The sequence below is a fragment of the Salmo salar genome, chromosome ssa21, assembly GCF_905237065.1.
Source record: "Salmo salar chromosome ssa21, Ssal_v3.1, whole genome shotgun sequence".
NCBI lineage: Eukaryota > Metazoa > Chordata > Actinopteri > Salmoniformes > Salmonidae > Salmo > Salmo salar.
In genome coordinates this window covers 9,774,455-9,846,543 of record NC_059462.1, presented here as the reverse complement: position 1 = coordinate 9,846,543, position 72,089 = coordinate 9,774,455, and the positions used below count along the sequence as shown (strand labels likewise).

The window sequence follows — 72,089 nt, the reverse complement described above, 5'->3', positions numbered from 1 at the left end:
TTTTAAGGTTTTGAAAATCGCGCCACAGGCTGCAAGTGGCTGTTACGTAGGTGGGACGAATTCGTCCCGCCTAGCCCAGAGAGGTTATACAGTAACTGTCAATTTCTTTCACGTTTAGAATTGTATGTATCATGAACTCCAATTGTGTCACAAATAACTGTGAGGTAATTATCCCCATGTCACTCGCAGGTTCTGGCCTCAGTAGATTGGTCTTCAAAGGACCAAGCGACTAAAAAGCTCATCTGGCGCCCATTGTGTTGATGTTGTTTACGGATATTTTCACACATTTTGCCAATGTCTGATGTGTTGGCTAACCATGGCTTATTTGTATGACAATATTTCACCTTCTTAGTAAAGTTCAGCTACTTACTCATTTGATAACTGTCTATTTGGCCCAGCTGAAACAGGATTGCGTCTCAAATGTATTTTTGCGATCCAAATGTTGTTTTTCAGGACACCAGAGTTGATGTGGGCAGCAAAATCACTGTGGTTGCGAAAGCAAACTAGCTGCTACTCATCATCAATAAATTCCTCTACTTTTGTTAGAAATGGGGTCATGTAATCAAATTCTCTGCAATGTAAGCATTCTTCATGAGTCTGACTGACAACGGAGCAGAGCTAGCAGTGCACAAAGACACGTCACTAGTCACGTGACCTGTTTTTGCTGCTTTCCAGTTTTAGACTGCGAAGGGAGAAGACAAACTCCACCTAACTAGTTTCAATGTTTGGAATCACTTGGAATATTTGGGATTTTAGGTCAACTTCCTCTTTAAGAGACTCCCCTGTGGTCTTTGGTGAGCCCAGAGCTCACACATAATTACCACAGTGACTGGGATCGTTTAATGGGTGTAAGGCCTATGAAGCTAGTGTGATGGAAAGGGTGCATGGGGAGGAACTTGGGTAATTTTAGTTTACACGTCCAATGACAGAGCACATTAGTCAATATTATTACCATGGTTGGGGTGAAATGTCCTCTTTTCTCACTGCGTGACCCGATCACTTAAATACTCATCTCTGAGCCATGTCATCTGCTCCTCTTACCTTCACATCAGTGTTAAACCATGGATGTCCTCTGTTCGTGGTGTTGTTGTGTCCTTTTTATATACCGAGTGGCTATAGCCCAGTGTTAAACAATGAGGAAAAAACACTGACATTTAACACTAACAGCATTTATCTCCTTGAGTTTTGTTAGCATCCGATGCCTGCCATACAGGAAATCTTCATGTGCATTGACTTTTCCCTCGGTACAGATTATCTTTACCTAAGGTACCCAGTAATCAGTATGCAATTTTACCTTTTACATCTTTCCATCATCACCTTATCCTCCACAGCCACCAGCATGGATACTGAATACTGATATTCATACACTTAAAGATGAGAGACAATCTAATGTTAAAAACTGTTGAAGAAATATGGCTACAGGTTCATCTGTCTCACCTAAAGCCCATTCTTGTGGGAAGCAGCTATAGACCACCAAGTGCTAACAGTCAGTATCTGGAAAATATGTGTGAAATGCTTGATAATGTATGTGATATCAACAGAGAAGTATATTTTCTGGGTGATTTAAATATTGACTGGCTATCATCAAGGTGCCCACCCAATAAAAAAATTCAAACTGTAACCAGTGCCTGCAACCTGGATCAGGTTGTCAGTCAACCTACCAGGGTAGTTACAAACAGCACAGGAATTAAATCATCCACATGTATTGATCACATCTTTACTAACGCTGCAAAAATTTGCTTTAAAGCAGTATACAAATCCATAGGATGTAATGATCATAATATAATAGCCATATCTAGGAAAAACAAAGTTCCAAAGGCTGGGCCTAACTGATAAGAGGTCATACAATAAGTTTTGTAGTGATTCATATGTTGATGATGTAAAGAATATTTGCTGGTCTGTGGTGTGTAATGAGGAGCAACCAGACGCTGCACTTGACAGATTTATGAAATTGCTTATTCCGGTTACTAATAAGTACGCACCCATGACTGTAATGACTGTAAAAACTGTTAAATCCCATTGGATTGATGAGGAATTTAAAAATTGTATGGTTGAGAGGGATGAGGCAAAAGGTATGACAAATAAGTCTGGCAGCCTAACTGATTGGCAAAAGTACTGCAAATTAAGAAATCATGTGACTAAACTAAAGAAAAATAAACTATACTTTGAAACTAAGATAAATGATCTAAAGAATGATAGTAAAAAGCTTTGTGGTACCTTAAATGACATTTTGGGGAAACACTTAACAAAGAGTTGCAGTTAGTTTCAGAGTGAGTGGCAAGGAATAAGTTAGCCCTAAATATTTCTAAAACTAAAAGCATTGTATTGTGACAAATCATTCACTAAACCCTAAACCTCAACTAAATCTTGTAATAAATAATGTGGAAATTGAGCAAGTTGAGATTAATAAACTGCTTGGAGTAACCCTGGATTGTAAACTGTCATGGTCAAAACATATTGATACAACAGTAGATAAGATGGGGAGAAGTCTGTCCATAATAAGCACTGCTCTGCCTTCTTAACAACACTATCATCAAGGCAGGTCCTACAGGCCCTAGTTTTGTCGCTCCTTGACTACTGTTCAGTCACGTGGTCAGTTACCACAAAAAATTACTTAGGAAAATTGCAATTGCCTCCGAACAGGGCAGCACGGCTGGCCCTTGGATGTACACAGAGAGCTAGTATTAATAATATGCATGTCAATCTTTCCTGGCTCAAAGTGGAAGAGAGATTGACTTCATCACTACTTGTATTTATGAGAGGTAATGACATGTTGAATGCACCAAGCTGTCTGTCTGAACGACTGGCACACAGCTCGGACACTCATGCATACCCCACAAGACATGCCACAAGAGGCCTCTTCACAGTCCTCAAGTCCAGAACAGACTATGGGAGGCACACAGTACTACGTAGAACCATGACCACATGGAACTCTATTCCATATCAATTAACTGATGCAAGCAGTAAAGTTTTATTGAATAAACAGATTAAAAAAAACACCTTATGGAGCGGGGACTGTGAAGCAACACTTACACAGGCACAGACATATGCATACAAACACACACACGAAAACATACGCACTATACACACACATACACATGGATTTAGTACTGTAGATATGTGGTAATGATGGAGTATCAGCCTGAGGGCACACAGTGTGTTGTGAAATCAGTGAATGTATTGTAATATTTTTTAAATTGTATAAACTGCCTTCATTTTGCTGGAGCCCAGGAAGAGTAGCTGCTGCCTGCCTCCATAATAAATACAAATACACCGTGACCCAGTGCCAGTTCCAGGCATAAGTGACGTAAGCAGTCACTTAGGGCCCCCGGGCCACTAGGGTCCCCCCCTCAATTTACTACTGAGAGTGAGAATACTAGAAAACACCAGGAGCAATTTCGAAATTTGGTTACGCATCAGCAGTTTTTCTCTTGTTATGTCAGTCACTCAATTAGCTATGTCAGCTAACAATTTTTAGATTGGTAGTTAGTCTAGCCAGCTATCTAAACTTGCAGGAGTCATGTCCGAATACTGACCGGAAACACAGGGCAAGTGTCTAGGAGCCCTGACTTCCAGGGGCCCCCTTTGATATTGTTAGTCATTCTCACTCAGATATCATATTAACTATGGCATAAGTCATTGCAAAATGTGTAGAATTGCAGGAAATGATCTTTAAAACTGGAAACATTTTTCTCCAACCTATGGCAAATGCGTAGAATTGCATGACATTTTTTATAAAACTGAAAAATGTTCTTTACGCCCCATGACAAAATGTGTAGAATTGCAGGAAATTAACTTTAACATTGCATTTTTTCTCTCCAATGTCAAGGGCGTCACCTAACCAGGCAGCGCTCTCTGTCTTTCCGTTTTACCACAGAGATGGGTGGACACATGGCCCTGGGGAGGGACAGTGAGGGAGCACATTGAGGGCAACCAGGTGAGATATGAACATTACGTGTCATGCCTTTGAGGCTGTGTCTGATTGAGGTTGATCTGTTGTGCTAGGCCGTGACGGGGGTAGATATACAGACACCTCGGAGGCTGAGAAATTAGTACCATCAGCGTCTCCACATCTAGATTAATGAGGGCCTGTAGTGCTGAGCCAGGCAAAGGCTGCTCATTTGTTTGGGTTCCCATCTCCATTAAATAACAAAAAAGGGGAATTCAACAGCTCCAGCAGTTTGTTACCCCAGCAACAGCGCCACGATGCCCGCCACGGCATCGAGGCTTTGTATTACGACCAAGAAGCTCTTCACACTTTGTAATCTCTGATGAAATTAAAATGGCCCAGATAGCAGCTGCAAGCAATAACATTTTCTTCCCATCACTACCCCCTCTCACCCCACTCACCACCACTACTACCACCATATCTCCTTATTCCTCTTTCAGATGTTGCGTAGTTTGAGGCACAGTTCCGTGAGCCAAAGACAATATTTAAGATATGAAGTCTGTTTTTTTTCACCCGGTTTCACCTATTTGGAAGAACGGTTTACAGGTTTACTGTACCTCTTACAGGTGTTGCACGTACATTTTTCCCCCTATAGCAGCCAGGTGACTCAGGTCAGGTGACCCGGTGATTGTGTTTGGGTGTATTAATTTATACCTCTGACCTATCGCTGTGAATTCTCCCTTTGCCTCGCTCCACTGAACATAATAGAATTGAACAGTGGAGAACGCACAGAAAAGCCCTTATGGTAAATTGTAGATTTACACCTAAATATACATACCCAAAAGTAATAATCTTTCATGAGATGGCCATAAACAATAACTAGTTATAGAAAGGTCTAGAACTCACCTTTCTGGTAAATTTTTTTGTATAAATTGCTGAATTGTATTCACTTTTGAGGACACAAGCTCAAGTACATAGTACAAATATTATGAAAATATGAAAATATTAAAATTCATATATATATTTTTTCCTATTCAACAAAAGTGGGGCAACAGGGCTGGAAATTACTGAAATGCTTTCTAAATGTAGTAACAATCCAAATGTAAACGACTTACTATAAGATTTCACCTTTCTTATAACTATAAAATAAATCCGATCATACTTAGTAACAAATTTGTCCCCCTTTCATATAACTGACGACAGAGCATTTTCTGCCATGCGTCCTCTGAGTGACACAGAGACAACATTGGAATGTCTGCAGACTTGATACAATTTCAACTTTACGCACAAAGTGATTTTGTCCTTCTGCGACCAAAAGAAAGTGGTCATGTTTCAATTCTACTAAATGATTTAGTATTTTTTCATGTTGAGAGCTTTAAATCCGCCGGAGAATATCACAGCGAGATGAAACAATGTTTGCTGGATTTGCTAGACTGTCTCTATGAACATGCCGTCTCCTTGGTTCCATCGCTCAGAGGCAGAGGAAATCTATTATTTGTCTAGATAAGCCACAAAATGTGACACGTCACTCCCGATGCAAATGTTGGGTGTGAAACCTGACACTTCAAGTCAGCTCCGCTGAGAGAGTGGTAGTGGAGAGCAGACAGATGGGGCTTTCTGGCACTATAAGGCACAGGACCCTATAGTATTCACAGAGCGCTTGGTACACCAAAATGTCAGTCGGTCCAGAACCGCTAAACAGGGAACATAGCAGCTAAGATATTAAAAGCATTTAGCATGTCTCATTAGGCATTAGGCAGAGGGAAAGGACAATAGCGTCACTTAGAGAGGGGAAGAGGTACAGTGTAGTTGCCCTGAGAGGAGTCCATTGCTGATGATCTCTGCAGTATGATAATGAGCATCATACTGACTGCAGTCAACACATCATAATGAACCCATCATAATGACTCCGGTAGATTTAGTAAAATGTGAGAACAGGTAAATCTCTCAAAAGCACATTTCCATAATTACAATTCAACAACATCATGGTGCATCTGTGTATGTGGATAGCGATGGAAGCATGAGGGAAACATGCAGTGAACTACCAAATATATTAAGCTGATTATCATTTTAGTGGTTCTCACCAGAATACATTCAAATGAGTTTGGATGCTTTCTTCCACTTTGGTGCATCTACAATAATGTTCACCTTCTTCGTCACAGTTACGTGACAGGCAAGAATATTGTTGTCACATAAAGTACATCAAAATTGTATGTGACATTTTGTGGGATTTATGTTTGTTTACGAGTCTAATCAAACAATAAGGAAAAAACTGTGATTCCTCTCAAATCCATTCAGACACAAATGCTTCATTGTTGAAAATGTGTGGGTGTACCCAGATGCTGTTTACTGTTAAGCTGTTACATCTCTATCTGCCACGCTCAAGTACAGATTAAAGGCACACGCGGCACATCCTCACACACGCACACGCACACACACACGCACACACATACGCGCCCACGCACACACATACACACACACACGCACACACGTACACACCCCTACCTGTAGACAAGCATTCAGCTCCTCTGACCTGAAATCGATCTTTGAAAGCTGTGGTCAAAGGGTATTAAGTTCAAGCGTTCTATTTTTGGAAGTGCTTCTATGCTTTCTTTCCTTTTGATGGAGAGCAAAGTATAAGTCAGACGGAAACAGGATAAGCCTGTTGTATGGGTCAAAAGTGATCTGCAGGTTTGTCCCGTATCTTGAATGGTGTATACAAAATAATTGTTATGTTGAAATGGAATTTCAAAATGTTAGTAACTTTCCCAATGCCCCAGGTTTTCGAAAAATCCTGGTTGAATTCAGGATTTCCTGCTAATTCCCTCCTTATTTCCATTATGCTAATCTTCCAACTGGGATATCTGGAAAACCAGAGAATTCTGGAAAAGTTACAGGAAATGTACTACCCTATGCTGTTAGAATGTCCATTAGATATTAATTGAAATACATATTTGACCCCTGTGTGTCACCAGCTTACTCATTACTCTTCTGGCACACTGCGTATTAATCATTAGAAACCCTTGCAAACACAAACTGTATTTAATATGATCGTATAATAAGAAGTTCACTGTGACACACACCACTGGAGTATCAAATTAATACTATAATAAACAGTAACTTCTTGTTAAATTACAAAATTCGAAATCTCGGAAAGGTCAATTCTTGTAAGACACAGCAATTGGCAGGACCACCATTATCTCGTTACCTTTGCTCTGCCATGGAAAGCTTTTGTGGATATGCTCAGACTGTACATGCTAATAGAAGTCAGGTAATAGGCCTAAAACAAAGGAACATGAATATTTATGACTATGAACAAATATCTTGAATAAGATGTGTGCTTACATTTCCTCTGTGTCCTATTAAGCCCAATAAAAAAGTGCACACACACACACACACACACACACACACACACACACACACACACACACACACACACACACACGCACACACACTTTCTCTCTCTCTCTGTAAAACACCAGGCAATCACCATGGGAATGTAATAGTATTACAGCAATAACATTTTTAGTGAAGGTAATCATCATTTTGTGCACATGTTTGTTGCTGGAAACGAAAAAGTAATTTTCTCCCAGTAGTCCTTGGATGCTCATGGAAGTTAAATTGAATTCTGTTAAATGTCCTTTCTTTTTCTCTAACCACTATCTTCAGTGTAGTGCAAACTACCCTAACAACAACAACAAAAAAATCTAATTTGCAGTACGTGAAATAGCTGCTTTCACAAGGTGAGCTTAAATTTCACATGTGAAACCGTAGTTTCACATGTACAACATTTTAAGTTCACAGGTTAACACCACCTTTTCACATCTGAGAATAATATGTTTTCATTGAAATTTGCTGTTTCACATATTAAACATTCACGTGAAAATGTCACTTTTATATGTGAAATAGCATTTTCACGTGCAAAACAATTACATGTGAAAATCACATTTAATGTTTTATATGTGAAAATAAGATGTGCACATTTTGGGAAAGAGCAAGAAAGAAAGGAATTTCACTGTACTTGTGCATGTGCCAATTAAACTTGAAACGTAATACTTCCACGTGATTGTTTTTCACACATGTGAACTTGCAATTCCACATGTGAAAGTAAAATCAACTTCGCAGTTTCACATGTAAGAAAACTCCAACTGTAAAAATCTCACTTTAACATGTGGAACTGCAGATTCACATGTTGGGTTAAAATAATATTATTCTCCTTACACGGTGTTAGCATGTTGCAGTAGCAATGCTTCCACCGGTGGAATTAGGGTGAACAAATCTGAAAAGCCCAAATGCGGGATAAGGGAACGATTTTGCAGGACATTCAAGGAAGAGTGGCTAGAATACATTTTTGGGAGGCAGGTAAATGGATCATGTTCAAATGGCGACATAATTATGTTGTATGAAGGTGACTGACTGATAAAGGGCAATCCTTAGATGATACATCCATTTCTGGACGTATAAATGAATGATATGTACCCATGGATTCTTAATAAAGAATATACTGTAATGTAAACTCAGCAAAACAGAAATGTCCCTTTTTCAGAACCCTGTCTTTCAAAGATAATTCGATAAAACAATTAATGAACATGCACCTGTGGAACGGCCATTAAGACACTACCAGCTTACGGACGGTAGGCAATTAAGGTCACAGTTATGAAAACTTAGGACACTAAAGAGGCCTTTCTACTGACTCTGAAAAACACCAAAAGAAAGATGCCCAGGGTCCCTGCTCATATGCGTGAACATGCCTTAGGCATGCTGCAAGGAGGCATGAGGACTGCAGATGTGGCCAGGCAATAAATTGCAATGTCCGTACTGTGAGACGCCTAAGACAGTGCTACAGGGAGACGGGATGGACAGCTGATCGCAGCAGACCGCGTGTAACAACACCTGCACAGGATCGGTACATCCGAACATCACACCTGCGTGACAGGTACAGGATGGCAACAACAACTGCCCCAGTTACACCAGGAATGCACAATCCCTCCATCAGTGCTCAGACTGTCCGCAATAGGCTGAGAGAGGCTGGACTGAGAGCTTGTAGGCCTGTTGTAAGGCAGGTCCTCACCAGACATCACCAGCAACAACATCGCCTATGGGCACAAACCCACCGTCGCTGGACCAGGCAGGACTGGCAAAAAGTGCTCTTCACTGACGAGTCGCAGTTTTGTCTCACCAGGGGTGATGGTCGGATTTGCGTTTATCGTCAAAGGAATGAGCGTTACACCGAGGCCTGTAACTCTGGAGCGGGATTGATTTGGAGATGAAGGGTCCATCATGGTCTGGGGCGGTTTGTCACAGCATCATCGGACTGAGCTTTTTGTCATTGCAGGCTATCTCAATGCTGTGCGTTACAGGGAAGACATCCTCCTCCCCATGTGGTACCCTTCCTGCAGGCTCATTCCTGGCATGACCCTCCAGCATAACAATGCCACCAGCCATACTGTGCGTTTTGTGCGTGATTTCCTGCAAGATCTCAATCCCATTGAGCACATCTGGGACCTGTTGGATCGGAGGGTGAGTGCTAGGGCCATTCCCCCCAGAAATGTCTGGGAACTTGCAGATGCCTTGGTGGAAGAGTGCGGTAACATCTCACAGCAAGAACTGGCAAATCTGGTGCAGTCCATGAGGAGGAGATGCACTGCAGTACTTAATGCAGCTGGTGGCCACACCAGATACTGACTGTTACTTTTGATTTTGACCCCCCTTTTGTTCAGGTACACATTATTCCATTTCTGTTAGTCACATGTCTGTGGAACTTGTTCAGTTTATGTCTCAGTTGTTGAATCTTGTTATGTTCATACAAATATTTACACATGTTAAGTTTGCTGAAAATATACGCAGTTGACAGTGAGAGGACGTTTCTTTTTTTGCTTAGTTTCTAAATTCCTCATGAGCTTAGTTTAACTATCCTACCCCGTCAGAAACCAAAATATTTGTAAACCTAATGTTTGTAAACAAAGTAAATGTAAACAACAATTGTACTGCCTGAAAACATGGTTAAAACTGTCATTTTTATATCATGGATGGTCAATCCTTGCATTCGTAGCATATTCTTTGAGAGTGGTTGCATTTCTCCAGCCCTATTCCTCTGCTTTTTACTGAAACTGTGGCGGTGAGTAGACTTTGTTAATGTTTCGATTAAGAATTGCCACTTTAATGGAGTAATATTGTTTTATTAAAAACTGTAACATCTTATGCTTCACAGAGGCGTGGCTGAACGACAACAACATCAACATACAGCTGGCTGGTTATACGATGTACCGACAGGATAGAACAGTGGCGTCTGGTAAGACAAGGGGCGGCAGACTATGTATTTTTGTAAATAACAGCTGGTGCACGATATCTAAGGAAGTCTCGAGCTATTGCTCGCCTGAGGTAGAGTATCTCATGATAAGCTGTAGACCACACTACCTACCGAGAGAGTTTGCATCTGTATTTTTTGAAGCTGTTTACATACCACCACAATCAGAGGCTGGCACTAAGACAGCATTGAATGAGCTGTATTCCGCCATAAGCAAACAAGAAAAAGCTCACCCAGAGGCGGCGCTCCTAGTAGCCAAGGACTTCAATGCAGGACTGTTTTGCTAACACAGACTGGAATATGTTCCAGGATTCCTCCGATGGCAATGAGGAGTACACCACATCAGTCATTGACTTCATCAATAAGTGCATCGATGATATCATCCCCTCAGTGACTGTACGTACATACCCCAACCAGAAGCCATGGATGACAGACAACATCTGCAATGAGCTAAAGGCTAGAGCTGCCGCTTTCAAGGAGCGGGACACGAGCCTACCAGACGAGCTAAATTACTTCTATGCTCTCTTCGAGGCAAATAACACTGAAACATGCATGAGATCACCAGCTGTTCCAGAAGACTGTGTGATCACGCTCTCCGCAGCCGATGTGAGTAAGACCTTTAACCAGGTCAACATTCACAAGGCTGCAGGGCCAGGTGGATTACAAGAATGTGTACTGCGAGCATGCGCTGACCAAATGCCAAGTGTCTTCACAGACATTTTCAACCTCTCCCTGTCCGAGTCTGTAATACCAACATGTTTTAAGCAGACCCCCATAGTGCCTGTGCCCAAGTACACTAAGGTAACCTGCTTAAATGTCTATCGACCCATAGCACTCACGTCTGTAGCCATGAAGTGCTTTGAAAGGCTTGTCCTGGCTCACATTACACCATCATCCCAGAAACCCTAGACCCACTCCAATGTGCATACCACCCCGAAAGATCCACAGACGATGCAATCTCTATTGCACTCCACACATGCCCTTTCCCACCTGGAAAAAAGGAACACCTATGTGAGAATGCTACTCACTGACTACAGCTCAGCATTCCATGCCATAGTACCCTCAAATCTCATCAATAAGCTAAGGACCCTGGGACTAAACACCTCCCTCTGCAACTGGATCCTGGACATCCTGACGGCCCGCCCCCAAGTGGTAAGGGTAGGTAACAACACATCCGCCACGCTGATCCTCAACCTAGGGGCCCCTCTGGGCTGCGTGTTCAGTCCCCTCCTGTACTCCCTGTGACTTATGACTGCACGGCCATGCACGACTCCAACACCATCATTACATTTGCAGATGACACAACAGTGGTAGGCCTGATCACTGACAATGACGAGACAGCCTATAGGGAGGAGGTCAGAGACCTCGCCGTGTGGTCCCAGGACAACAACCTCTCCGTCAACGTGATCAAGACAAAGGAGATGATTGTGGACTACCGGAAAAAGAGGACAGAGCACACCCCCATTCTCATCGACGGGGTTGCAGTGGAGCAGGTTGAGAGCTTCAAGTTCCTTGAGGTCCACATCACCAACAAACTAACATGGTCCAAGCACATCAAGACAGTTGGGAAGAGGGCACGACAAAACCTATTCCCCCTCAGGAGACTGAAAATATTTGGCATGGGTCCTCAGATCCTCAAAAGGTTCTACAGCTGCACTATCGAGAGCATTCTGACTGGTTGCATCGCTGCCTGGTATGGCAACTGCTCGGTCTCCGAGGGGCCAAGCTTCCTGCCATCCAGGACCTCTATACCAGGCGGTGTCAGAGGAAGGCCCTAAAAATTGTCAAAGACTCTAGCCACCCTAGTCATAGACAGTTCAATTTGCCACCGCAAGACAAGCGGTACCGGAGTGCCAAGTCTAGGACCAAAAGGCTCCTTAACAGCTTCTACCCCCAAGCCATAAAACTGCTGAACAATTAATGAAATGGTCACCGGACTATTTACATTGACCCCCCCCATTTGTTTGTACACTGCTGCTACTGGCTGTTTATTATCTATGCACTTCACCCTACCTACATGTACAAATTACCTCACCTAACCTGTACCCCCGCACACTGACTTGTGCGGGGGTATCCCCTGTATATAGCCTCGTTATTGTTATTTTATTGTGCAACTTTTTTTTTTTACTTTAGTTTATTTGGCAAATATCTTCTTGGACTGCACTGTTGGATAAGGGCTTGTAACTAAGCATTTCAAGGTAAGGTCTACACTTGTTGTATTCAGCGCATGTGACAAATAATGTTTGATGTGATTTGATTATATGGTGCAATCCTTTAATGAGTGAGTTACTTTTGTGCCATTAATATCAAGCAAACTTCTGAGGTCAAGAACCACATTTTTAGTATTGCAAACAAAAATAATGATACTTAAAGCAAAACATAAACCCCAAAGTACTAATAGCAAAACAAAATATTGCATGGAAATCATTTCAAAATGTGAGAACAAATTAATTGTATATGGATGTAAAAAATATCCTACCCTGGCCTTTGATTTCACTGCCTTTTTCCCAGTTTCAAATTTTGGCACATTCATTTTAGAAACATAGCACCATGCATCCCACTGCTGTTTTGCCTTTGAAGCTAAGTAGGGTTGATCCTAGTCAGTCCCTGGATGGGAGACTTGAAGTAGTGAAAAATAGATGTTTGAAACATTGTGTCTGACTTGTGAACATTTTTTTAAGGGTAAGGAGACCATATGAGATCAGAGCAAAAAACAGCATGCATTGCTACATATCTACCTCTAACATTTTGCACAGATAGAACACTTTACTTGTTTTTACACAATCACATTTCTACCCTAGATTTATTTATGCACTTAAAATGCTGGCTGAAACCTTGCATCAGGCCTAAATGCTTGCCTGCTTCTAGCATCACAATTTAAGGCAGTATCAATTGTTTCGCACGTAAGCAATAAATCATATTCCCATCAATTCTGTAATCTAAAGATCAACATGATTGACCGATTGCTTGATACTTAATTTTTTTGTATCAGACATGATACATCTAATGTTCAGGGAATGTGTCAAACGATTATTCAAATAGGTTAATGAACAGTTTAGTGAATGTTGCAGCAATTTGGTTACTCTACACAATACAGTGCAATGTTTGAATACAACAAGTCTTTGTGGTATCATTGACTTGCATTTCAGTTTGTTGAGGTTGAACATTCAATGCTTCCATGCTACAATCCAACTTATAAGTAGGGAGACCAGTATGTCAGCTGAATATCTTTTGCCTATTGGAAACCACAACCACGAGAAAACCATTTTTGTTTCATGATTTCAATTTGCATTTCACCTATTCATCCCCTTACTTTCGAACAGAAGGTAAACAGGTTTGAATGTAAATCAAGCGCATATAGGATGACAGGGAAAATTAAGTGAATACTTTAAGTCGAGTGCATTAACAGTCCACCAGGTTTCATTGCTCGTCCAACCCCTGATTGAAGTGAGGGTGTTTTGACACAAAACTGATTTATATTTTTCTGGCACTAACTGCATTTTCCCAGATGATTGTTGGGAGATGGATGTGAGTCAGTCCAGCCTACAGTCCTGAGGAGCGTCTGCTCAGGGAGATAGACTTGTTCCTAATGAACATTTAGTTCCGGGTAGGAGAGGCAGAATTCGCTGCCGCGATTACAGAGATCATGTGCTCGCTCTAAAATGATTATGGGAGAGGGAATTCTAAGCAGATGCCTCATAGCTATGCTAATGAACCCACATTTACCTGAGGCTGGAAGAAACTATGCATGCTAATGTCTGTGGCCTTTACAAAAAAAACATTCACATGTGAAAAACACATTTGCTGTTTCACATGTAAAGAAAACTCCAACTGTGAAAATCTCCCTTTCACATGTGGAATTGCAGACTCACATGTGGAGTTGAAATAATGTTATTTTCCTCACATGTGAAAAGATGGCTGTAGCAATGTTTCCCCCAGTGGAATTAGGGTGATCACATTTAAAAAGCCTGAGAGCGGGACAAGGCAACAATTTTTCGGGACATTCGCAGAACAATGGACAGAATAATTGAATGGATCACATTCAAATGTTGACATAGTTATGCTATACGAAGGCCACTGCCTGTTAAAGAGCAATCCTTACTTGCTACATCAATTTTAGACTTATAAATTAATGATATTTACCCATTGATTCTTGAAGAATATAACAAAGTATAAATTCCTCTTGAGCTTATTTCAACTTCCATACCCTATCAGAGCCCAAAATATAAACTTGTTTTACTCCAATGTTTGTAAACACAGTAAATGTAAACAACAACTCTATAGCCTAAAAACATGGTAAAACTATAATTTGATATCATGGATGGTCAGTCCTCGTATCCATGGCGTAGTCTATGGATTTGAGAGTGGTTGCATATCTACAGCCCCATCCCTTAGCTTTTTACTGAAACTGGGGCAGAGAGTACAATGTGTTAATGTTTCTATTAAGGTTTAACACTTTAAACACCTTTAATAGAGTAATAGTTTTATTACATGGTGCAACCTTCTAGTGAGTGAGTTACTTTTGTGTCATTAATATCAAGCAAAACCTTAATGTATTTATAGCAAAACAAAATTGTGCAGCCATCCTGTTAGAAGCTAACAGATCATTTTATTACAATGGTTAAGATGGATTTTCATTGTGTTCCATGGTGTTATTTGCCCCCTAGTGGAGCTTTCTGGTACTTAGAAAGACTGTACGCAAACAGGAAGTAGAGAATTCGTTCTGCACGCATAGAAGCAGCTAAAAAAACAACGCTACGTGCAGGTCTTTCAGTGTAGTTATTTCTTGTCACGCTTCAGCCTCGGAAAATATTTGTTTGTAAGTTCGATTCAAGCATTTAGCTAGTGATGATAATCTTGTTATTGATAGAGTTGCTTACATATCAATGTTGGTTGGTTGTATTTACTCACACAAATTGCCTTGCCTGTCATGTATGCCGTCAGCTGTATTACTTTGCTCCTGCGTCATGCAAACTAATTGTAAAATATACAATATTGTAGTTTTGTTACTCTTTCTAGTGTAATATGCTTTGTTATTCTACAGAGATGGTTGTACATTGTTAGGGTAATGAAAGGAGTTAGCCAATTACCATATGAGTAACAATTAGCTATGTGGTTTGGCGTCATGTCAGATGCATGGTACCTTGGCACGTGCTTTGTATTTTCATGCAACTTCAACTTGAAAGGTATAATGTACAGCTACAATATGTCGATTTGAATTGAATACTAAAGTATATTATTTTCTGTATTTTGCAGTTTCACAACATAAACGTTTTCAATATATTCATTAAAGAAAAGTCACGCCTTGGGAGTTTTATTGAAGACTTAGTTGTTAGCTATCTGTCTAGTTTTGCATGGGAACGCAATTCAAGGGCAGAATAAAAATATAGCAAGGAAATAATTTTTAAACTGTAGAACAAATTAACCTCTTGAGGATACCCTAGGATAGGGGGCGCCACAGCGCATTTTGAAAAAAATTCGTTCCCATTTTCAACGGCCTACTAATCAAACTCAGAAGCTAGGACATGCATATACTTATTATATATGGATAGAAAACACCCTAAAGTTTCTAAAACTGTTTGAATAGTGTCTGTGAGTATAACAGAACTCATATGGCAGGCAAAAACCTGAGAGGATTCTATATGGGAAGTGGCCTGTCTGACAAGTTGTTGTTCATCTTGGCTCTTTTTATTGAAGACTGAGGATCTTTGCTCTAACGTGACACTTCCTACGGCTCCCATAGGCTCTCAGAGCCCGGGAAAAAGCTGAACGATATCGAGGCAGCCTCTGGCTGAAACACATTATCGCTTTTGGCAAGTGGCCGTTCAGAGTACTATGGGCTTAGGCGCGTGCCCGAGTCGACCCCATGCTTTATTTTCTTTCGTCTGTTTACCTAAATGCAGATTCCCGGTCGGAATATTATCGCTTTTTTACGAGAAAAATTGCATAAAAATGGATTTTAAACAGCGGTTGACATGCTTCGAAGTACGGTAATGGAATATTTAGAAATTTTTTGTCACGAAATGCGCCAGGCTCGTAACCCTTATTTACCCTTTCGGATAGTGTCTTGAACGCACGAACAAAACGCCGCTATTTGGATATAACTATGGATTATTTGGGACCAAACCAACATTTGTTATTGAAGTAGAAGTCCTGGGAGTGCATTCTGACGAAGAACACCAAAGGTAATAACATTTTTCTTATAGTAAATCTGACTTTGGTGAGTGCTAAACTTGCTGGGTGTCTAAATAGCTAGCCCTGTGATGCCGGGCTATCTACTGAGAATATTGCAAAATGTGCTTTCACCGAAAAGCTATTTTAAAATCGGACATATCGAGTGCATAGAGGAGTTCTGTATCTATAATTCTTAAAATAATTGTTATGCTTTTTGTGAACGTTTATCGTGAGTAATTTAGTAAATTCACCGGAAGTTTGCTAGTTCTGAACGTCACATGCTAATGTAAAAAGCTGGTTTTTGATATAAATATGAACTTGATTGAACAAAACATGCATGTATTGTATAACATAATGTCCTAGGTGTGTCATCTGATGAAGATCATCAAAGGTTAGTGCTGCATTTAGCTGTCTTCTGGGTTTTTGTGACATTATATGCTAGCTTGAAAAATGGGTGTCTGATTATTTCTGGCTGGGTACTCTGCTGACATAATCTAATGTTTTGCTTTCGTTGTAAAGCCTTTTTGAAATCGGACAGTGTGGTTAGATTAACGAGAGTCTTGTCTTTAAAATGGTGTAAAATAGTCATATGTTTGAGAAATTGAAGTAATAGCATTTCTAAGGTATTTGAATAACGCGCCACAGGATTCCACTGGCTGTTACGTAGGTGGGACGATTTCGTCCCGCCAGCCCTAGAGAAGTTAAATTACACGGTTTAAAAAATTCTTCACTCTTTCCTGCAATTTTCAATGTCCTTGGTTATGTTAACCTGTCCTTTGCTTTTTCACTGCCTTTTTTCCAGTTGCAAGTTTTGGTACATTTATTCCAGCAACATAGCATCCTGCATCCCACTGTTGGATTTCCTCTGAAGCTATAGCAGGAGCTATATAGCAGGGTTGGTCCTGGTCGGTCCTTGGATGAGAGACCAGATGGAGCTGGAAGTTGTGAAAAATAAACATGTAAAAAATGAATATCATGAGGGGATTTTATTTCTACATGAGTGAAAAACACATGAAATAGGAACATGTTAAACTTCACACCTGTCCGATTTTTATTAAAAATATATATATATTGAGTAGATCGATGCAAAAAAATTACAATGAAATCCATTTTAATCCCACTTTGTAAGAATAACATTTGAAGAAATACTTTTGTAAGGCACTGTATTTGTTTGAAACCTATTAATAGATCATTTTATTTCAGAGAGACAAACAATCCAATTTTGTTGCTAAACGAGATATATCCACCTCACTCTCAGGAAAAAGGTAGCAACACAGTCAAATGTTAATGAACTGCAAGCAGAAGCACACTGAGCATGCTAGCTCTGAAACAAAGAGCCTTGTCAATATCAAATACACCACCATTCCTGAGTTGAGTTTGGTCCTTCAAAAGGAAGATATCTTTGTTCATTTAATCAGTAAACCATGAGAGAGGGAAGGACTCAGATGACAAGCTGATCTGAGAGGCTCCCCTCTCAGCAACAGTATGGACAGTGAATGCTTTATTACTTCAGAGACCTGGGGAGGTAGGCCTTGATGAAATAGATACCACTACCTTCTGGGTTATTAAAAATACAGTTTTGGGCCTCCTGAGTGGTGCAGCTGTCTCAGGCACTGCATCACAGGCGGTCCTAGAGCCCTGGGTTCGATCCCAGGCTATATCACAGCCGGTCGTGAGTGGGAAACCCATGAGACGGTGCACAATTGGCCCAGCGTTGTCCGGGTTAGGGGAGGGTTTGGCCGACCGGGATGTCCTTGTCCCATTGCACTCTAGCGACTCCTTGTGGCGGACCGGGCGCCTGCAAGCAGACTTCGGTCCCCAGTCGTATGGTGTTTCCTCCGACACATTGGTGTGGCTGGCTTCCAGGTTAAGCGAGCAGTGTGTCAAGAAGTAGTGCGGCTTGGCAGGGTCGTGTTTTGGAGGACAAATGGCTCTCGACCTTCGCCTCTCACGAGTCTGTGCAGGAGTTGCAGCGATGGGACAACACTGTAGCTACCAATTGGATATCACGAAATTGGGGAGAAAAAGGGGTAAAAGTACAAATAAATAAAAAAGATAAAATGTTATTCTAACATTGCATAGTTATCACTGGTAATATGGCCTAACTAATGTTTTATAAACAATTATGAGGTTGTTTGTTGTTACCGATATTTACACTGTTTATTAATACTATGGTTAATAATGGGCATTCAGAATGATTTATTTATCAACAAGATTATAATTTATTTATACCACCAATATATTAGATCTGGATTAATAAACTTTAAATGATTATACTGCATTAGAGAGATCAAAATGAAAAATAGGACAATGAACCTAACCAAAAATGTTAACCCTTCTTGCATACAATGTTTGAGAAAGTGTAAAATCCAGAAAAAAAGTCTGGTTCAGGACCTTGCAATTGTGTAATTTCAAGGGGCCCTAAGACTGTTTTGTATCTCCTAAGACTTATTTTATTTCTCTTTATCCAAGAATAAACAGCTTATATCTCTGGCAACTCGCAGCAATTGATTTTCCTTTCTTTCTCAAATCAATCCACCTTAAGGCTCTGCCTCGAGTCTCAAGATGAGATTCAAACCATCCCTATGGCCCAAAACTGATAATTCAGTTGGAGCTGATAGGAATCTGGCTGGGAAAAAGGGGAGTGAGGAGGAGATTCTATTAAATGAGTCCCGCTTGGACATATGAATGTGACCCGTGACCTATATAATCGTGGCACCCATTGTGGTTTAAGACTTGCTCAGAAATTGTAAAAATATATGTTCAACTCACAGTAGGCCTATTGTTCAGGGTGATCTATGTTGTTAATATATTTTATATTACAATGTCTATGAAAGCAAATTGAAAATGTATTTGAAACTTGCCTTGGATGAAGTACTGTCGTGTTCACAACACTCAGGAGAAAGATATTCTAGTTACAGATAGCTAGCTGTTGTTCAGTGCACACATTCCATCTAACAAAGCTGGACTTTTACGCCAATATAGCTTAACATTATAGGATTTCTAAGATATAGATAGCTTGATATTGAGACGCATGTTGGTTGAGGCATGCCACAGTCAGGACATCATCTTGACGACTACTAGTGCCTATTCCTCAGAGTCAGACCCCATCTCAAACATGTATGGCTGAATAGGTGTCAGTCTTCAGCAAATTATTAAATATATCTACACTGTAAAGGAAGAAGGGTGGTTCCAGCTTTCAAATCCTGACAATTTAGGGAGCAAGGTAAGTTTCTTAGTTTAGATCATTTTTTTGATAACTTCCCGAAGACCAAAAATGTCAAAACAAGCCTCAATCATGTTTTTGTAACAATAATAACATTCTTATAATAATTCTGGAATGGGTGGAGTGATCATTTAAAATGAAGAAGTACAGTATTAGTCATTCGATACAAAGCATTTCCCTTGACAGTCATATCCAATTATTATATGCAGGCAATAAATGTATAGAATGTTTTATGGTTCAGGGGTGAAACTGTATAACAGAAGTGTTTATGAGTTTACACAGCACTATGTAGAACCAAAACAGGAAGACATCTGACAAAGAAATGCTTATAGATGCTTTGGAAATGATCACATCACCCTGAAAGTATCAAAGGTGAGAGAGACACTGCAAGGACACCTTTCTTTAACAACCTTTTCAACAGAAAACAGGAGTATATGTCAACATGAAAAAGTCATCCAGAATATGCAGTATAGAAAACCCAAAAGAACTTCAGTTTTCTCACAAAAATGCCTGATGTAAGGCTATTGTGTGCACATCTCTGGACCATGATAGTGACAGAAAAGTTAACTGAACTTTTAATCTAAATACATATTCACTTCTTCCCTTACAATTAAGAGTTACAAATAATATATTTCTCTAATCTCAGTTTGGCATGTCATATACCTGGCCTAGCAATCCCGTATCCACTGAAGATTTGTCACTTGAAGATGGCGCCGGCAGACATGGCAGCTCTGCTCCTAGCTCTTAAGCAACTTTGCAGTATTTTTTTTGTGTGTGTTATTTCTTACATTATTAACCCAGAACGTTTTTTTGGTGTTATTACATACAGCCGGAAATAACTTTTGGATATCAGAGCGCCTGTAACTCACCAGCATTACGACCAGAAATGCGACTTTCCCAAATTGGATCCTTTGTTTCTACCCCCGAGGGCAATTGAACTTATCCAAGAGGCTGCTCCAAGATGCCGCCGGCGGAGAAGAGGTATTCAGAGTGGACTTCTACTCCGACTCAGGAGGCGTGCACACCATCCACCTCTTCTGAGTATTTTACTCGCTACTGTTCAGTCCTAGGACAATAAAATAGACGAGCTCAAAGCGAGGTTCTCCTTCCAGAGAGACATCAGGACTTGGAGGGAATTTGTGGTTTAGTATGGTACCCTGCGTCACTACTTCATTGCTCCAGACCAGCGCAAGGGGGAGATAGAGCACTGATTATGCTTTTGGGTCTCAAGGCGCTACTGTGTCTCTATAGTACTGTAGCCTACTCCCGACCGGTTACGTTGTACAGTGCCTTAGTGGCGCAGTGGTCTAAGACACTGCATTGAAGTGTTGAAGTGCAAGCTATGTTGCTATAGATGCTGGTTCAATACCTGTACTGGGAGATGACTGAAGGTTTTGGTTTCTCTCCCTCTAAATTAAAAAAAATATATATCCAAATAACAAACTGGCTTTATTTACAAATTAGTAACAATGTCTCACCCCATGTTCACCCCATGTAAACTAAATCATCTCCAAAATATTGTTATTTTTTAAACAAAGCGATTATTATTATTAATTTTGAATTATATAAAAGCCCCTTAGATATTCTCACAAATATATTATTAACCCTGTTATTAGCAGGACAATATATATTGGTCATATTGGTCATGACTCCCGAGTGGCGCACAATTGATTACCTTGCAATTCTCCAGCTGTATCGATTGAAATAGTGGTGGGCGCGCAAGGTTCAAGGCACAAGGGCAGGGAGCACGGGATGGGCCGCAGAGCCCGTTAAGTTATACTTAAATCCGAACTGAATTTAATGAAAAATGACATGAAAAGCACACACTTGTAAATCCCAAACTATAGAAGTAATTGGAAAGGTAGATACAAATGATTTGTGACATTGTGGTTACAATAAAGAATGTAAACAAGATGCTGTGTTTTTATTTTCAGTACTGATGGACAGCTGGTGGCATTTTGAAAACAAGTTTTCAAACACTTGTAGCCCGATTAGCAGGACAATAGACTCTTTATAGCCCGGCTACTGTAGGTAACATTCAAAAACGAGCTGTTTATCTAAAAAAAAATGACATTGCGACCAAAGAGAACAGATGAAATGGACATTGTTTTCATCAAGCCAGCTTCTTTCTATGGTGCTACCTATTCCAGGTTTAGGACCATAACCACGAGAGGACTTGAAAATGAGCCGGAGCTGAAAGGATCACCAAAACTAAAGGTATTTTGGTTTCAGTACGTTTTCTTAAAAAAAGAAAATGATATAGCCTATCAATGTGTAGGAATACTGTGTAATTGCTTGCTGTTTGGGGTTTTAGGCTGGGTTTCTGTACAGCACTTTGAGATATCAGCTGATGTACGAAGGGCTATATAAATAAATTTGATTTGATTTGATTTGTAATAAAATTTATAATTAAATAAAGTTGAAATAAAAATAATAAAAATAAAATGATTGTGTACTAAAAAGGTGAATGTGTTTTTGCAGAGCATACAACCATGCCGACAACCATCCGTGGAGATCAGTGGACAAAGGACTGGACAACGAGCCACACTGAAAAAGCGCATGGTTGCCAAGAAAGCGATTAGTTTTGCTAGATTCTTAATATGTGTTTGCAGCATTTGTGTGTTGGAGTCACTTTTAATTCTTAATTCTACCGTTTCTATCATAGGCCACTGTAATCAATGGGGGCTCAGGGCGGTACCATTCTGCTCATCTGATGAAGGTGCACATGGATCAGATCCAAACTTTGAAGACCGGGATTCATTGAAGGCAGACCAGCAGAAAGAGAAACATTATCTGAGGGCAGAGATATGGGCGACAGCTGATGCATTGGTCCAGATCTAGGCGGTATTGGCAGAGAGTCAAGCGGCATCGGCGGAGAGTCAGGCGGAGAATGACGCGTTGAAGAGGGCGAGGAACAAGACGGAATCACAATCCATGCCAGGCACACCTGAGACTCTGGAACTCCACCTCAAACAGGCAGAGTCAACATACCTGGTGGGTTCATCAGGTCGTCGGTTCAGCCTGACATTTCCATTCCTCTTCTGACAACAGAACTTGACCAACTGCTCACCAGGTACAGCAAGGGCCGTCCGGACAATTATGCCGTTCTGCTATAGCCTAATAAACAAATGCAGGTGGCTTATATCTTCAAAATGCTTTAAATGCTTTATTATCCAAATGTAAAAGCATATACTGTACAGTACTATATTTCTTCTTCAGCCTTTTCCAAACAAGTCAAACAATGTTTATAATCAAACCTTAGGTACCCTAATACGTAAAAAAACGATCAAATTTAAGACAGAAAATCGTTATTGTCTTTACTGGAGAAAAATACCAAAGAACGCGCTCTCATTCACTCGCTTGGAAACACTACAGCCAAAATGGGAGCCACCTAGAAAAACTACAATTTCTGGCTCATTTTTACAAAAAACAGCCTGAAAGTCTTTCTAAGGACTGTTGACATCCAGTGGAAGCCCTAGGAACTGCAATCTGCGAGGACTTCGCAGTGACAGCCATTGAAAATAGTGGTAGGCTGAAATGTTTTTTTGGGGGGGGGGATGGTTTGTCCTCAGAGTTTCGCCTGTCATATCAGTTCTGTTATACTCACAGACATTATTTTAACAGTTTTAGAAACTTTAGAGTGTGTTCTATCCAAATCTACCAGTTATATGCATATCCTAGCTTGAGTAAACTGCCTGAGTAACAGGCAGTTTACTTTGGGAACACTTTTCATCCGGACATGAAAATACTGCCCCCTACCCAAGAGAGGTTAAAAATTATATTGGTCTAGACTCACCCAGCAATTCTGCCGTTAATCAGGAGATTAATAGTTGACTCCCCAAAGTGGGTTGCGCGCAGCCTTCTCTCTTTCCTCTGGATCAACACACAGCTGATAAGTTTTTCTTGTTGTTGTTCAGACCAATTCATCCAGGTCATGGCACCAAGTGTTAGCAGTTGGTGTTATTCTTCAATAACACAGATCCCAAAGCAAATCAGGGAGAGAAAGATTTATTTGAAAAGGACAAATCATAGACGTTATGCTGGGAGGTAGATGTTCAGGGGCTCAGGAGTGTTAGTAGCTCAGATAGTTCAGAAAGAAGGTCAGAGTTGAGCTTAGGAGGCCGATAAATCAGCACAGTACTGATGCGGAGCCAGTGATCGTGAAAACAATGCATTCAAAGATGAGACAGCTGGTACTGGAGTAGATTTCACAACATAGTCAGTCCTGTAGATTACAGCCAATCCGCCACCCTGTACGGATGTGCAAGGACAGTCCAGGTAACTGTAGCCAGATGGAGTGCATTGGTTGTGGGATATGTACTCATTGGACTGATACCAAGTCTCAGTGAGTCAGAAAAAGTCTAGACCTCTATCAGTGATGATATCAATCAGCAGTAAGCCCTTGTTTACGGATAATTTAAAAGACACAGTTTAATGACTTTGGGGGTTGCCTGATGGGCAGCCTGCAGAACTGGCAAGTGTCCTTTATAAACCTTCTCATGTGTTCATGTTGTGCTGCACTCATTGGGAGTGCACGTAATAGACTTTAGTTTGTTTAATAGTCTCGTACCTCCTTGTCACCTGCATTTTTCCCCGTAGGATCCCCTATTGAACAAGGCTTTCCTTGAGCTGCTTACACAGGGTTGTTTTAATCTGTGAAAAACGTCTGAGGAATCCTTCTGTATAATGAAAGAAGGTTGCTGCCATATCTGTATTTTTTGAGATGAAGATCTAGCTAGGCTGGTAATTGAATCCAAACCAAAAACTAGATTTCTGTGTTCTATACTTGACAAGCTATCCAAAAAAAATGGTTATTAAATACAATGCACGTTAAAAACACTTAAAACAAATAATTATGAATAATTTTGCAGGAGTAAACTACCAAGCCTGAAACTAGATTCCATGGAACCATGGAACATCAACATGGTTTGTTCTTACTTTTAGGCATACAATGTACACAATCAATCACATACATCAAGTTGTTTCAAATGAATTCTAGATATAAGTTCCATAAAAAAAAAACAGCACAAAACATTTAGTTATTTCCAATATAACACTTTTTAATTTCTTACCCCACACACAATTCCTGCAATGTCAACAAAACAAACCTGTTCCTTCTGTCACAGTAAATGTATAAGTCAGAGCCTTGTTTTGTCCCAGTTTGCCCAAACAATACCATACGAAAATTGCTCATTTAAGTGCCGGTCCCTGAAATAGATTTTCTGTTGGTGGAATAAGGCTGTTTTTGGAGATCTCCATCAGCATCTTCTAGTGCTGTATTTATTGTTTGTTTTGGGTAGGTTCTTTTTTTCAAGCAGGAACCTATTACCTGTGCTCAAAGAAGAAACCTCTTTTCCATATAAATGAGGCTATCGTTTCTCAGTGCACTCTCCATTTGTCCTGCAACAGTGTTGGGGGAATCTGAATGCTTAGGGGGGTTTTCTCAACTAATTGGCCAACGAAGACCCAGCTACCGACCAAGCAAAACTGAAGCACTTACGAGCCATTCACAGGTGTAATTGGGGCCATTACACAAATGGCAAAACCCAGAAATATCATGAAACCCTGCCTATTGAGGTAAATTTACCCTTCCCTGCCAGGCTTCCAGACTTGTATGGTTGGTGAGCAAGATTTGGAGCAAGATAGCTAAGGAAATTCTGGTAACACTTTACATAACATTCTTATTCCAAGCCGTAATGTGAAGTGCTACCAAAATGCTGCCTTCCCTCCATATTTTCTTCGGCATAACTACAACCAGTTATAGGTCTCTTGAACAGCAAGGATTTCCTTTCAAACCATTTCCATTGGAGAAGAACAGGTGCAAGCTCAAAATAGCTCAGATTTTTCTTTTTAAGAACTTATGCATGAGGCCTCCCAAGGCACTGTATCGCAGTGTTGCGGCATCACTACAGCCTGGGGTTTGATCCCACAACCGGGCCGTGACCGGGAGTCCCATAGGGCGATGCACAATTGGGTTAGTGGAGGGTTTGTCCGGGGGGGCTTTACTCGGCTCATCGCGCTCTAGCGACTCCTTGTGACGGGCTGGGCGCCTGCAGGCTGACTATGGTCATCAGTTAAACAGTGTTTCCTCTGACACATTGGTGTAGCTGGCTTCCAGGTTAAGCAAGCGGGTGTTAAGAAGCACGGCTTGGCGGGTCATGTTTCGGAGGATGCATGACTCGACATTTGCTTCTTCCGAGCCCGTTGGGGAGTTGCAGCGATGAGACAATATCACAAAAAAGGGGGTAAAAATTAAAACAACAAAAATAACTAATGCATGAGAGCTGATATTGACTTTCTATTTTGAATTGTGGTCTAATTTCCTTGTGTCGAAGGTATCTTACATTAGGGCAAAATCTACAAACAACAAGTGGTGCACCAAATTGTGCTCCCCTTTGACAATAGCTAAATAAGTTGAGACCAAGACTAACTACCTCACCCAAGTGACTAATCAGGCACTAGTACTCTGTTTGAGTAGACATCACTAAATGGCCTCTGCAGTCTCAATCCCCTCCATCCCACTCGTGTGTAAGTGGTCTGGTTCCAAATTGTCAAGAGGACTATGTCCTCAATTGTCAAGAGGACTATGTGACCATGTACACACAGACACTGATAGTTTCTGGTGGCTTCGATTCTCCTGAAGGACAGAAATAGCCCAGAGATAGGAAAAAGGTTTCCTCCAGCAGTCAGTAAGGCCATTAACACACTGGGACTTTGTGTCTGAGTATTTCGGATGGAGCCAATGCTTTTTAAATGGGAGTCAGCTGTTGCCAGATGAACGACAATGGAGATGATTGCCTGTACATCATTGTACGTCATTGTCTGTCAAAAGTACAACTCATCTCTACTTTTTTCGGACAAGTTCGCAGCATGTTGCATACGTAAAAAGGTTATTTGTGCCGGTGTTTGTCAGACAATCATCACTGTTGTCTGGCAACGGATGACTCCCGTTGAAAAAGCATTGGCTCCAATCGAAATTCTTGGGAAAAAATCCCTATGTGGCTAATGCTGGCATCATCACCTGTTGTCTAACATCACTTTCTGATGGGGTATCACTTCCCGATGGAGACCTATGCCTCGTCCCATTCTCCTGTTTTGCGGTCTCTGAACGCATGTTCGAAAAGGTTTCTGGTGGGGGGAATGGGTGTCCGTAACTCCAATGAAAATATGGACTTATGGGTAAAACTACAAGGTGTGAAGACTGTTTGCATGTCAGTCACATCCCATACTTAATAATGAATTATACAAAGGGTGATTTGGAATTCCCATTGTTAGAGCCTATCCTGCCCATGATATACTAGACAACATACACATGGCCAGTACACTTGTAAAAAGTGTCATATTTTATGTCATTACCTAGCAACACACCACTACTTTTATAGATCCACTGTCCAGCCATGCAATTTATAAACTTGATCTCCACCGTAAAAAGTATCTCATCATCTCTGACCCTTGCAACACTGTTGCAATATTAAAATTCGATCTCCATTATGTCCCATAGTAATGATATTGGGACACAGTGGCTTTGCCTCGTGGCTATGTCCACATCACAGCTATGATAGAAATGTCATAATACATGGCCTCATGTATTATTGCTTAATTGATTGCCATCCACTATATAATTTCAAGATACAGTTGAAGTCAGAAGTTTACATACACCTTAGCCAAATACATTTAAACTCAGTTTTTCACAATTCCTGACATTTAATCCTAGTAAAAATTCCCAGTTTTAGGTCAGTTAAGGTCACCACTTTATTTTAAGAATGTGAAATGTCAGAATAATAGTAGAGAAAATTATTTATTTCAGCTTTCATTTCTTTCATCACATTCCCAGTGGGTCAGAAGTTTACATACACTCAATTAGTATTTGGTAGCATTGCCTTTAAATTGTTTAACTTGGGTCAAACGTTTCGGACAGCCTTCCACAAGCTTCCCACAATAAGTTGGGTGAATTTTGGCCCATTCCTCCTGACAGAGCTGGTGTAACTGAGCCAGGTTTGTAGGCCTCCTTGCTCGCACACGCTTTTTCAGTTCTGCCCAGAAATGTTCTATAGGATTGAGGTCAGGGCTTTGTGATGGCCACTCCAATACCTTGACTTTGTTGTCCTTAAGCCATTTTGCCACAACTTTGGAAGTATGCTTGGGGTCATTGTCCATTTGGAAGACCCATTTGCAACCAAGCTTTAACTTCCTTACTGATGTCTTGAGATGTTGCTTCAATATATCCACATCATTTTACTTCCTCGTGATGCCATCTATTTTGTGAACTGCACCAGTCCCTCCTGCAGCAAAGCACCCCCACAACATGACGCTGCCACCCCCGTGCTTCATGGTTGGGATGGTGCTTTTCAGCTTGCAAGCCTCCCCCCTTTTCCTCCAAACATAACAATGGTCATTATGGCCAAACAGTTCTATTTTTGTTTCATCAGACCAGAGGACATTTCTCTAAAAAGTACGATCTTTGTCCCCATGTGCAGTTGCAAACCGTAGTCTGGCTTTTTGATGTCGGTTTTAGAGCAGTGGCTTCTTCCTTGCTGAGCGGCCTTTCAGGTTATGTCGATATAGGACTGGTTTTACTGTGGATATACACTGCTCAAAAAAATAAAGGGAACACTTAAACAACACATCCTAGATCTGAATGAAAGAAATAATGTTATTAAATACTTTTTTCTTTACATAGTTGAATGTGCTGACAACAAAATCACACAAAAATAATCAATGGAAATCCAATGTATCAACCCATGGAGGCATGGATTTGGGGTCACACTCAAAATGAAAGTGGAAAACCACACTACAGGCTGATCCAACTTTGATGTAATGTCCTTAAAACAAGTCAAAATGAGGCTCAGTAGTGTGTGTGGCCTCCACGTGCCTGTATGACCTCCCTACAACACCTGGGCATGCTCCTGATGAGGTGGCGATGGTCTCCTGAGGGATCTCCTCCAAGACCTGGACTAAAGCATCCGCCAAGTCCTGGACAGTCTGTGGTACAATGTGGCGTTGGTGGATGGAGCGAGACATGATGTCCCAGATGTGCTCAATTGGATTCAGGTCTGGGGAACGGGCGGGCCAGTCCATAGCATCAATGCCTTCCTCTTGCAGGAACTACTGACACACTCCAGCCACATGAGGTCTAGCATTGTCTTGCATTAGGAGGAACCCAGGGCCAACCGCACCAGCATATGGTCTCACAAGGGGTCTGAGGATCTCATCTCGGTACCTAATGGCAGTCAGGCTACCTCTGGCGAGCACATGGAGGGCTGTGCGGCACCCCAAAGAAATGCCACCCCACACCATGACTGACCCACCGCCAAACCGGTCATGCTGGAGGATGTTGCAGGCAGCAGAACGTTCTCCACGGCGTCTCCAGACTCTGTCATGTCTGTCACGTGCTCAGTGTGAACCTGCTTTCATCTGTGAAGAGCACAGGGCGCCAGTGGCGAATTTGACCAATTTTGGTGTTCACTGGCAAATTCCAAACGTCCTGCACGGTGTTGGGCTGTAAGCACAACCCCCACCTGTGGACGTCGGGCCCTCATACCACCCTCATGGAGTCTGTTTCTGACCGTTTGAGCAGACACATTTGTGGCCTGCTGGAGGTCATTTTGCAGGGCTCTGGCAGTGCTCCTCCTGCTCCTCCTTGCACAAAGGCAGAGGTAGCAGTCCTGCTGCTGGGTTGTTGCCCTCCTACGGCCTCCTCCACGTCTCCTGATGTACTGGCCTGTCTCCTGGTAGCGTCTCCATGCTCTGGACACTACGCTGACAGACACAGGAAACCTTCTTGCCACAGCTCGCATTGATGTGCCATCCTGGATGAGCTGCACTACCTGAGCCACTTGTGTGGGTTGTAGACTCCGTCTCATGCTACCACTAGAGTGAAAGCACCGCCAGCATTCAAAAGTGACCAAAACATCAGCCAGGAAGCATAGGAACTGAGAAGTGGTCTGTGGTCACCACCTGCTGAACCACTCCTTTATTGGGGGTGTCTTGCTTATTGCCTATAATTTCCACCTGTCTATTCCATTTGCACAACAGCATGTGAAATGTATTGTCAATCAGTGTTGCTTCCTAAGTGGACAGTTTGATTTCACAGAAGTGTGATTGACTTGGAGTTACATTGTGTTGTTTAAGTGTTCCCTTTATTTTTTTGAGCAGTATAGATAATTTTGTACCTGATTCCTCCAGCATCTTCACAAGGTTCTTTGCTGTTGTTCTGGGATTGATTTGCACTTTTCGCACCGAAGTACGTTCATCTCTAGGAGACAGAACAAGTCTCCTTCCTGAGCGGTATGACAGCTGCGTGGTCCCATGGTGTTTATACTTGCGTACTACTGTTTGTACAGCTGAACGTGGTACCTTCAGGCGTTTGGAAATTGCTCCGAAGGATGAACCAGACTTGTGGAAGTCTTGGCTGATTTCCTTTGATTTTCCCATGATGTCAAGCAGAGGCACTGAGTTTGAAGGTAGGCCTTGAAATACATCCACAGGTACACCTCTAATTGACTCAAATTATGTCAATTAGCCTATCAGAAGCTTATAAAGCCATGACATAATTTTCTGGAATTATCCAAGCTGTTTAAAGGCAGAGTCAACTTTAGTGTATGTGAACTTCTGACCTACTGGAATTGTGATACAGTGATAAGTGAAATAATCTGTCTGTAAACAATTGTTGGAAAAATGACTTGTGTCATGCACAATGTAGACGTCCTAACAGACTTGCCAAAACTATGGTTTTGTTAACAAGAAATTTGTTGAGCGGTTAAAAAACGAGTTTTAATTACTCCAACCTAAGTGTATGTAAACTCCAGACTTCAACTGTATAGTCTAGATGTTCTTATTTAATATGTCTGACAAATTATTGCACATGAGTGAATTATCAAAGCACTGGACAATTAGAGACAAGGCAAACAAGAACCCAGTCAAAAACGTGTCCTAGTTTTGTTTTATCGTGGGCTGGAGCTCTTTATATGACATTTTGGTGTTGATTGTGTTTGTTGTGTCTGTTTGTTGCATCTTCTGTTTGTTACTGTAAAAACAAAAGTCCAGTCAAGCACTGAGAAACAAATTTGAGCCTTTATTGGAATGTTGTAAGGCATTAAATACACAAATCCCACCTTTTTTGATAATTTGGCATGTAATAAAAAAAAAAAAAAGGCTAACAATACTGGTCCTACAGTCATTCTCTTTCAATTTCATCACAATTATTTTATGAATAGAGTTCTCTTTTCTTTTCTTTCTTTCACTGCAATATAGAAGAGGAAATCTGGAATGGTCGAAAGTAAAAGCAGAGGCGTGTTAATGTAGAATTAAAAGGGAAATAGCAAGGACAGACATGGGTAGAATAATGAGGGAGAGAAAGTTTTCTAACTTAAAAAAATACTGTGTATCAAAGCTGCATTGTGGGTTAAAATGGTCACTTGCTGATACTGGTATGCATTTACATTTTTCTCCCCGGATATCCCAAGTTTTACATATAAAAAACCTTTGTATGAAATATAAACAAGCTCTTGCTGTGGTACATAAAGTGAAGTGCATTTGAAGCAGAAAAAAAAAATTGTAAAGGAGACATTAATATGTTCTATAACCTTGCCATGATCAACAATAGCTTGAGTTGCCAGATATTCCCTGGACTCAAGTTCTACAAACATAAATAATGTTTTGACTTCTAGTTTTATTATCATCATCAATATTATTGTCACCATCAAATCCCCCACCACCATCACGCTTTTCAGCATGTTGCTCGACAGATCCGGAAATGATTTTTTATAGTTTTGGTTTAGAAACCATATTTCCCTCATTTTGAAAAAAAATTAAAAATAAAAAGAAAAAAGAAACATTTCCAATAAAATTTCCAGCCGGACTGTGTTTGGTCTGGTCTCTTTTTTCCTTTTTTAAAATTCTGTATCGCCTCTCGTTCTGTACATCCAGAATGAACGAGCAATCAAAAATCGCAAACGCACCAACCCTGACCCCCTCCCATGACCACCCCCTACCCTCCCAACCCAACCCACCCTGTCTAACCATTAGATATTGGAGGGCCACAGTTAAGACATGACTCCGAACACGGGGTTGTGACGACAGATGCTGGGCCCGATCTCCTCATAGTCCTTTTTGGTGTGGCATACCTGGTAGAACTCAGGCTAGAAAAGAGAAAGCAATGTGTTGACATTTGGCATATTTGAATAAAAGAGAAAAAACGAAAACGTTGAAAACAAATGATCTTAAAGACATTAAAAAAAAAAGACAGTGTGGGTTAGGGTTTTTCTTCATTTTCTTTTTTATCTAAAAAGACATGTTTAAGATGCCCGTCTCTACCATACAAACCAACGGACATTCCGTTAAAAAAAAATTATATATAATTATCTACAGTATATGTCCTTATTAACCGAAGACTAAAAGCATTTAATGCTGTGCTGTAAAATGTCAGTGATGACACAACCCACTTTACAGTCACATCCTACAGTACCGGAGTTCCTGTTCTAAAAAGGTGTTATTCAGTTGACTAATGCAATGTTGTAAACTCGCAACAATCACAATGAACATTATCAATGGATGCCCCTGATTACATTATGGATGATTCCCTTTGACATTGGAATTATACACAATTACTTTGGCATTTCAAAATCGGGTTACAAGGAAACTGGAAGATAGTATGCCCTTAGAGTAAACACAAAATGGCAGTAATCATGCTGACAATGCAAATCACTGATATTAAGCTAAAGTGCTGACAGTAACCTTTTATCGCATCATCTTGGACTACATTCTAGGGAGGTTAGTTAAGCAGATGGCACATAAAATAATTTTCTGATTTACATTTAAAATCATTAAAATTGTTTTACTATGTGACAAGTTAGATTTTTCCTTATCATTTCAATTTTGTTCCAAAGAACACAACAGAATTTCTACAATTCCACTTATAATACCGTTTTCCCCCACAGAATAGCAATACTTACAGTTGAGGCTAACATGGATCCTCCGAACCACACTGCATATCTCTGCATATGATGAGTGATGACTTGCACATCAATTGGTTTGGGCTGAGAAGGCAAAAGCAAAAACCAAAATAAATAATGTTAGGGTTTTTTCTGGATCAAATAGTTTATTTTTTTTATTTTACCTTTATTTAACTAGGCAAGTCAGTTAAGGACAAATTCTTATTTTCAATGACGGCCTAGGAACAGTGGGTTAACTGCCTTGTTCAGGGGCAGAATGACAGATTTGTACCTTGTCAGCTCGGGGAATCGAACTTGCAACCTTTCGGTTACTAGTCCAACGCTCTAACCACGAAGCTACACTGCGTGGCAATGGGCACGGTCGGTGCGGCTGAATTTTAGAGAACATTTTAGAGGCCCCCCATCTTGGCGGTGTAAAGCCAATTTAATGCAATTCTACACATTTAGCCAGTTTTAAAGCTAATTTCCTGAAATTCCATGCATTTTGCCATGGCTAATGGTGTGTTCTTTTGCTCAAAAATTACGAAATCAATATCGCTAAATTGAATATTCAAAAACAATCTATTCCCCTGTGACTGTCTAGCTTTTATTTTGGTGATTGAGAACTAACAAAGATTACATTATTAAAATAAAAAAAATAAAAAAATAGGTCCATCATCTTTTTTGCATACAGTGCATTCGGAAAGTATTCATACCCCTTCACTTTTTCCACATTGTTACAGTCAGACTTATTCTAAAAATGATTAAATTGTTAGTTTTTTCCTCAATCTACACACAATATCCCATAATGACAAAGCAAAAACAGGTTTTTAGAATGTTTGCAAATATGTTACTGAAATATCACGTTTACTTAAGTATTCAGACCCTTTATTGAAGCACCTCTGGCAGCTATTACAGCCTTGAGTCTTCTTGGGTATGACGCTACAAGCTTGGCACACCTGTATTTGGGGAGTTTCTCCCATTCTTCTCTGCAGATCCTCTCAGGCTCTGTCAGGTTGGATGGGGAGTGCACACCTGTATTTGGGGAGTTTCTCCCATTCTTCTCTGCAGATCCTCTCAGGCTCTATCATGTTGGATGAGGAGTGTCGCTCCTGCATTGTCTTGGCTTTGCGTTTAGGGTCGTTGTCCTGTTCTCCCATCTCCACAGAGGAACTCTATCCGGTTCTTGGTCACCTCCCTGACCAAGGCCCTTCTCCCCGATTGGTGAGTTTGGCCAGAAGGCCAGCTCTTGGAAGAGTCTTGGTGGTTCCAAACTTCTTCCATTAAAGAATGATAGAGGCCACTGTGTTCTTGGGGCTCTTCAATGCAGACATTTTTTGGTACCCTTCCCCAGATCTGTGCCTTGAGACAATTGTGTCTCGGAGCTCTACGGACATTTCCTTCAACCTCATGGCTTGGTTTTTGCTCCGACATGCACTGTCAACTGTGAGACCTTATGCCTTTGCAAATCATGTCCAATCAATTAAATTTACCCCAGGTAGACTCCAATGTTTCTACTCCAATTGTAGAAACATCTCAGGGATGATCAATGGAAACAGGACGCACCTGAGCTCAATTACGAGTCTCATAGCAAAGAGTCTGAATACTTATGTAAATAAGGAATTACATTTTCAAACATTTTGAAAAAACGGTTTTTGCTTTGTCATTATGGGGTATTGTGTGTAGATGGATTAAATACAAACATTCCTCATCAATTTTAGAATGAGGCTGTAATGTAACAAAATGTGGAAAAGGGGAAGGGGTCTAAAAACATTGCGAATGCACTGTACTTAATATCTGGGTTTTAGTCGTTTATGTTTACACTGAAAGCATAAGGTCCAATGCAGCAGTTTTTTTTCATCTCTATATGAAATCATTTCTGGGTAACAATGAATTACCTTACTCTGTTTTCAATTAAAATGGTCAAAAAGAGACAAATTGTTTGTCAGCATAGAGCAATTTTTTCTAGGACTGCCGGAGTGGTCTAAGTGGGGCGGGGGAAACTAGCCATTATTGGCAGAGGTGTGGAACTCTTTCTTATTGGTCTATTAACCTATTTGGGCTAGGGGGCAGTATTTTGACGTCCGGATGAAAAGCGTGCCCAAAGTAAACTGCCTGTTACTCAGGCCCAGAAGCTAGGATATGCATTTAATTGGTAGATTTGGATAGAAAACACTCAAAAGTTTCTAAAACTGTTAAAATAATGTCTGTGAGTATAACAGAACTGATATGGCAGGCGAAACCCCGAGGACAAACAATACAAAAAAATATTTTAAAAAAAAATTCAGCCTACCACTATTTCCAATGGCTGTCATGTTTATTATGAGGCGAAATCCTCCCAGATTGCAGTTCCTAGGGCTTCCACTAAATGTCAACAGTCTTTAGAAAGGGTTTCAGGCTTGTTTTTGGAAAAATGAGCCAGAATTTGTAGTTTTTCTAAGTGGCTCCCATTTTGGCTGTAGTGTTTTCATGCGCGTGGATGAGAGCGCGTTCTTTGTTGTTTATCTCCAGTAAAGACAATAACGATTCTCCGTCTTAAATTTTATTGTTTATTTACGTATTAGGGTACCTGAGGTTTGATTATAAACGTTGTTTGACTTGTTTGGAGAAGTTTATTGGTAACGTTGGGGATTCATTTTGTATGCATTTTGAAGGAGGGAAACCGGTGGATTATTGAATGAAGCGTGCCAGCTAAACTGAGTTTTTGGGGTTATAAAGAAGGACTTTATCGAACGAAAGGACCATTTGTGATGTAGCTGGGACCTTTTGGAGTGCCAACAGAAGAAGATCTTCAAAGGTCAGGCTTTTATTATATCGCTATTTCTGACTTTCGTGGCGCACCTGCCTGGTTGAAAAATGTTTTTCATGCGGGGCGCTGTCCTAAGATAATCGCATGGTGTGCTTTCGCCGTAAAGTCTTTTTGAAATCTGACACAGCGGCTGGATTAACAAGAAGTTAAGCTTTATTTTAATGTATGACACTTGTATTTTCATGAATCTTAAATATTTGTAATTTGAATTTCGCGCAATGCAATTTCACCGGGTGTTGTCGAGGTGGGTCGCTAGCGGACTGCCTGCACCAGAAAGGTTAACTAAGTCTTTTCAAAAAGCTCTTACATTAAAAGACCATTTTCACAGTATTATTCCAACCTCAGTGTGATATAAAACACAAGTTGACTGCACTGGGCCTTTAATAACATAAAAAAAATGCTTGGAATTAGGCATCCCAAAAAAACACTCTCTGCCAAAACAGTAGCTGGTTACAAGCTCTGACTAATAACAGCAGGGATTCAGAGCTTGACGGGACCACTTCTGTAAGAAAACAGGAACAGCTCTAGTAAGGTTACCATAACTAGGTACTGTTCTCACCTTGAGCTTGCCCCCACTCAGCTCCTCACTCATCTTCAGCCTGGCGTCCACAGTCCTCTTCAGGTCCCTCTGCAGGCGCCGCCCAAAGTCCCTGAACATGGTGGAGCCGCCTGACAGGACAATGTTCTGGAGAGAGGAACACAGTGGGACGTGTCAGATATTGTGGCAAATAAAGGGGGTTCAACTCGTTCACACGCACATACAGAACATTTTGATATTGAAAGGAGTTGCGGACCAGAGAGCTGATAAGTCTGTTCAAGTCAAACCCAAAATGCTTATTGGATATTAATGGGATGTGGTTTTAACCAAGATCTATGTAGTTCCAGGGATAGGATTACCTTGTAAAGAGGACGTCTGACATCAATGGGGCAGTTCTGGATAACCTCGTCCACAACTTCGGAGATGGGCTGGGTGAAGTCAGGATTGGCAAACTGGGGGATTTTAAGGAAGAGTGAAGGGAGAAGTGTGAGAGAGAATTTATAAATTGTATACACATCCACGTTCACAGAAACATATCTTAAAGAATATTTTCACCATTTTAAAGATGTCTATCTCCATCATTCACTCCGGCCTCTGCAGCCCTGAACTGCACAACTCCTCTTCTGCCTGTAATTTGTGATTATAGGACATTGTAGGACAAGGTTCCCCAACTGCCCACCCCACATTTTCGGGGGGAAAAAATATGTATTTCAAAATGTTTATTGTTGAATATAAAACTAAAAACACCAGCAAATCAGCTCCAAGTGATTTACATTTTTGGAAATGTGTTCCAAAGTACTCCCACACATAAGAGATACAGGTAACTGCCAAATAAAGAAAACACCTAAATAAAGTGTCTTAAAAGGGCAAGCGACAACTTCAATGCACCTTGGCATAGATTCTACAAGTGTCTGGAACTCTAATGGAGGGATGAGACAATTCTTCGACGGGAAATTCTACTATTTGGTGTTTTGTTGATGGTGGAAAATGCCGTCTCAGGCGCCGCTCCAGAATCTTCCATAAGTGAGCAATTGGATTGAGATCTGGTGACTGAGACGGTCATGACATATGGTTTACATTGTTTTCATGCTCATCAAACCATTCAGTGATCATTAGTGCGCTGCGGATGTGGGGACATTGTCATCCTATGGGAACATAGCCATGGTAGCCAAAATAATGGCCTGCCCAACATTTTTAAACATGATGGGATGTGAAATGCTTAATTAACTCAGGAACCACACCCTGTATCCCTCGATTACTTTTTTTGCAGGTAAGAGTACATGTGATCGTATACAAACGTAAGCCAGGTTTGAAATTTTAAAAAAAATTGTCAAATATTATATCTGTTTGGGCTTCTTGCGGTCAATTTGCAGTCTACAAATTATTTGTAATTATGTTCCGGCCGCATACCATCTGCTCAAGAAGAATTAGCATAGCTAAGAACTAGTCCAATTAGCATAGCGCTAACCTCTTGCTATGAAGCAGTTTAACAGCATAGTGCTAACTGCTTACCTCTGGGTGGAAGAAGATCTCAGGGCCAAGGAAGCGCTCGTAGCCCACGTCGACAGTGAACTCCTTCTTGCTGATGTTGTTAATTCCAGTGTACTGCTTGATCCACTTGGAGCCGTCCGTGTCGTACTTGTTGAACTCTTTCACTAGGTCAGGACACACGTAGCTGAAACGCTCCTGGTGGAAAAATACATGTATTTATTTAACCTAGGCAAGTCAGTTGAGAACAAATTCTTATTTACAATGACGGCCTACCCCGGCAAAACCCGGTCGACGCTGGGTCAATTGTGCGCCGCCTTATGGGACTCCCAATCCCGGCTGGATGTGATACAGCCTGGATACAAACTAGAGACTGTAGTGACGCCTCTTGCACTGAGATGCAGTGCCTTAGACCGCTGCGCCACTCGGGAGCAAGGTGTGGAGGCTGAGTGGATGCTGAAGTACAGTGTAACTGGTTACATACTGTATGATACATTCCGTAGGGTCAGTGTGGTCCACAGTACTTACAGAGCTGGACTGAAACTTTTTTTTAAAGTTCAATAGTAATTTATTTCAATTTTCTTTGTTTTAGTAGACGTGTTTAAAGGTCTTTGATCTTGGTGAGCAATACAACTCAGGAAGTAATTCATTCCACAGTATCTCTAGAGATAAATCAGATCAAGCCCGAACTGTCCGGTCTGGGTTTCTTTTACACGTGCTATGTTAGGTTAGTTTAGGGCAGACACAGAAAGGGAGAGAATAGACAGAAAAATGTGCAATCGAGAGGGATAGAAAGCGTCACCTGAAAATACCTGACCTAAGTGATTGATTGCTGGTACTCAGCAGTCATAGAAGTATGTCTTATTTTCTTTGAAGAACTACTAAAATAGTGATTACTTGTGATAAGCAGTAATGAAGTCACTACCATCATGGTGTATTGCTGTATTCTGTGTTGTTACAGCATTCAACCCACATAATGCATAGTACATTTAATGGTTTAAAAAATGTCATCGAACCAAAACCATGAATTGCTCAACACTAGTACATGCATGATTCCGTCCCTGTTTAGACCATGATTTTGGACCTAATTACATTCTAAATTATTTTCTTACAAGTTTCCAACAACACAGGACTCCACTTAAACAATCCTACAAAATACAGATTTTGGTAGAGACAAATGCAAATGATTAGACAGCTATTTTTTAAGAGCAAGAACATTGCATACAAATCAAGCTACCAATTGCAGTCAGAGATAAAGTCTCAGTAGGATGAAAAGTGTTTGTTTGTCTCGGGTTGAAAAACAATGACCTTCAACAGTATGCCCAAAAAAGGATTTAGATGAGCCTTTCAATAAAAAAATGTACTGCTTTGGATCAAGAAGGGAAGGGAGGTGAATCCCAATTGATTCTGGTGAAAACAAGGAGCAATTACAAGCTTGGGGTTACACCACACCCTTTGAACCACCTGGGGAGTCAAGTCGTCCATCTTGAAGTGTAAACTTAAACAATCAAAAACAGAACTGCATCCGTGTCCCACGTTTCAAACTACCTTACAAAAGAGAAGACTGAACATCAAGTGATGTTCTTAGCAGGAGGTATTAAACTTTCCGGTAGAACAATGGCGCCACCTAGTGTTATAGTCAAACTACAGACAAGGTCAGAATTATACATTTCCAATTGTAGACATCTTGGTTCATTTATTTATTCATTTATATTTCATTAAAAAAAATCTGAGTTGTGTTAGCAATGTTCAAATACTCAGTCAACTTCCACTGCAAACAGTGACAAAATCTGAACTGGGTGAGTGGTGGTAGAGGAATGCTATTGGGGCGCATACCTTCATTGAATGAAAGTGCTGGACAATAATGAGAGCGGTAGACTAGTTGTTGGAGAAAGACAAAACAGTGGGACTTCTGCCAAAGTGGTCGGTCCAGGACCCAGGACCAGAGTGACAAGTGTTATGATGCAGTAGCGCGAGTTGTGAGGAACTGTCTGACTGTTGTTATCAAGCCAAGCTAGTATGCTACTGCAATGTAGAATTCGCCTTGTAAATCGCACCCCAAAACAGTTCTTGAGAAAGCACAAGATATTTTGTTGAATTCTCACAAAATGGCTTAGGGAACCGCAACAGAGTACGTTATTCCTGTGTGAAACTGCCCTTAGGCAACACAGGATAGTTTCAATTTAAAATCAGCATTCTGGAAAACCTTGCCTCAGAGAACCAGGGATACGGTTGAGAATTTGGTCTAGGATTGGCTCCTTGACTGTACTATGAACCACAATGGTTGGTGAGTGGAGTAGTGGTTGACGGGAAACATAGTTCACTGTGACCTACCTTGACTGCCTTGGCCGTTTCCAGGGACTGCTCTGGGGGGATGCCCACCTCCCGCTCCCTCAGAAGCTGCTGGGTGAAGTAGGTGATGTCACGACCCGCGATGGGGATGTGCTTTATACAGCTGCCGATGACGTAGCCCTCAGCCTACAGCAACACAAAAAGAAAGATGGTTCAGAGCTCACAATGTCTAGGGTGAGGTGACATCACAGCATATAAGAATAAATAGGTCAACGTAGATGCACGCGTTTAAATAACGCTCATGCCAGATTTACACTATTGTGCCGAACTAAACTGGGCATATTTTTCTATCATAGAAGCATTACATGCTCACATCCTGAATTATGTTTGGCTGACTTTCTGTATGTTAAGCAGTGGCTTGTACATCCTACAAAATGCTGACTTAATCTCCACTGACCACACAACGTGCGTTCTTGCAATACGTTTACTTGCCAGGAAATTCCGCCCGTATCTAAGGCTGTGTGTCAAAAGCATAGTGGCCTACTTTGATAGTTGCCTTCATCTGCACTGATTGAAAAGAAATGGACAAAAGAAAACATGCGCATGATAGTAATCTTTCCCTGGCTTTTGCCCATCCAGTCTTTTTTTATACTGAACAAAAATAAACAACATGTAAAGTGTTGGTCCCATGTTTCATGAGCTGAAATAAAAGATCCCAGAAATGTTCCATACGCACAAAGCTTATTTCTCTCACATTTAGTCACAAATTTGTTTACATCCCTGTAATTTCTCCTTTGCCAAGACAATCCATCCGACAGGTGTGGCATATCAAGAAGCTGATTAAACGGCATGATCATAACACAGGTGCACATTGTGCTGGGGACAATAAAATGGGCACTAAAATGTGCAGTTTTGTCACAGAATAATGCCAGAGATGTCTCAAGTTGAGGTAGTGTGCAATTGGCATGCTGACTGCAGGAATGTCCACCAGAGCTGTTGCCAGAGCATTGAATGTTCATTTCTCTACCATAAGCCTCCAATGTCGTTTTAGAGAATTTGGCAGTACGTCCAACCGGCCTCAAAAACACAAACCACGCGAGCCCAGGACCTCCACATGCGGCTTATCCTGCGGGATCGCCTGAGACCAGCCACCGAGACAGCTGATGAAACTGAGGAGTATTTCTGTCTGTAATAAAGACCATTTGTTGGGAAAAAACACATTCTGATTGGCTGGGCCTGGCTCCTCAGTGGGTGGGCCTATGCCCTCCAAGGCCCACCCATGAAACAGGCAAAGGAGGCCACTGAGAATTATTGAGACACATGCAGGATCAGGGGTCTGGCTGAGGGAGCCTTCGCTGGGACCATGGTTGTGTTCAGTATGACACGCAGTAGAAAAACATTTAGCAATGGAACACAAAAATCTGTGTTCCTGTTGGACAAAGTTCAGGTTGTAAATTTGTCTCTCTGTTTAAAAAAAAAAAAATCCCTATACTCTCTGGGTGTTTCTCAATATGCATACTACCCTGACTCCACACTCATGCTCAGAGTGCATTCTCTCGACCACGTTCACTTGAGGATGAGTGTAGAGAATGCATAAAACAATACATTTGAGAAGCACACACTGCCCCTACTGTATTACCTCACGCTTCATCTCCCCATTCACTGAGCCTTCTTCCAAGATATACCCATAGCAAGTGTTTTACTTGATAATTATCAGCTACATACAGTGCATTCAGAAAGTATTTAGACCCCTTCCCTTTTTCCACATTTTGTTACGTTACAGCCTTATTCAAATATTGATTACATTTAAAAAAAATCCTCAATCTATACACAACACGAAAATCTATGACAACACGAAAACAGGTTTTTAGAAATTAAAATATTAAAAATAAAATACAGAAATACCGTATTTACATAAGTATTCAGACCCTTTGCTGAGACTCGAAATTGAGCTCAAGTGCATCCTGTTTCCATTGATCATCCTTGAGATGTTTCTACAACTTGGTTGGAGTGTATGGTAGCATGGTAGCAGCATCATCATGCTGTGGGGATGTTTTTCAGCAGCAGGAACTGGGAGACTAGTCAGGATCGAGGGAAAGATGAACGGAGCAAAGTACAGAGAGATCCTTGATGAAAACCTGCTCCAGAGCGCTCAGGACCTCAGACTAGGGGGGGAAGATTCCCCTTACAACAGGACAACGACCCTAAGCACACAGCCAAGATAACGCAGGAGTGGCTTCGGGACAAGTCTCTGAATGTCTGAGTAGCCCAGCCAGATATCTAAAAACCTGTTTATGCTTTGTCATTATGGGGTATTGTGTGTAGATTGATAGGGGAAAATAATATTTAAATCAATTTTAGAATAAGGCTGTATTTGTATGTGAAAAAAGTCAAGGGGTTCTGAATACTTTCAGAATGCACTTTATATGAATTGTAATAATGTAGCTAACCAGATAGTTTAACTGGCAAAAATGACCTAAAACTAATATTATGCAAGATAGCCATGAAGAATTTAACCTCTGGCTAGCTAACAGTACTAGTAGCTAGCCCATTTTGACTTATTTTGGGCTTGCGATCTATGGTACGTAGGCAGGTAAACATGCCAAAATTAACAGCATTTATTTATTAACGTATCAAGAAAAAATATTGTAGTCAGGCAACATATGAGATGTGAATAGGCAACATTTCACTCCTTGATTTTTCTCTCACTTAAACTAAAATAATGTACAAAATTGATTTCAAGAAATGTTGCATAATTTTTTACGTGGTTATGTCATATTTCTTTGCATACGTTCCGTTGAAGCTTGCATCTATGCATGCTTCAAAATATGTACAAACGGAGTACGCATTTGAGAAGTGCCCTCCATGCTCCGTTTCGCATACTTTAATTTGGACTCATACTCCGACCCTCCCGTGAGCACAGTAGTATGCATTTTGAGAAACACTGCGCGCGTGTGTGTGTGTGTGTGTGTGTGTGTGTGTGTGTGTGTGTGTGTGTGTGTGTGTGTGTGCACTGTATAGCGTGTGCACATGAGTGAATGTGTGTAATAGATCAGTCTTTTCTGTCAGACGTGAGAAGGCTTTCCTCAGATCAGGTGTGTTTGTCACTCACCACAGGGATAACGTGGGTGACTCCGTCTCCGCTGTCGATGACCGTCCCCGTCAGTGTCCTCTCCCCCACCTGTCTGGATGTCCAGGAGGCTGCCAGCGCCAGGACAGCCTTGGGTATGAGAACAAGGTCAATGTGACACCATTGTAAAACAACAACAGTAAAACAACACTGAGGATGTCCATGATGTCATTGACCACATTATTTAAACAACATTAAACACCAGGGGGCAGTGGCAGTTAGGAAGTCTGTGTTTTACATAAAAGCATAAAGGCTGTGCGTGTGTGTGTGTGTGTGTGTGTGTGTGTGTGTGTGTGTGTGTGTGTGTGTGTGTGTGTGTGTGCGCGCAAGTGTTTGTTTCTGATAGATATAAATAGTGTTTTCAGGGATGATGAGGCCATACCTGCACTGCAATGTAGAGCCCTGGGACGTTGAAGGACTCAAACATGATCTCTGCTGTATACTCTCGGTTCTCTGGTGTGTTCAGAGGAGGCTCTGTCTGCAAGAGGACACCACAGTACTGGGAGTTAGACTTCAACCCAGACACACTAATCCAACCAGCATCAGATTTATTAACAACCACATCACCCTCAATTACAGGTAAAAGTCTATGCTACGTACCTACAGAAAAGGTTTTAGTTACAATGTATTACAACAGCCTTAGTGTTCCCCCTACATTCATTTATCAGCAGCTTAAAATTGAAAAAAAAAGACAAAAGAAAATGTATATTTTTATTCTCCTGAGACGCGCTTTTAAGATCAGAGTAAGAACTTACATCAGACCGTCCAAGAAACATCCAAGGTAACTAGATAGCGAGCTTGTAATCCTGGAAGTGTAGCCAACCCTATTAATAGACGTATAGATGTATGGCCCAGAAAGACCCAAGGTTTTTAGCCCACTGTTTTAACCGTTTCGTTTCAGTTCCCTTCACTGGGTGTTCCATTTCACTTGGCTCACAGTGCTGATATAGTCCTACTTCCTCAAGTGTCTTGGCATTTATGACACCACTTTTTATCCAGGGGTGCACAACTCAGGACCTCCAGTTCCGCAGACACATTGGTTTTCATTTCACCCATCAGGTTGTAAAGAGAGCCCACCCTATTTGGCAAGTGTGCCCTCTATCCATCTGTATGGTGTCTTTCTTTCCTGTAAATGTCCCATTTGGACCATGGTCCTCTTACCAACAGAAAGTAGTGGTCCTCAGGCTCCGCCCTCAGGTACTTGAAGATCACCTGTTCCATGAACCTCTCCATCAGGTCCCAGTCCTCGACAATGCCGTGACGGATGGGCCACTGTGGGCGAGAGGTCAAAGGTCAATCACACTGGCAAACATACAGGTCCCGGTTTTCCGATACCGATGGAACTTAGGCTTACGAGTGTTTTAACAATGCTTACAACGGTCGAAGTTCTAACATGCATTTACCAAAACACCACGGAGAGAGAATGTTCGGTAAGTGCGTCGTTGAGGCATGTGTCGATACTGATAGGATCGAAAGACATCGGTGTTCTCGGATCAGCTTTCTCCATTAAAATCTTACCTTAACATTCAAATTATTCCACAATACTGACGACGGATCAGCTCCGAAAAACATATAATCCCTGGCTGCAAATATTAAGGTGGGTTATTCTAATGCTTACCCTACAATAATGCACTAAATCAAGATTTGGCACATCACTGCCGACGTGTTGAAGCAAAATTAAACAGTAGCCTACAATTAGCGAAATATAACTCTATTGAATGAACATGAAATTGATTTGAATATTAATTAATTATTCAGGCCTATGTATCCTATAATGTAGTATATTTATCTTAATGCAGTCATCTCAGTTTTCATTTGAAACATCTTTTTATCCTTCTCTTGTTTGCAACAATTGTGAAGACATTGGCAACTTTGTACTCATAGTTAACTTCTTTGTGAAGCTACCAGTGGTCACAGAGAGACAAACATTTTGACTCTTATGTTTAGTGGATCTCATCTGTGTATAAAGTGGGGGAAAAGTGGGGGAAAAAGTGGGGGAAAAAAAACGCATATAATGACGCACTTAGCTGTTCTACGAGAGGTCTGAGAGAGTCGGTAAATAACGAGCATTGTCAAGTGCTATGTCAGTAACGATGGTTTTGGAAAACTGCTCAGAGATTTAACGATGCTCCTACGAAGGTTCTAACTATGAAAGCAGCCTTAATACGCTTTTGGAAAAACTAGGCTCTGGCTAGTAAATGACTTTGTGACTAAGTACACCAACATCCATTTTAGTGCATGGTTGAATGACCCATCAGGTACAAGACCATACAATGAGTAGGCCTGCATGTCCTAGTAGCACATAATATCCACTAACAAACATTGAGTGCATTGCGTAGTGACAAATAGTCATGTGAAATGAGAGTGACTGGCCGTTGACAGATGCCTCTCTGGTGTAGTATACTGGTTTCCGTAAATCTTTGAAATGCAAAGTATGCAAGTTCACATGACAACTTGTAGGCCATTTGTCATGTTCAATTGGTGGGTTTGTGCTTTGTATTGGTCACGTACAAATGGCTCTTCAGGGCTGTCATGTTTGGCATTGGACAGGTTTGCTTGTGGTATATGTGAGTTTTAATATACTGTATTGGGTGGTCCTGTAGCCTTTTTGAGTCATGGGTTTGGTACCTTTGTGGCATAATTGGGCTTGTCTATCCCCTCATCTCCGATGAAGAAGTCCAGGTCGTCCACCCCCTTGACCGTCCTTGATCCAACCTTGGCCGACTCTTTGATTGCAATACCTGGTAGGGATGAGAGAGACGGATGGAGGGAGAAAGAAACACACAAAGAGAGACAGAGACAGAGAGAATCAATTAGACTAAGGTCGTGTTTGATGAAAGGGCTTAAGACACAAATCCAGTCAAACACCAAGTGCAAGAGTGACCTACAGTATGCCCTCACTGTTCACTATCCAGCCTTGTATTTCCAAAGCATGGCCCCAAAGAGCTCTAAAATAGAAAAACAGGCCTGAAAACACTTTCAGCATCAACGATATCAGATCATAACCTAGACTCTTTGAAACCGTGTTAGGGCTCTGCTTATTAAAATTACTTTTGTCTAGGCAACAGTTAGGCCTATCCTCAATGTGAGGTGAATCGTCTGGACACATATACCCACATGATGGAACAATGAACTGTGGCTCTGTGTTCCCTGCATACCCCAGCTTAGTGTATCTGAAAGAGAGAAGGCACACCATTAGATTGAACATCACTTGATCACATTTGTTTTGTATGGGTGACACTTTGTAAAAGGAGAAAATAATAAAAATTGATTAGCAGGCATAACCTATAATTCTGGTTAGGCCTAGCTTCTGTGATTTTTATCAATACAACCCCTGTTCTTCCACAGATCAGTTTAGTGCCAACAACTGCAGCTCAACTCTGAATAGCCTACCCTTCAATAGGAAGAGTGTAAAAGGGCATTTGGAATCTAAGGGGCTATTCACACATTTCCCCAAATCCACCACTTGAGTAGAACTCTTAGCATAGCATCATCCTACAACTGGTCAGAGTGCCAGCAGTGTTGCAATTAAGGTTCACTTACACAAGGCTAAAGCCTTATCGCAAAATGATAAGCTGCATACAACAGTTAAGTGTTTGTTTACTGTAAATGGGTAGCCTAGAAATCTCAGCCCAAGAGAGCTCATCGTAGTTGCAACATAGGCTACTACCATAAGGATATAAGACACATTGTCTGAGATGCTTTTCAATACCACCGTTTCAGTGCAGTAGGTTAGCCTATAGAAAGTAGGCCTAGTTGCTTTTAAGTCCTATTTTAACAGTATTGTAAATATAACAAGGCCTACCCAATGAGTGAGGAATAACAGAGCTGGTAAGGATTAACATTTTAGTAGCTGCACGTGGAAGACACAAAAAAAATAGGCTTGGAGCTTCATTCCACAGAACAGTCCTAGCTTGTCTGGGGTTGCTACCTGCCTCAACAAGCATGTTTCACTACACTCCTAGCAGTGGACATAACCACAGGAGTGCTCACATCCAAATCGATCCTCAAGCCCCTCATCACTGAGAGGATCAGATAAGTATAGCCTACAAAATATGACAATGCTTAGGCAACATCCATTCAATCTTCTTAGAAATAGGCCTCTGCAAGTGCCGAAAACAAAGGGTAGGGAATAGAGGTTGATTGGGCATTAGGCCTAGGCAAGGCCTGAAATTGAAGCTAGGCTACTGTGTTTGATGAAAGACTATAATGTTTTATTTCACCTTTATTTAACCAGGTAGGCTAGTTGAGAACAAGTTATAATTTGCAGCTGCGACCTGGCCAAGATAAAGCATAGCAATTCGACACATACAACTACACATGGAATAAACAAAACATAGACAATAATACAGTAGAACAAAAGAAAACAAAAAGTCTATATACAGTGAGTGCAAATGAGGTAAGTTAAGGCAATAAATAGGCAATGGTGGTGAATTAATTACAATATAGCAATTAGACACTGGAATGGTAGATGTGCAGAAGATGAATGTGCAAGTAGAGATACTGGGGTGCAAAGGAGCAAGATAAATAAATAAATACAGTATGGAGATGAGGTAGGTAAATAGATGGGCTGTTTACAGATAGGCTATGTACAGGTGCAGTGATCTGTGAGCTGCTCTGACAGCTGGTGCTTAAAGCTAGTGAGGGAGATGTGAGTCTCCAGCTTCAGAGATTTTTGCAGTTCGTTCCAGTCATTGGCAGCAGAGAACTGGAAGGAAAGACGACCAAAGGAGGAATTGGCTTTGGGGGTGACCAGTGAGATATACCTGCTGGAGCGCGTGCTATGAGTGGGTGCTGCTATGGTGACCAGTGAGCTGAGATAAGGCGGGGCTTTACCTAGCAGAGGCTTGTAGATAACCTGTAGCCAGTGGGTTTGGCGATGAGTATGAAGCGAGGGCCAACCAACGAGAGTGAACAGGTCGCAATGGTGGGTAGTGTATGGGGCTTTGGTGACAAAACGGATGGCACTGTGATAGACTGCATCCAGTTTGTTGAGTAGAGTGTTGGAGACTATTTTATAGATGACATCACCGAAGTCGAGGATCGGTAGGATGGTCAGTTTTACGAGGGTATGTTTGGCAGCATGAGTAAAGGATGCTTTGTTGCGATATAGGAAGCCAATTCTAGATTTAATTTTGGATTGGAGATGCTTAATGTGAGTCTGGAAGGAGAGTTTACAGTCTAACCAGACACCCAGGTATTTGTAGTTGTCCACGTATTGTAAGTCAGAGCCGTCCAGAGTAGTGATGCTGGACGGGTGAGCAGGTGCGGGCAGTGATCGATTGAATAGCATGCATTTAGTTTTACTTGCGTTTAAAAGCAGTTGGAGGCCACGGAAGGAGAGTTGTATGGCATTGAAGCTCGTCTGGAGGTTAGTTAACACAGTGTCCAAAGAGGGGCCAGAAGTATACAGAATGGTGTCATCGGCGTAGAGGTGGATCAGAGAATCAACAGCAGCAAGAGCAACATCATTGATGTATACAGAGAAGAGAGTAGGCCCGAGAATTGAACCCTGTGGCACACCCATAGAGACTGCCAGAGGTCCGGACAACAGGCCCTCCGATTTGACACATTGAACTCTATCAGAGAAGTAGTTGGTAAACCAGGCGAGGCAATCATTTGAGAAACCAAGGCTGTCGAGTCTGCCGATAAGAATGTGGTGATTGACAGAGTCGAAAGCCTCGGCCAAGTCGATGAATACGGCTGCACAGTAATGTCTCTTATCGATGGCGGTTATGATGTCGTTTAGATGTGTGTGAATGTGAATCAAGGCCTGGTATAGACCAAGTTTGAATAATGATAATGGCCTTACTGTGTGAAATCAAAACTGTTTGCTGAGCATGATAAGCAAATTCCGACTCCACCATAGCCCCAGGTACTACACTTAGCTGCAAGCCTGGCCTGTAACACCTGCATTTGAAACATTTGTTTAGACCAAGAACTGACCCCTACAAAAGAAAAAAAAACATACAGTAGCCTACATAAAACAGTGACTCTTCACAGACCTCCCAACAAAACTGTTATAGAGAAGTGAAGAAAATAAGCCCTACAATAACTCTGCTGCTCCATTTCACTGTTGAGTTCTAAGAATAGCGGCCCACTTGTGCTTGAGGTAAGAGGATGTAGAGTTCAGTTCAAATATTTTGGCTGTCGTGAGCATGACTCATGAGCTATGTGTTGGTGTAGCCTACTCAACCAGACTTCTGCTGGTCTGGTACTTTAGCATCTTGGCTTTTATAGCAGTTTCAAACATCTGCTCTACAAAGGAGTTAGCCTCATTCTCCATCCTCACCTGTAGTTTTCCAGTCCTCCTTCCCAGTGTGGACCAGATGCACTAGCCTAACTAATAGCCCAAAGGGAGCAGGGAAGATAAGTGGAGAGGTATGCAGGGAAACATGCGGAGTGAAGAATTCAAATCTCTGTATGGATTGCAAACAATGTAGCATCGTTAGTTAGGCAATAACCCCAACTATAGTATTAAATATAAATCTAGGTCTAGGCTATATCAAATGCCTACATAAGAGATCGCTCCTTAAATTACAATCTGTGCATTATTAGACAGTAAGTAAGTCTAACAATTGGGGCTGTGAATTGCCAGGGGCATCACGATAAGATATTATCACGATACTTAGGTACCAATACGATATGTATTGCGATTCTCACGATTCTATATGCATTGCGATTCGATACTGTGAATCTATTGCGATTCGATGTTCCAAACATACCGCTCACCAAATGTTTGTTGCAGAGGGACAAGAGAGAGCCATGAGAAAACATGTTTTTATCAGTCATGTAAATAAAAGGGCTGAAATCAAATTGCCACCCAATTTAATTAAAAAGAAGCCGGAGAACAAGCTATGAAAGGAAAATACTGGCGTTTTGGTGCAGGTATAGCTGACTAGCGCAAGAATAATATTGCGATAATGTCAAAACGATATATCGTCAAAAAAAATATCCTGATACGTAACTGTATCGATTTTTCCCCTCCATCACTTGTGACGGAATGCACAAAAACATTATTGTGTCGCTGAATAACATTTACCAAAGTGATTAACAGCTAAAACAACCTTTATTTAACTTGGCAAGTCAGTTAAGAACACATTATTGCAGGCAACTAGAATGATGTGGTTTATTGCACAGTTCAATAATGAGGGATTAGCCTAGGTCCAACTGTTATTAATTCACTGGCTTTTAATAGATCTTGGGACGTGCAATCAGCATATTGGCATTCACAATATTTACAGATGATTAAAAAAAAGGATGGGCATGAAGCAGAAGTATGCACAATCAAAACAAAGTGCTGTAGAACTGTGAGGTCACGCAAATGAGAATCCTCGAACTTTTCTATTGAATACAAACCAGTCTTTGTTATTCAGAAAAGTATTCATGTATGGCTTCATTTGAGATGGTAAAGGAACGGCTACATTTAGGAAATTAGAGAAGTATGCTAATAAAAAAAACATGTTCAGTTGCCGAAAACGACCATATATGGACTAAAAACCCTGAATGAGGAAGTCGCTCTGCGCGTGCTCAAAGCCGGGCATCACCAGTAAGCAAGCACTGCAAAATTACTTATGAAATGAATACCATTAACGACACAAAATTAAACTTTATAATAAACATGGTAGTCCCTTTATACTGTCCATTCAAAGTATTTCCGAAATGCAATATATTACATCCCCAGCAATGAAGAACAGATTGGGTGGATGTTGTATTGAAAATGCCTTTCCAACAGGAAGAAAACATTTTCTGATGATGAAAGCAAATAGCAGGCGTATAGCTAGCCATCTAGTGAATACAGCATAAATGTATGTTAAGTCAAGTGTTGTTAAACAGCAGTACGATAACAGCCTAACAAAACACGTTCGTTTTGCAATAAATGGCCAAAGGTTACATTGATTCAATGTATTAGCAAGCTATAGCTAGCACACACACACCCAGTTGCTGACAGCGACGGGCTCCGAGTCGGTGACACCCAAAATCTCGGTACGCTGTCTGCAAGGCGGTCTAGTTTGAATAGCTTACCCTGTACCGCAGTCGACAACACACGCCGGTAATCGTCCTGCCATCTCGTGTGCTTCTGGTAATCACAAATGTTTTCTGTTAATCGATAGCTGTCTGTGTCGGTTGGAGGATATTGCAAACCGTCCACAGGCGGAAACCTGAACCTGCACAAAGTACAGTTTCTAACGTTACTTCCGCACTCGGTCTAGGGCAGGCAAGATGGCTGACGCCGGGGAGCGCTTGAGTGAAGCAGGCAGAGTCAGCTTCACAGCTGTCAATCACAGTGGCCCCTGAGAGCAAAGCAACACTGCCAGGGGAATAAAACGTGACACAATAGGTGGTTGTGCCTAAATAAAATCCTTATAACTTTATTAGAACTAATCAAATATTATAATGCTGCAATGGCCAATATTGGCCTAGGGCACATCAATTTAAATAGACAAATTCTGTGGACCAGGTTTGAGATCAAATCTAGAATTTGGAGTTTTACAGTGCTACACAATTAACCTATTGAATTCTTATTCAAACGCATTAGACATCCTGAAATTAATGAATCTACAGTATTATGTCAACATACACTTAATTTCATTCCAATGTATCTATGTTGCCATATACTGATGTGTGTTGCATGTTGTTCCCTCAATTTCCATATAATTCCATCAGATTCCATAAATCAACCAAACAACTCTGCACAATTTCTTAATAGACCTTTCCAAAATTGTCATTAGATACAATGGGCCATCATCATGACCATCATATCATCATCAGACAGATACAATATGTCATTCAGCACTGAGAATATCCCCAAATGATCTGTCTGGTTCCCACTGTCTCTGTTTTTCTGACAAATCCAAGCAAAAGGGCATGGATTATGAGTCTGGATGTGTAAATATGAGCTGCGCTTAGGGCTGTTACGGTGACTGTATTACCGCCACACCGGCGGACACGGGTCATGACAGCAGTCAAATTCCACGTTTATTTATTTATTTGATTACTTTTTAAATTTTTTCTTTCACCTTTATTTAACCAGGTTGGCTAGTTGAGAACAAGTTCTCATTTGCAACTGCGACCTGGCCAAGATAAAGCATAGCAATTCGACACATACAACAACACAGAGTTACACATGGAATAAACAAAACATACAGTCAATAATACAGTAGAACAAAAGAAAACAAAAAGTCTATATACAGTGAGTGCAAATGAGGTAAGTTAAGGCAATAAATAGGCCATGGTGGCGAAGTAATTACAATATAGCAATTAAACACTGGAATGGTAGATGTGCAGAAGATGAATGTGCAAGTAGAGATACTGGGGTGCAAAGGAGCAAGATAAATAAATAAATACAGTATGGGGATGAGGTAGGTAGATAGATGGGCTGTTTACAGATGGGCTATGTACAGGTGCAGTGATCTGTGAGCTGCTCTGACAGCTGGTGCTTAAAGCTAGTGAGGGAGATGTGAGTCTCCAGCTTCAGAGATTTTTGCAGTTCGTTCCAGTCATTGGCAGCAGAGAACTGGAAGGAAAGACGAGCAAAGGAGGAATTGGCTTTGGGGATGACCAGTGAGATATACCTGCTGGAGCGCATGCTACGAGTGGGTGCTGCTATGGTGACCAGTGAGCTGAGATAAGGCGGGGCTTTACCTAGCAGAGACATGTAGATAACCTGTAGCCAGTGGGTTTGGCGACAAGTATGAAGCGAGGGCCAACCAACAAGAGCATACAGGTCGCAATGGTGGGTAGTGTATGGAGCTTTGGTGACAAAACGGATGGCACTGTGATAGACTGCATCCAGTTTGTTGAGTAGAGTGTTGGAGGCTATTTTATAGATGACATCACCGAAGTCGAGGATCGGTAGGATGGTCAGTTTTACGAGGGTATGTTTGGCAGCATGAGTGAAGGATGCTTTGTTGCGATATAGGAAGCCGATTCTAGATTTAATTTTGGATTGGAGATGCTTAATGTGAGTCTGGAAGGAGAGTTTACAGTCTAACCAGACACCCAGGTATTTGTAGTTGTCCACGTATTCTAAGTCAGAGCCGTCCAGAGTAGTGATGCTGGACGGGCGAGCAGTCGCGGGCAGTGATCGATTGAATAGCATGCATTTAGGTTTACTTGCGTTTAAGAGCGGTTGGAGGCCACGGAAGGAGAGTTGTATGGCATTGAAGCTCGTCTGGAGGTTAGTTAACACAGTGTCCAAAGAGGGGCCAGAAGTATACAGAATGGTGTCGTCTGCGTAGAGTTGGATCAGAGAATCACCAGCAGCAAGAGCAACATCATTGATGTATACAGAGAAGAGAGTCGGCCCCGAGAATTGAACCCTGTGGCACACCTATAGAGACTGCCAGAGGTCCGGACAACAGGCCCTCCGATTTGACACACTGAACTCTATCAGAGAAGTAGTTGGTAAACCAGGCGAGGCAATCATTTGAGAAACCAAGGCTGTCGAGTCTGCCGATAAGAATGTGGTGATTGACAGAGTCGAAAGCCTTGGCCAGGTCGATGAATACGGCTGCACAGTAATGTCTCTTATTGATGGTGGTTATGATGTCATTTAGGACCTTGAGCGTGGCTGAGGTGCACCCATGACCAGCTCTGAAACCAGATTGCATAGCAGAGAAGGTACAGTGGGATTCGAAATGGTCGGTAATCTGTTTGTTAAATTGGCTTTCGAAGACCTTAGAAAGACAGGGTAGGATAGATATAGGTCTGTAGCAGTTTGGGTCTAGATTGTCACCCCCTTTGAAGAGGGGGATGACCGTGGCAGCTTTCCAATCTTTGGGAATCTCAGACGATACGAAAGAGAGGTTGAACAGGCTAGTAATAGGGGTTGCAACAATTTCAGCAGATAATTTTAGAAAGAGAGGGTCCAGATTGTCTATCCTATCTTTTAGGACTGGGAAGATATTCAGATGGAGATATATGGGTTATCAATATTTAGGCCTATTTCTAGGCAATGTAGTAAACTAAAGCCTAATCATAGGCCTATTTAGGAAGAACATTTCCTTGGAAAGATAACTGTCCGGTGCTTCTCCGCCCATGTATACATAAGCTATAGCCTACTCTACTTAAATGAGATCACACGTGCACCTGATCTTGCAGATCTGGCTACCGAACTCGTTTTACGTAATCCTATAGGATGTAGCCTACCTTTTAAGAGGATGTTTGCAGGCAGAGACAAATAAATGGGTAATCCATACTTATTGAAAATGAAAAGGTGCAACACTCGCTCAGAATAGTAGCCTAACTTATGGGCACGTTGTGCCTTTTTAATCATGATTACATTCTTTGATTGCACTTCGACTCACGTAGGTTGAGCGCCCTCCACTTTTCATTATCAATATTTACTTACAGACACTGTAGTAAACTACAGTCGAATCATATTTAAGTTATTTTCATATTCAAGTCAACTGCCACATGATTCTCCACCCATGTAGGCAGTCTACTCTATTTTAATAAGACCACACATACTAGGCGCACATTAACTTTCATACCCAACTGAAGTTGAAGCAGCAAATTCTGAGTGTGTGAATAATGCAAAAAATATATGCTTTTAATACAATAGGTAGGCTAACGCATACAAAGCAGAAAGAGGACCGTTTCAAAATAATCTGTGGGACAACAAAAAATATTTTCATCCTAAAGTCGTCTGTCTGACCGCCCGCCCGCTCCCGCCTGCAGCATGTAAAATGCAGACTGCGCAGCAATGATATCTGTCAGGACCCTCCGGCGTCCCATGAGAATGCAGCCGTCTAGTGCACAACACTATGCACATCATGTCTTAGCAGGATCAGATGGTGACAGGGGTCCCAGCACGGTCAGACAGCCGAGGAAGACCAGTCTACAGAGCTCAGGTGAATTTTGCAGTATATTCAGTGTTCCATCTTTAATTGATGGGTAGACCTACAGTAGCTACAGGACAGCAGCTTCAGCTTAAAGCTATAGTCTGGGATCTGGGAATAATGGTAACTTAAATTATTGAAGCATTGATTATTTTCTTGGATAATATAATGTATAAATGTACACCAAGGTAATTCTTTGTCATGACTCATTTTAGGAGGATCAGATGGTGACAGGGGTCTCAGCAGAGTCAGGCAGCCATGAAAGACCAGTCTGTGACAGACGTGAGGTGAATTTTTACAGATACAAGACTTTATTCTCTCTGTCTAGCAAACACTGGACAAGCCAGATTCTATTTTAAGGCAGTCTGACAAACCTCCAAAGCTGATTTCCAAACTGTATCAAGGGTTGATAGAGGATTTTCCCGATGACACAAAACATGAAAATCAAAAATGTGAGGAAGACCTGGGAGACGCAATTGATAATGATGAATGGGTACAGATGTTAGAATGCCCAGTCATGTTCATATAATCTCAGACATAAATTACTGCAGTTTAAGACCGTCCATAGAAAGTACTATATGCCAGTGAAACTAAATATCATGCACTCAGAAATTGTATTACTCTGCATGAGGGGTAAAGCACAAAAGGGGACATATTTGCATATGCTGTGGTCTTGTGAAGGCTGGCTGAATTCTGGCAAAGAGTATGTTCTTTTATCTCAGCATCTCCCTGTTATTGTTTGCTTGGAAATGTTAATACTGGAGACTTATCAGAAGAAACTGTGTAACCTAGCATTTATAATGGCTAATAAATGCATTGCCATTAATTGGAAGGTTGGTTATCCTCCCACAATGTATGGAAGAAATGTCAAGTTATGTACAGTATCACTAGATCTGTTTTAAGATTAAGGGTATACTGTGCAAATTTCATAAGGTCTGGATGCCTTATATTGAATACTGTAAGACAAAATAAGTCTGTATTGAAAAAATGGCCACGTTAGGGGAGATTTAAGCAATCCCTAGTTGCTGGGTTGCTCAGTCCTGGCCCTGGGGGTCTGCTGTACTGTTGTCACTCTGGCCTTGGCCTAACACATCTGAAAACAATAATGAATGTTTCACTAAGATCCTAAAGCTGAGTGGGGTGTGTTGTGTTGGGCACTACAGGGCCGTGGACCCCTAAGGGCAGGACGGGATTACCCAGCTATATTGTTTGCAAGTAAAAAAAGCTCTACAGTACTATTAGGCCTACCATATGAATTATATGGAGGGTGTACTGTTTCTGTGTGTTACTGTGTAGGTGTACAGTGGTTCTTCCTTTAAAAGTTTTGAGTTTATGCCGCGACCGTTTGTGGTTGATGGTGGCAGATTGCATCGTTCTATCATTGCACTACACTATCACAAGGGGGAGTTAGAACGCTGATCTATCGGTAGTCTAAACTGTGGCACAAATTGACTATCTTTTTGTACATTAATGGAGGTGTTTTCAGTCCGGGAGTCTCTCTTCTCTGGCACTAGAGTCATGAATCAGGCAACAACAACAACAACAAAAAACGTTGGCGGTGGTCCTGGAGTTGAGAGAGACTTAGGTAAACTTAAATGGGGGAATTACACTTGACATGTGGACTGACGATAATTTGAAAAATAGGCATGGTGGGCTTTTGGTTTCTCTCCCTCTAAAAACAATAATTGTAAATAACAAACTGGATTTATTTACCAGTGTGAAAGAGTGATAGCCCCTCTATATAAAGTGAGTTTCTGAAACACAGAGTCCTTCTTTGCTGATGTGAAGAAGAAACGTAATGAAAGAGAGTCCAGCGAGGATTTGTCAGCATAAAGCTGAGTGACTCACTCAGTCATGGCTTTGGATCAAAATAAATAAGTCCAAACAGCCTTTCTGATAGTCTTTAATAAAGAAATGCTTTGACTGTTTTGAACAAATTAATCTGCTCATGTTGTGTGTGTTCAATTATTTGTGACATTGTGGTTACAATGAAGAATGTAAACAAAATAAGTCAAATAAATCCTATTCATAAGGAATAATCAGATGCGTGTTGCACATTACCGTGTAGTTTACCTTTAAAATGGACTGAAATGATCTCACTCCAATACATTTTTATAGAAAGTTAGCAAAAATAGTTAAGATCTTGCTACCATGGAAAGGAAAATACCTGTCTATTTGTGGAAAACATCACAGTTGACCTATTTGCTTATGGTTTTGCCTACACCTAGCGACCTGTCTAAATTATATGAGCAAAAATATTCCATTTTATTTGGAATGGCAAGCCAGACAAAATTAAAAGGGACTATTTATATAATGAATATGAATTCGGAGGGCAGAAATTATAAAATATTAAAGCATTTGACCTCTCACTAAAGGTGTCAGTCATACAAAAGTTATACTTAAATCCGAACTGGTTCTCTAGCAAATAGGTAAGAATGTCTCACCCTATGTTCAAGAATGGCCTTTTTCCCTTTATTCAGATTACAACCACTCACTTTCGGTTATTTGAAAATGAAATAATCTCCAAAATATCGTTATTTTTTAAACAAGCCATAGAAACTTGATTGCAATTTCAGTTTAATCCACCAAAAAAGACAGAACAAATAATATTATGGTTAAACTCAAATACACTAATTGAGAAAAATACGTTATTTTTTATTTAAAAAAAATAAGGTATAATCTTTGTAAATCATATCATACATACATACAGCTAACACAAATATATGGTCTGCTCTACCCAAAATTACAACCAACTAATTGCAGCATTACCGCAAAAATGGAAGAGGAAAGTGGAAGGGAGGAAAAGTAAGGAACTTGTCTGTCGGCCTTGCATTAAAGACCAAAATTGGTTGAAGAAAATTGTGTTGAATGGTCAAGGACCAAAAAATTGACAGTTGTGCCATATAGATTGCAAAATATGGGAAGAGATTTTCGATGTACCGATTCCATGGCACAGGCTGTATCTATGGCACATTCCATGATTGTAATAAATAAAGGTTACATGAATTGACACGCAAAATGACGCCGGATTTAAAACTCAGAATTGTTCTATTTAAATTATTATACAACATTCTTGCAACCAATAGAATGTTATATATATGGGGGATACAACCTTCCCAGCTCTGCAGATTTTTCTGAAGCTAGAAGCCACGTCTTATTGAGTTCCGAGTGCCGATTTGTTATCCAACGATTATTATTATTATTAACCCTGCATTATAATTGTATAAAATACCCTTATATATTTTCTGTAAGGTTCTACATTTCTAACTCAATATCACAGACCAGATTTCCCTAACGAAAAATGCATCAACCCCTAAAAATATATTAATTTATTATTAACCCTGCATTATAATTGTATAAAAGCCCCTTAGATATTAATTTAGAATCCTCCAATCCTCTAAATGTAATTAGATCTACAGGGACATTTTATTGATCTGCAAATATTTTCATTTAGAAGCTGCCTCTTAAGAGCCGTGTCATACCAATTATAATTGGATTATTCACCATGGCAACCACTTGTTAGTATAACAGAAAATTATGTGTGTTTATATTTTTTTATCGAATTCAATAACATATTTGTACCACTGTAGATGCTATTATTATTTACAGTAGTGACAGCTGGAGGCATTTTGAAACATATTTTCAAACACTTGTTTTTCACAAGTGTAGCAGGTTGTGAACTCTGCAAACAACGTTTCCATGATGGGCTACTAGCAAGCAACTCTTCATAACTCCATTTATTTACAAAAGGATAGTCTAATAGCTTGGCTAGGTGTTAAAAACAAATCCCCCCAATTTACAAGTACTCTAAAGTTTTACATTTCTAACTCCAAACCTCATGCAACTGCAAAATGTCGGATAAAGCATATTATTTATGCTTTCGTTAATAAAATAATGATAAAAAAACTATTTCAAAATGCAGATGTTTATTTCAACTACTTTACATTTCAGCTACATTTTAGTTGCTCCACAGGTAAAACCTTTCTGAGATGATCAATGTATTTGTTGCATTGTTGCATCATCAGTTTCTCGAGCCAAAACGTCTTGATGGCCTTCACCAGTTCATCTTTGCTTGTAGGTTTGGCAGAGTTACAGATGAATGTTTTCAGCTGATGCCAAACAAGTTCGATCGAGTTTAAATCAGGAGAACTACATGTAGATATGAAAAAATATTTTTAGATATACTGTAGGCCTACTGTAGGCGTTGTGAGTCTCACTAGTGTTGAGTAATGTGCTGTTAAAAGTGTTGTAGGTCTACTTACTCTGCTGGCGTCTTGACCCAGGTTATGCACTCATTTGCAATGCAAACCTGGGCGGCAGTGTGTTTTGGGTCATTGTCTGCATTTGGAGAAAAAAAATGACGTTAGCCTAATAGTCAACATTAGGTAAAATAATAGAAATATACATGTAAATAGGCCTAAACATAACAAAATATGTCTATAAATCTACCTTGAAAGAAACGATGTGGTCCCAAAAACACCTCTCTGACATATGGTCCAGCATATCTCTTGATGATGTCATTGAATGTCTCACCATCTTTGATCCATGCCTAGGCCTGCACTACGCAAAGTTCTTTGTTTGTCAGACAAATCATTGGGTAAAAACTACAGAACCGTACAAAACAAGAGAACACACATGGTTAATGTTCTGGGGGAGAAAAAAAAAGTCTTACAGAGCCTTTCCATAAGTCCACTCAAGTTTCTTCAACTGTCTTCTGACTGTGATTAGAGCGATGTTGATGTCGTGCCGTGATGCCAGCAGATTCGATGGCCTTTGCCGATCGCTCATCATCTTCAACCATCAGTGAGTCGATGGCTTGAATAGTCTCCCTGGAAATGGAATACAATGTAAAAATGATTTATTTAAGCATTATTTCTTGCATTATTAAGCCTACTTTACAGTTTTGCAGGATACTGTACCTATTCATTTTCCTGGGCTTTTGCGTTTGGTGTAACACTAGGTGGCTACCTGATGATAGTGTTTGCGAATAGCACTGTCCGTGACCATAATCCCTAAATCTAACAGTATTTTACCGACATGTTTAATTATTCAAGGGTCCTTTCTTTTCTCTGTGCTGGAGTTCTTTTAAGAATACAAAAGAAGCCATCCACCCTTGATGGGCTATCAGCAGAACAATAGACTCTTACCGAGTTTAGGGACTTTAAATGTATTAATGGCTGTTTGTGAGGCATGTTACTACTCCATCTCTTTTGCATAGCCCACCAAATGCATTGTTTTCTAACCACATCTGGATGGATCCATAACGAATTACTATGGGAATAAATATCACTGAATGACAGAAATATTGGAATAAAGTAGGCAAATGAAGGCAACAAATTGTTGCTTACTGGAACACCCAAAGTCATCCAATTATTATAATAGGATTTGAAGCAATAGCCTACCCACAAGTGGTCAACTATTTCAGCACCGTTTCGCGCTGCTCTGAGTCAAACATGGGGACTGGTCTTGATAAATCAATGAGATTTTTATTTTCACTGAATCCTCGTTTGGATATTGGTTAGTCTACAATTAGGGTTTTGAAATGTTAGGATTATTTTGCTCTTCACTCGCAGTCACTTAGTAGCCTAGGCCTATCCCGACCGGTCACGTTGTACAGCGCCATATTTTCCTAACAGAAACCCTGAGGGCTACTGTACATAGGCTACTGTAAAATACATTTTTGTTTTTCTTGAAATAGAAACACCATAATATTAATAAAATTAATTAAGCTACATTTCTAAAAATCTATCCCATACAGTATGTTCTTACAAAAAAGGTTTTAAATTCTCTAGTACAGCCAATATTAAAAACAGTCAAATGCTTCTCAAAGATGCCCTCTGGTTGTCAAACTAGCACTAACTAGCATTAATGGCAACAATGGCTGACACTTAAATAACGTGCCATAGAATTCTGCGGCAGCCCGCAAGCTGTGCTGCAATACGACACAACTTTTAAAGGAAGAACTGCTGTATGTGTGTTTTCATTCAACTTTTGTTTTCCAAAAATGGGAAGGAAGTTTTCTTGGGGAGAGAGTTGAGTTATTGAATAGACTGGTGGGGGTCGGGCGTGTAGGCGGCTCAGGTTGGGTGGGTGGTCTGACTGAAATTTGATATAGAGGATGCCTTAAAGTAAATTAAAAAATTGTCTTTGTACTTTATTTGTAAGAGTTGTTCATTTGTTAGGCTATTTGTTAAAGGTGCAACACAATATTGATTATTTAATTATCATGGATCTAGTTCAGTCTTATCAATCACCTAAAAAATGTTATAATCTCTTACCTAGCTTGATGACTGTGGGCATTTTTGCTTACATTTTGTTGTTTTAAATAGAGATGGCTAGAAGGGCCATTGGTCATATTAGATTGTGTAGAAATGCAGAAAATGTGTTTTAGATGCCCAAAGAAATGTTAGGGCCCCCAGACCCCCTGCCACGTTATGTTCCCATCTGCAAATAGCACTGGTTGGTGATTTAAAAAGTCATAGTCAATCAATGATATAATAACTCGAAGCAAAAAAGTTATTTTTTTATTTACAATATGTAGAATCTATGAAAATAGAAAGGTTCAGAACTTTTTGTGAAATATCGCAGCTGAAAAATATATGGCAAATAGAACTCAAAAATAGATGGGAGGGTTTGAGTGGAGCTGAAGGATGGGACTAAAAACAAACAAAAGAGAACTATTGTAAAATATACTGTGTCCGGAAAATGTATATTGTATGTATAAGCTGAAGTCTAAGTGTTATCACCCCTCTGTTCAACACCTTACACTTCCCTACTTGCTTTACTTTGAGGGCTTTTCCCCTCTGCACCTTGTCCTTACACCAAAAAGCTCCCATCTCTTAACACTTTAGCATTTACAACTTCCCCAATCAGTTATTTTATCACATTCATCAACCTAATCAGATTCAGATCCCCAACTCCCTCCCCCTTCCTCCATGAACTTCAGTCACTTTGTGCTCACTTGATTGATCTCCTCTTGGCGTACCTTGCCCTTCCTCCTCGCCACTCTCTACCTCCAAACTGCCTCTGATGGCAGTGGAAACTACGTTGCTGTCTTCAATATCTCCGCTTCCATAGACCTCTCGCTCTCTCTTTCTTTTTCTGTTTCCCATTCCCCCATTTACTTGTTCCACTATGCTACATACTGGCTTTGTTTACTCTATCACTATAACCTAACTCTGACTCAGACACAGCACTGCCGTGCCGAACTGACGCCACGCCGAGTAATGTTTGCTAGTATGATTGTATGCTTATTCGAATGTGTGCCACCAGCAAGCTCTTCTTCGGTGGGGTATATCGGTGGTTGGCAACCAATGTTATGGTGCATTACCGCCACCTACTGTACTGGAGTGTGGGGTAGAGACAGGGAGAAACGAAATCCTAACTGCCAGCCCCGTTGCTCTTAAAAAAATATTCTGCTCAATATACTGCTCAATAAACGCTCTGCTCAATATACTCTTTAAACAAATATCCTGTATCCCCTTCTCCCTCATACTAGATCTCAGCCTCTCTCTTTCCCTCTGATACTGCCCACACTGTAGCAATACATACTCCAGGGTCTCTGTTTCCTGGCAATAATCACACTTTCCTGTTAGATGCTTTCCTATCACATTTAAGGTCTTATTCAACCAGCTGTGTCCCACCCTTAATCTTGTAAAAATAGCCTCCTCTCTTCTGTCCCTTCCTGCCGTCCTCCCCTCACCGAATTTCCTCTGTACTTGAAATAAATGCCTGCCCTTAGTATCTCTATTCCCCTGCTCCTGCCATCTCCACACCATCCCTGTCCATAGCAGGCTTTTTGCTTTGCTCATTAAAACTACAGCATCAACATCCCCACTACTAAGTGCTTCTTTAGCCATTACATCAACTGCCTCATTCCCCTTCACCCCCACATGGGCTCGGACCCAAGTAAATCTTATCTGTATTCCCATCTGTCTAATCCTACCATGGATTTGTAGCACGTCATAAAACAGGTCTTGTCTGCTATGTGAGCTAAAGGACTGGAGACTCATCAACACTGCACATGAATTAGAGCAAATAACTTCTCTGTCTGGCTTGACTTCCTCTACCCACTGCAGCTCCGCCGTATATACAGCCATCAGCTCCGCCGTATATACAGCCAGATGATCTGTAATACATTTCCTGACTGCCACCCCACATTCTTGCACTACAAATGCTGACCCAGTACGTCCCGTCCTTGGATCTTTTGAACCATCTGTGTAAATGGCCACAAAATCCTGATACACAGTATCCAGACGTCTCTTAAACAAATCAGATGGATCAACACCCTCCATATCTTTCTTTAGTCTCTCCAACACTTCTAGATCAACTACTGGAGGCAGGAGTAGCCATGGTGGATTTACAGGAATAGCTACCATTGGACTAAACTCCCTTCCATACGGTCCCATCTCCTTCTCCTGGGTATTACCCACCCACCCAAAACTTATGTTCTGTCTTCTCTCATGTAGCCAGCATTCCTGTAAAATCCCTTTCGCAGGATGAGACACCCCATGTCCCTTAAGGTTAACCCAATAATGAATTGCCAGCTGCTGTCTCCTAATCTGCAATGGCATATCCCCCATGTCCACCTGTAGCGCAGCAACTGGGGAAGTCTGAAACGCCCCACTACATATTCTAAGTCCTTGCCCCTGTATGACTTCTAGTCTTTCCATTGAGGTCTGGGCTGTCCAACCATACGCTACAGTGAGGGAAAAAAGTATTTGATCCCCTGCTGAATTTGTACGTTTGCCCACTGACAAAGAAATGATCAGTCTATACTTTTCATGGTAGGTTTATTTGAACAGTGAGAGACAAAAAAATTGGTGGCAAAACCTTTGTTGGGAATCACAGAGGTCAGACGTTTCTTGTAGTTGGCCACCAGGTTTGCACACATGTCAGGAGGGATTTTGTCCCACTCCTCTTTGCAGATCTTCTCCAAGTCATGAAGGTTTCGAGGCTGACGTTTGGCAACTCGAACCTTCAGCTCCCTCTACAGATTTTCTATGGGATTAAGGTCTGGAGACTGGCTAGGCCACTCCAGGACCTTAATGTGCTTCTTCTTGCTTCTTCTTGAGCCACTCCTTTGTTGCCTTGGCCGTGTGTTTTGGGTCATTGTCATGCTGGAATACCCATCCACGACCCATTTTCAATGCCCTGGCTGAGGGAAGGAGGTTCTCACCCAAGATTTGACGGTACATGGCCCCGTCCATCGTCCCTTTGATGCGGTGAAGTTGTCCTGTCCCCTTAGCAGAAAAACACCCCCAAAGCATAATGTTTCCACCTCCATGTTTGACGGTGGGGATGGTATTCTTGGGGTCACAGGCAGCATTCCTCCTCCTCCAAACACGGCGAGTTGAGTTGATGCCAAAGAGCTCCATTTTGGTCTCATCTGACCACAACACTTTCACCCAGTTGTCCTCTGAATCATTCAGATGTTCATTGGCAAACTTCAGACGGGCATATATATGTGCTTTCTTGAGCAGGGGGACCTTGCAGGCGCTACAGGATTTCAGTCCTTCACGGCGTAGTGTGTTACTAATAGTTTTCTTGGTGACTATGGTCCCAGCTGCCTTGAGATCATTGACAAGATCCTCCCGTGTAGTTCTGGGCTGATTCCTCACCATTCTCATGATCATTGCAACTCCACGAGGTGAGATCTTGCATGGAGCCCCAGGCTGAGGGAGATTTCTTCCATTTGCGAATAATCGCACCAAATGTTGTCATCTTCTCACCAAGCTGCTTGGCGATGGTCTTGTAGCCCATTCCAGCCTTGTGTAGGTCTACAATCTTGTCCCTGACATCCTTGAAGAGCTCTTTGGTCTTGGTCATGGTGGAGAGTTTTGAATCTGATTGATTGATTGCTTCTGTGGACAGGTGTCTTTTATACAGGTAACAAACTGAGATTAGGAGGACTCCCTTTAAGAGTGTGTTCCTAATCTCAGCTCGTTACTTGTATAAAAGACACCTGGGAGCCAGAAATCTTTCTGATTGAGAGGGGGTCAAATACTTATTTCCCTCATTAAAATGCAAATCAATTTATAACATTTTTGACATCCGCTTTTCTGGATTTTTTTGTTGTTATTCTGTCTCTCACTGTTCAAATAAACCTACCATTAAAATTATAGACTGATCATTTCTTTGTCAGTGGGCAAACGTACAAAATCAGCAGGGGATCAAATACTTTTTTCCCTCACTGTATACTGCCATAGTCTATTACAGATCAGATCAATGCAACATACATAGTCCTCAATGAGGAACGCCCAGCCCCCACACTCCTTCCCCGTCAGACAGCGCATCACATTTAGCACCTTCTTACACTTTCCCACCACTCTCTCTATGTGTTTTGCCCAGGTCAGTCTTGTATCAAAGTTTACCCCAAGGAACCTGAAGGCCCCCATGCTCTCCAAGTTTCTCCCATATAACCTCAAGCATACCTCATCTCCCACCTTCCTTCTGGTAAAGAAGACTGTCTGAGTTTTCTCTACAGAGAACCTGGATCCCCACCTTAATGCCTACGGCTCTACCTCATCAATTGCTTTCTGTACCTTCCTGACTATGTATGGCATATTTCTTCCCCACTTCCATAAGGCCCCATCATCGGCAAACAACAACCTCCCAATATCCGGCCATACCTGAGAGTAAACATCATTGATCATGATTGAGAAAAACAGAGGACTAATCACGCTCCCCTGTACGGTTATCCACCAGGTAGCTGCCTGATAGAGACTTCCCCACCCTCACCTGGATAGACCTTCCAAACAGGAAATCCTTCCTCCTACCCCCATAATATCAAGCTTGAATAACAACCCCTCATTCCACATCATATCATATGCCTTCTCCACATCAAAAAAGCTACAACAGTCTCCTTGTTCACCTGAGTCTTCCTGACCTCTGCTTCTAAGCAGAGTACTGGGTCCATAGTTCCCCTACCCTTCCTGAACCCACTCTGATGTGGTGATACTAGCCCCCTGCTCTCCAGGAAGTAAGTTAGCCTCGCCGTAATCATACATTCCATAATCTTACATACATGTGATGTTAAAGCTATTGGTCGATAGCTTGTTGGCCTTGTTGGATCCTTCCCTGGCTTCCGGATTGGTACAACTACTGCCTTCTTCCAGCTGCCTGGTAGTTTCCCCTCCTCCCACACTCTGTTGTACCACACCAATACCTTATCCAGTGCCTCATCACTAAGATGGGCCAAAATAACATAGGACACCTCATCTTTCCAAGGTGAAGTTAACCCTGCCTTACCTATTGCCCTTTTCACCTATGCCAACGTATCATTTACATCCTCCCTCCTCTCCAGCACTCCAGGATGCTCCTCTTTCATTCTCTCTCTCCCCCTCTGCCACTCCTCTGACAAATTTGCCGAGCTATGCACTTGGACAAACGCTTTGACCATCATCTGTTACTGCCACATCCTTCCCACTCATCAACACTGGATACTCCAACACCCTTCTGACCCCACTCATCCTCTTAATCATCCCTCACACTTCTCCCACAGGTGTCGCCCTTCCAATGGTGTCAAAGAACCGACGTCAAAATAACCTCTTTGCCTGGCGAATAGTTCTCCTCACCAGGGTCTGGTGTTCTCACCCAGTTATTCATACTATCCACATCCCCTCTCATATCCACACGAGCCATCACCTGCTCACTCAACTCCTGAAATTGATCCAAATTTGCCCTTCCAAAACACTCATCTGCCTACTCTATCCACTGACACTTCCTCCTCCCTCCGGCCTACTGTGCATACTATGGGGTAATGATCACTCCCTACTGTCGACTCCTCCCATACCTCCAACTGACAGATTCCTGCCATCGCACTAGATACCAGAATGAGGTCCAAGGCAGACTCTTTCCCTGCGGCTACATCAATCCTGGTCCCTCGGCCATCATGCAGGCACACCAGAGCTTTCATTTCTATCAGATTTTCCATCACTTGGCCATTTCCATCCCCCCCAGAGTGCGGAATTGTTGGAATTAAAATCCCCAGCACTTACAGGTCCAATATCTATATTAAAGTAATTCACCAGCATGCTCACTCAGTCTTCTTCTTCGTATGGTTTTCTTCTTCTTTGGTGGAATTTTAGGGCAGACTGCCACTATTGGATGCAGAAAACAAAAGGGGGGAAATCTAAGAGAGTGAAAAATGACAAAGTTTAACCCATCAAACATCGGAAAAACATCATACAAAACAAAAACCAAAAAGTAATTCTCAGTCATTGAAATTCACTCATAGCCCTACACAGATCTAGGTACCTGAAAGGACTGAACTGCTCCAGCCAGTATTCCATGTAGCTCCTCGCCTGTGACATTCTTCAAACCCAAGAAGAGCAGCTGCAGATTTGATGGTATAAATCTTTCTTGAATTCTTATCCACTCCAGCAGTGCAGTTTATCACCATAGCAATAAATTCCAAGGGTTTCTGGATCCTGCACCTGCCTTCACCATGGCAACCGACACACTCCCACTTTCTTTCACTCTTTTGCCACCTCAGCATAAGAGGCATGCTGGGCAGCTCTAATGGCCGCACTGTTGGCCTTGCAGTGGATGGAGGAAGTCAAGCCGGACATAGTAGTTATTTGCTCTGACTCGTGCAGTATTGATGAGTATGCAGTCCTTTAGTACTCGTAGCAGACAATACCTGCTTTATGAGGTACTACAAACCCACGGCTGGGTGAGACAGATGAGTATACAGACAAGATTTACTTGGGTCCCAGCCTATGTGGTGGTAGAGGGGAATGAGGCAGCTGATGTACTAGCTAAATAGGCCCTCAACATTGGGGAGGTGGACTTTAAAGTTTTAAATAAAATCAAATAAAATGTTATTTGTCACAGTTGTAGACTTTACCATGAAATGCTTACTTACAAGTCCTTTCCCAACAATGCGAGTTAAAAAGTTAAGAAAAATGTGCTAAATAAAAAAAGGAAATAGTAACACAATAAAATAACAATAACGAGGCTATATACAAGGAGTACCGGTACTGAGTCAATGTGCAGGGGTACGAGGTAGTTGAGGTAGTTGAGGAAATATGTACATGGAGGTAGGGGTAAAAGTGACTAGACAATCAGGATAGATAATAAACTGATTAGCTGCTGCGTGTGTGAAAGAGTGTGAAAGACAGGGCTCTAACTCCTTTAGCTCCACAATGAGATATGGTGCAGGCCAGGCAACAGGTTGTTAGCCAGCCTGGCAGCTTAGTGGAGTCTGCCACTAGCACATTCAGTGTAGTCAGCACAGCTATCCCCATTGAGACTGTGTCTGTGCATCGATCTAGGTTGGGCAAAACTAAACATGGTGGTGTTCGCCTAAGCAATCTCACTGGAATAAAGACCTCCTCCATTCCTTTCATTATTGAAAGAGATTGAAATATCTCATATCTCAAAATAGGGCTACTTAATGTTAGATCCCTCACTTCCACGGCAGTTATAGTCAGTGAACTAATTACTGATCATTTAATTTTTTACATTTATTTTTTCACCTTCATTTAACTAGGCAAGTCATAATCTTGATGTGATTGGCCTGACTGAAACATGGCTTAAGCCTGATGAAGTTAGTTAAATGAGGCCTCTCCTCCTGGTTACACTAGTGACCATATCCCTTGCACATCCCGCAAAGGCGGAGGTGTTGCAAACATTTACGATAGCAAATTTCAATTCCCCCCCAAAAATGCCTACGTTTTTGTCTTTTGAGCTTCTAGTCATGAAATTTGTATTTATTATGGATCCCCACTCTTCCTGGGGTCCAGCAAAATTAAGGCAGTTTATACAATTTAAAAAACATTACAATACATTCACAGATTTCACAACACACTTTGTGCCCTCAGGCCCCTACTCCACCACTCCACATAATTACAGTACTAAATCCACGTGTATGTATAGTGCGTATGTTATCGTGTGTGTGTGTGTGTGTGTGTGTGCGTGCGTGTGTGTGCGTGCGTGCGTGTGTGTGCGTGCGTGTGTGCCAATGTGTGTTTTGTTTCACAGACCCTGCTGTTCCATAAGGTGTTTTTTAATCTGTTTTTTAAATCACATTTTTCTGCTTGCGTCAGTTACTTGATGTGGAATAGAGTTCCATGTAGACATGGCTCTATGTAGTACTGTGTGCCTCCCATAGTCTGTTCTGGGGACTGTGAAGAGACCTCTTCAAATCAAATCAAATTTTATTGGTCACATACACATGGTTAGCAGATGTTAATGTGAGTGTAGTGAAATGCTTGTGCTTCTAGTTCCGACAGTGCAGTAATATCTAACAAGTAATCAAACAATTTCACAACAACTACCTTATACACACAAGTGTAAAAGGATGAATAAGAATATGTACATATAAATATATGGATGAGCGATGGCCGTGCGGCATAGGCAAGATGCAGTAGATGGTATAGAGTACAATATATACATATGAGATGAGTAATGTAGGGTACGTAATCATTATATAAAGTGGCATTGTTTAAAGTGACTAGTGATAGATATATTACATTCCATTATTAATTATTAAAGTGGCTAGAGATTTGAGTCAGTGTGTTGGCAGCAGCCACTCAATGTTAGTGATGGCTGTTTAACAGTCTGATGGCCTTGAGATAGAAGCTGTTTTTCAGTCTCTCCGTCCCAGCTTTGATGCACCTGTATTGAGAGGGCTGAGAACGCACCCTTGTGGGGCCCCAGTGTTGAGGATCAGTGGGGTGGAGATGTTGTTTCCTACCCTCACCACCTGGGGGAGGCCCGTTAGAAAGTCCAGGACCCAGTTGCACAGGGCAGGGTCGAGACCCAGGGTCTTAAGCTTAATGACGAGTTTGGAGGGTACTATGGTGTTAAATGCTGAGCTGTAGTCAATGAACAGCATTCTTACATAGGTATTCCTCTTGTCCAGATGGGTTAGGGCAGTGTGCAGTGTGATTGCGATTGCGTCATCTGTGGGCCTTTTGGGGTGGTAGGCAAATTGGAGTGGGTATAGGGTATCAGGTAGGGTGGAGATGATATGACTAGTCTCTCAAAGCACTTCATGATGACATAAGTGAGTGCTACGGGGCGATAGTCGTTTAGCTCAGTTACCTTAGCTTCCTTGGGGACAGGAACAATGGTGGCCCTCTTGAATCATGTGGGGCACAGCAGACTGGGATAGGGATTGATTGAATATGTCCGTAAACAGACCAGCCAGCTGGTCTCCGCATGCTCTGAGGACGCGGCTAGGGATGCCGTCTGGGCCAGCAGCCTTGCGAGAGTTAACACGTTTAAATGTTTTACTCATGTTGGCCACGGTGAAGGAGAGCCCACATTTGGTAGCGGGCCGTGTCAGTGGCACTGTATTGTCCTCAAAGCGAGCAAAGAAGTTGTTTAATTTGTCTGGTAGCAAGACGTTGGTGTCTGCGACGGGGCTGGTTTTCTTTTTGTAATCCGTGATTGACTGTAGACCCTGCCACATACGTCTCGTGTTTGAGCCATTGAATTGCGACTCTACTTTGTCTCTATACTGACGCTTAGCTTGTTTGATTGCCTTGTGGCGGGAATAGCAACACTGTTTGTATTCGGTCATGTTTCCCATTGCCTTGCCATGATTAAAAGCGGTGGTCGTGCTTTCAGTTTTGCGCGAATGCTGCCATCAATCCATGGTTCCTGGTTAGGGAAGGTTTTAATAGTCACCGTGGGTACAACATCACCGATGCACTTGCTAATAAACTCTCTCAACAAGTCAGCGTGAACATCAATATGGTTGTCTGAGGCTATCGGGAACATATCCCAGTCCACGTGATCGAAGTAATCTTGAAGCGTGGAATCCGAGTGGTCGGACCAGCGTTGAACAAACCTGAGCACGGGCGTTTCCAGTTTTAGTTTCTGTCTATAAGCTGGGAGCAACAAAATGGAGTCGTGGTCAGATTTGCCGATGGGAGGGCGGGGGAGGGCTTTGTATGCGTTGCGGAAGTTAGAGTAGCAATGATCCAGAATGCTGCCAGCTCGAGTCACGCATTCGATATGCTGATAAGATTTAGGGAGCCTTGTTTGTAGAATAGCTTTGTTAAAATCCCCAGCTACAATAAATGCACCCTCAGGAAATATGGTTTCCAGTTTATATAGAGTCCAGTGAAGTTCTTTCAGGGCCGTTGAGGTATCAGCTTGGGGGGGGGATATACACGGCTATGATTATAATCGAAGAGAATTCTCTTGGTAGATAATGTGGTCAGCATTTGATTGTAAGGAATTCTAGGTCAGGTGAACAAAAGGACTTGAGTTTCGCCCTTCTTCTTGCCAGAGAGATGTTTGTTTCTGCATAGTTTCCTAAGAACTCGAAGCGAGGCGACCATCTCTGGCGGCGCCATCTTGCATGATGTGTAATGCATGTATTGTGGCATGTATTGTGGGGTATGCATGGGTGTCCGAGCTATGTGCCAGTAGTTCAGACAGACAGCTCGGTGTATTCAACATGTCAATACCTCTCATAAATAAAATTTGTGATGAAGTTAATCTCTCCTCTACTTTCAGCTTGGAGAGATTGACATGCATATTACTAATATTAGCTCTCTGTGTACATCCAAGGGCCAGCTGTGCTGCCCTGTTCTGAGGCAATTGCAATTTTCCTGAGTCCTTTTCTGTAGCACCTGACCACACGACTGAACAGTAGTCAAAGTGCGTCAAAACTAGGGCCTATAGGACCTGCCTTGTTATTAGTCTTGTTAAGAAGGCAGAACATCGCTTTATTATAGACATACTTCTCCCCATCTTAGCTACTACTGCATCAATATGTTTTGACCATGACAGTTAACGATCTAGTGTTACTCCAAGCAGTTTAGTCATCTCAACTTCCTCAATTTCCACATTATTTATTACAAGATTTAGTTGAGGTTTAGGGTTTAGTGAGTGTTTTGTTCCAAAAACAATGCTTTTAGTTTTAGAAATATTTAGGGCTAACTTATTCCTTGCCACCCACTCTGAAACTAACTGCAGCTCTTTGTTGAGTGTTGCTGTCATTTCAGTAACTGTAGTAGCTGACATATATAGTGTTGAGTCATGTGCATATATGGAAACTCTGGTTTTACTCAAAGTCAATGGCATGTTGTTAGTAAAAAAAATAAAAAAAGCAAGGGGCCTTAACAGCTACCCTGGGGAATTCCTGATTGGGTTATAACTGGATTATATTGGATAGGCTTCCATTAAAGAACATCCTCTGTGTGCTGTTAGACAAGTAACTCTTTATCCACATTATAGCAGGGGGTGTAAAGCCATAACACATAAGTTTTTCCAGCAGCAGACAATGATCAATAATGTCAAAAGCTGCACTGAAGTCTAACAAGACAGCCCCCACAATCATTTTATCATCAATTTCTCTCAGCCAATCATTAGTCATTTGTGTAAGTGCTGTGCTTGTTGAGTGTCCTTCCCTGGAAGCATGCTGAAATTCTGCTGTCAATTTGTTTACTGTAAAAAAGCACAATTTTCTCCAGAAGTTTACTAAAGATTGGTAACAGGC

The 72,089-nt window shown here is 41.3% G+C and overlaps 1 protein-coding gene across 1 annotated transcript; it reads right to left on the bottom strand.

Annotated features, from left to right (window-relative positions):
* Nucleotides 1-30,650: 30,650 nt before the first annotated feature.
* LOC106581699 (actin-related protein 3) lies at nucleotides 30,651-51,067 on the bottom strand. The gene is made up of 12 exons (XM_014163941.2): nucleotides 50,811-51,067; nucleotides 45,903-45,958; nucleotides 45,414-45,526; nucleotides 43,947-44,057; nucleotides 43,168-43,263; nucleotides 42,768-42,875; nucleotides 39,698-39,841; nucleotides 37,388-37,561; nucleotides 36,235-36,327; nucleotides 35,897-36,022; nucleotides 32,550-32,633; nucleotides 30,651-31,736 (listed from the first exon to the last, which is right to left on the bottom strand). Exons 1-12 carry the CDS (start codon nucleotides 50,852-50,854, stop codon nucleotides 31,641-31,643), a joined length of 1,245 nt encoding a protein of 414 aa, XP_014019416.1. The 5' UTR covers nucleotides 50,855-51,067; the 3' UTR covers nucleotides 30,651-31,640.
* Nucleotides 51,068-72,089: the final 21,022 nt, after the last annotated feature.

Bases quoted from the DNA above. Each gene is read 5' to 3' on its own strand.
- LOC106581699 (XM_014163941.2), bottom strand. From the start codon at position 50,854: ATGGCAGGACGATTACCGGCGTGTGTTGTCGACTGCGGTACAGG. The intron at 44,058-45,413 runs GTACCAAACCCA...TCTCGCCCACAG, and splicing joins AGCCCAATTATGCCACAAAG to TGGCCCATCCGTCACGGCAT. The intron at 39,842-42,767 runs GTGAGTGACAAA...GTGTTGCTGTAG, and splicing joins TCACCCACGTTATCCCTGTG to GCTGAGGGCTACGTCATCGG.